The sequence below is a fragment of the Pinus tabuliformis genome, chromosome 7, assembly GCF_031772625.1.
Source record: "Pinus tabuliformis cultivar Carrire ecotype Pingquan chromosome 7, CPIR1, whole genome shotgun sequence".
In the NCBI taxonomy this organism is placed as follows: domain Eukaryota; kingdom Viridiplantae; phylum Streptophyta; class Pinopsida; order Pinales; family Pinaceae; genus Pinus; species Pinus tabuliformis.
In genome coordinates this window covers 478,768,430-478,840,518 of record NC_142293.1, presented here as the reverse complement: position 1 = coordinate 478,840,518, position 72,089 = coordinate 478,768,430, and the positions used below count along the sequence as shown (strand labels likewise).

Genomic DNA, 72,089 nt, shown 5'->3' with positions numbered 1-72,089 from the left:
GAAAACCATGGGCCTTCCTGCGTTAAAAAGTGGCTTGCGCTTCAACTAGTTCCGATTGACAGTAGTGGCATCTACCAAAGATCCTCGACGAATCTTGTTACACGTTTATTTATATAAATGTTTAACTCATATTATATATATATTTATTGATATATTTTATATATTTATATGTTTAATTATAAATATTTATTTGTTGTATAATTTATATGTAAATAAATTTAATACTAAAAAAACATTAAAATACTTAAATTGTGTACATTCAATTATTCAAACTTGTAATTTTAAACAAATTTCTATTAAATTTTAAACAAAATGAAAAATTCAAAACATTAAATATTTACACTAAATATATTTTTAGTTTGAATATAAAAATAAAATAAAAATTTTATATAATTCAAAAATTTTATATTATATGTGGTTTATTCATTATTTATATTGAAAAGATATTGATTAATTTTCATGACTTTTCAAGTGAAATAGTTGGTCTATTCCCAAAACACCTTGATATGAAAGAATCTGTCACCTTTGCAATACTAAGAAGGTAGAAGATGGAAATCACTTTCTCTTGGATTGTCTGGCTCTTACTCATATCCATTCTCATTTCCAAGAAGAGTCTCAATTAATCTCTTACTGAGTGACACCACAACAGTAAGAGATCATCATCATCATCATCATAATATATATATATATATATATATATATATATAGATATATATTTTATATAAATATATAACCAACTAAACCCTCTAAAACTTTGGAATGCTAATCATTAAAATAGTGATGTTAAATTTCCATAAGGAAATCTATATCACATTAATCAAATAATGTTACAAATAAATATATGAAGTGTTGTCTCAAGATAGTGAAACTATCTTGGACACATAATCTGTTGGTTGAGAGAATATCTCGACCACACAAAATTAGGAAACAAAAAAGGAACAAACTCTTCTAAATAGAAAGAATCACAACTGAGACAAGTAGGAAGTACATATTCCAACATACCCCCTTAATGAGTACTTGTCTCTATATCAATTTGCAAAGTCTATTTGTGGTCAAACATAACAAAAAAATATGTTGATGTCCATATAAAGGAGCAATTATCCACTGGAATGCATGGGTGCCAACCGCTGCAACCGCCAGTGTACTAGGATGCCCTTCGCATACATGGTTATTTCAACCATTATAACTGCATAAATGTACATGTACCTACAAATCCCCCTCCAATATCATCATCATGGGTTTTATCGGATTACCCATAACCATGCTCTGGGTTTTATCGGATCACCCTCAACCATGCCACCAAGGGCTCTCACCCACTATGCTCAACTCAGCGACCAAGGCTCAACTCAGCCATGAAATCTCAACTCAACCACGAAGGCTTAACACAGCCACCAAGGGCCTCAAATCTTCCACTAAGGCACTCTAGCCACTAAGGCTCACCAAAGACCTGACTCAACTAGGCCCAGGGTTTTCTCGGCTGACCCTAAACCATGCCTACAGGAATCCCTATCCACTTCACTCTCACATGTGGTTTCTGGCTTACCACAAACCGACACTGCAAATATAAAGTGGTTTTTAGATTACCACAAACTATATGGGGTTACACATGCCTTACAAGGCTTACAACACAACTCCAACTTTTGGAGTTACCAGGTACATACATTACAAAAGCCATTACAAAACATCCTAGACTTGCTTACTAGTAAAATGTGTATGATACACTAGATCATCATGAGTCTATTCCACAAACTCACACAAAATTTAACTTAATTTTCCATCATCACCTAATTTCCAGCGTTGCACAAGATCAATATTTGTTGCACTTCAACCTTATTATTCACAACATACTTTCTTTGGATCCTCTTTCTTTTTCTGATTTAATTGTTGTCTTCGATTCACCTGAGCGATTTGTTAGAGTAGCTAATTCTAACAAAACCACTCCATTGAGTTAGCTAAGCTCAATGCTTCTAATTCCAAAACATTTATAAATACCACTATTTGTTCTTCTTTAGAGTTTCTAAACATGAAATTATAATTATTTCTAACAATTTGGAGTTTCTAAACATGCAATTATAATTATTTCTAACAAATTGCATTTCTGCATTGAGTTGATCGGGCTCAACATATTTACTATCCCAAACACCAATATAGTGAGGTTGACCTAATCTTTTACAATACTCGTCTTTATTTCATGCATCTACTATAGCCTGCTACCTCTTTGAAGGATGGTAAAACTTATAGCTCATGCCTTTGATATTATTCTTTTTATTTACGCACTAAAATCAGAAGTAATTAATGACGGGGGTATTAAGTTTTAACCGACCAGTAAATTCAGATCCAGGCTTCTTTCTCTATCCAGACTTGCCTCTGGTGAGTTGCGCTCCTTCTCCATCTCCCGCTCTGTCCCCTTCAATTTTTCTTCGTGGGCCTTGGAATCGATGTTGCGGGTTCCATTCCCGTGTGCTGAAAAATCCTCCCACTCGAATGAAGGCCACCACAACACCTGAGACACAACAGATTTCGCATCACTAACCTTCCCCGCCCCGACGCATTTTGCAGCAGGGTCTCGCCAATTAGTCCCGCGCCTCCTCATGAAGTGCATCTCGATGGCCTCTACATGATAAATGGATTTCATCTACACAGGTCCTCTTTCCACAAACCTTTACACCTAACGACTACTTCTTTTGTACAGCGGTAATACAACCAAATCACTGGTAGAAATCGACTGCACTTTCACGCGAACAACAACACACACTGGGTGATCTCCACCTCCACGCAATTCAGCTCACACACTACTACACGTCCACATAGATCTGGCTATGATCAATCTCACCACGCCTTACCACTTCCTCGTTGTGGCCTCACCATGCCTCCACTGTGCCACTAAGAGAGCTGCATCCCAATCTAGAAGCTCTACAACGAGATCCAAGCATCCACATAGTTCGATCCACGATCTGGTAGCCTCCACACCAAAAATTCACAACAGATCCACAATCTACACCACAATCTCAGTAGGTACAACAAACAAAAGAAAGAAGGCTCAATTCACCAACCCAATATTGGATTCATCATAGGCTCGATTCAAGAACGTCGGTTTCAGCTTTCAAAGATTCATGCAGGAAAATGAATCAGCACTGTGGATCTTGACATCTTTTCTGTAGAGCCTCCAAACAACTGCGAACAGAGCCTTCACATGATCACATAGCATCTCTCACACGCACTAGCCACATGCCACTGCTCCTCCTCTACTCTAACCCTCTTGAGATCAATGATTTCCCACAGACTGCAAACTTTTCAGGTAGAGCACTTCTCTGCTTACCAATATGACTGACAAGCACAAAAAATACATGCTGCAAACATAAAAATAATACTCTCAAAACAAATACACTCTTTTGTTTCCCTCAACCTAGGACAGGCCAAGCCCAGGAGGGGCGAGGCCCTTAGGGGCTCTGATACCATGTTAAATTTCCACAAGGAAATCTATATCACATTAATCAAATAATGTTACAAATAAATATATGAAGTGTTGTCTCAAGATAAAGAAACTATCTTGGACACAATCTCTTGGTTGAGAGAATATCTCAACCACACAAAACCAGGAAACAAAATAGGAACAAACTCCTCTAGATAGAAAGAATCACAACTGAGACAAGTAGGAATTACATACTCCAACAAGTTAATGTGTTAAGATTACACATAATTAATCTATGGAAATTCCTTTTCCTTGATGGAAGGTTGGTATAATATTACATATTTGTAAACTGATAAGCATGGTTTATTTTGCAATTTGGTTTTTGGAATTTTCATTCTTTAAAATATAAAAAATTATGAATGGTGTAAATTTAACAATCTAAGAATATTTTTAGCCTTGTACATGGTTTAGAGAATAGTTCCCAAACCGTTTTTCAGTTTCAGATTTATATTTCATTTATTAATGCCACATACCATGATTAATGATAAATAGATTTTATTTTGAATGTGCTTTTGAAATGTACCTACCTAGCACTTATTAAATGTCCTCCTATTCAGACTCTCCTCTACTCGTGTTCATGGTGAGGTAGAGGAGTGGAATAAAAAAAATGATTATATGTGGTTCTTTGCGGTACCAGGTTTAGTTGCATTATGGTTTTAGGTGTAGACAAGACTGTGAATAAACTCCACAATGTAAAACTGATTACATTCATGATGGGAACTTCATTTACACAACTGTAAGGTAGGTTCGAGATAAAACTATCTCGATAACTTATTAATGGAAAGTAAAAACTAATTACTATTTTACAAACATAATCATGAAGCGTTAGTTAACATTCCCCCCCTTACTTCGAAGGGACATCTGACTTGTCGAGTAACATTCTAAGCTTTTCAAGCTTTTCATGTCCCAATGTACTTGCAAATATTTTTGCGACCTATTCTTAGGTAGGACAATGTGTCAAATGAATAACTTTAGCCTCTACATAATGTCCAATCAAGTGATATTTGGTGTTAATATGCTTGCTTCGATCATGAAAATTGAGATTCTTGGCCAACTGAATTGCAGAAGAGTTATCAATAAGTAGTAAAGTTGAAGCCTTTTGTTTCTCTTGCAAGTCTTCAAGTATTTTGCGAAGCCAAATGATTTTTTTGTGGCTTGAGTTTCTGCAACATATTCAGCTTCGGTGGTAGAATCAGAAAGAGCAAATTTATTGCGTGACATCCAAATGATATTTTTTGATCCAAGCTTCATCAAATAACCAAAAGTAGAGACCCCATTCTTCTTATCTCCATGAAAATCAGAATCTAAATAGATGGTGAGATGGAAATCTGAAACTTTGGAATATTTGATGTCATATGTTCGTGTTCCTTTCAAATACTTGAGCACTCTCTTTACTACATTCCAATGACCTTCACATGGATGATGCATGAACCTAAAAGTATCCCTACAACAAAAGCTATTCCAGGTTGAGTAGTAGTTAGAAAATTCAAACTTCCAATAAGTTTCTTGTACTTTGTTGGATGTTCAAACTTCCAACAAGTTTCTTGTACTTTGTTGGATCTTCAAACTTACTTCCTTCAATGGAAGTAAGCTTCAATTTTTTCTCCATAGGATTAGGAACAGGGTTACAATCTTGCATCCCAAATTTGTCCAATAGCTGTCCAATATACTTTTTATGAGAAAAAAAAAATATTTGGGACTCAAATCAACTTCAATCCCTAAATAATAAGGAAATAAACTCAAATCTTGCATGTCAAAAAATTTTAATAATTCTCTTTTAACATACGCTATATTATCATCATTATTTCTTGTGATCATCAAATCATCTACATACACAACTAGATATACAACTGAATTTCTAATGTTCTTAACAAAAATAATTGCATCATCGAGATCAAATAACTTGTAATTCAACTTGAGAAGGTGTTCAGTTAATTTTTCATATCATGCATAAGATACATGTTCCACACGCTTCTTCAAAAGAACTTGGTTCACTAATTATAGAACAATTAAGTTCACAGTCATGAGAAATGTTACCTTAACTTAAACTAACATCACCTTTAGAGGAACTTCCTGTTTCAAAGTCATGATACTTGCTTGGAAATCTCCGAACACGTGTGGATCTTCGTAAAGGTTGTTTAAGTGGTTGTGATGGTTGCTCATCTTGAAAAATAAGCTCAAGAACAAGCTCTTCAAGAGCAATTTCTAACCGTGCAGAAAACAACGTTATTTTCCAATTTTTCTTCAACATTAACATTTTCATCATTATCATTAGTCAAACACGGAAAAACCACAGACTGGTCCAAAATGGAAATCCCCCCTTCAGTATGTGGAACATAATTATCAGATTCAAAATAAAATTTTTACTTAGTAACTAACCACCTCATTATTATTATTATTAATCTGCTTAATTCCATCCTAACCCCACCCCAAAAGAAAATCCATTCTAACCCATAAAAAAATCACAAAACATAGTTGGTACAATTATCGGCATCTACAATCTGACTACTGTTAGTGCGAACGTTGTTTCAGAATAACGTTGGAAATAAGCGCTCTCTTTCTAAATACTTAAAATTATAAAATCCTTATGGTTGTTATAACATTAAAAAATTAAACATTTTGTTTACGTATATCATTAGGAGTTGACCTTATGGTGTGATAGTTATGAAGAAAACAATGAAAAGAGATATTTGTATCTCCTTCTCATACAAATTATAGAATAACCTTCAAAAGTGATATACACCCCAATAATCATAGTTCATAATCTAATTCACTTATTGACTATGAACTATAAAATTATTCTATGTTAAATGTTAAAATATATAAACATCCTCACCAACATGTCTATGTGAATCATTCCAATTATGTCTCTCCATGAACTATCTTTTACTTTTACAACCGCAAATGCTATATCCATTCCATATACTCTTCTTGCAATTTGCAAAATCACAACATGAAAATAGACAACATGTCTATGTAGCATCATCATGTGTAGCAAGCCCAAAAATATATAGCAACATTGAATCATCATAAAAATATACTGCTCACTACTAATATAGAGCTGACAAATATCATCTATGAACTATCCAAAAATATATAGCAACATTGGATCATCATAAAAGTATGCTACTACCTACTAATATAGACCCTACTACAAATATTGTCTATGATCTTCCCTTACAATACGTATCTATTTTATGTTGTATTAATAATGCCATGTAATTTTTTTCCAAAAAATAGTCATTGATTAGGTAATTTTGGCATCATAAAGGAGTGAAATATATATGTATGTGTGTGTGTGTGTTAGGGATTTAATTGTCTCACCTCTTATCTACAATTCACAATATCCAATAATTAATAATTAATATAGACTAACATATATGTGATTAAAAATTCTAATATTTATTTAACTTTTTTAAAATTCTAGCATCCTCTTATAGGAAAAGATTGTTCAAAATATCATGTATTCTTTCATGGCCAAAGAACCATTTCCTCTTTAAGTCATCTTTCCAAACAAAGATTATGTTAAGGGGGAAACATTTGTTGTTTACCTTCGTCTAAAAAATGAGAAAAATATGGTCATTTTTTCTATCTCTATTTACCTAGAAAAATAGCACAATATAAACTAACAATCAACATGAAGTTGTAGTCAAATCTACAAATTCATGTCTCACTTGTCTCCCAAACACAAGTATAGGAAATAAATAACTACCCCTCAAATTTCTTTCGATGTGGAATAAATAAATTCCATAATTTGCAAAATACATAGAATTTATAAAGTAATTTAAACACATATAAGACATATCTAATAACTAGAGGCACTCCAGTGAATCGTTGCCCCTTCTCCAATGCCTAGAACATTCTCCCCCATCTCCCCTCCCCCATGTTGAATGTTGTAAAAGTAAAGGATACCTCATGGAGAAGTATATTTAGAGTGATTCATAGAATCATATGAGTAATGATGTTTATATCTTTGAGAATTTAACTAGGAATAATCATGTAATTTCTAATTTCTAATTAAGTTGGTTTAGGAATTGGATTTATGTCAATTATGAAATAAAATTGAATGAAGAGACATGGTAAAATGTATTGAGCCCTGCAAGAAGCATTATTCAATATGTTTTTTTAAGTATTGTCTTTTCTCACTAGCTTTCTCTCCTCAAGAATTTTTATGCATATATCCTTAAAACCATGAGCGTGAATATTAATCTAATCCTATTTTTCGTTCTCCTTATTTTAACTTTTCAGGCATTCATTAGATATGTATTATACGTGTTTAAACTACTTTATAAATTTTATGTACTTTGAAAATTATGGAATTTATTTATCTTTGAAAATTTTATGTACTTTGAAAATTATGGAATTTATTTATCCCATATTGAAAGAAATTTGACGGGTAGTTATTTATTTCCTATAGTTCTATTTGGGAGATAATTTAGTCATGAATCTGTAGATTTCACTACAACTTCATGTTGATTGTTAGTTTATATTGTGCCATTTTTCTAGGTAAATAGAGATAGAAAAAATGACCATATTTTTATTCATTTGCTACACGAAGGTAAACAACATTATCTTTTAATTATTGAATGAGGATATCTAAGATTCAAGTTGGTAAGAAATAATGGTGGTATATTTACCATCATATGTTTTCCCATTATTAGTTTTCAGGAACTTGAACATCATATGTTTTCCCCATAATATAATCTTTGTTAGTTGGAAAGATGGCTGAAAGAGGAAATGATTCTTTGACCATGAAAGAATACATGATATTTTGAACAATCATTTCTTAGAAAAATATTTTAGAATTTAAAAAAATTAAATAAATATTAGAATTTTTAATTATATATGTTGGTCTATACTCATTATCAATTATTGGCTATTTTGAATTATAGATAAGAGGTGAGACAATTAAATCCCTAACGTAGATTTATATATCCCTAACATATATATATATATATATATATATATATATATATATATATATATATATATATATATGACTCACTCAATATATCGCTCCTTTATGATGCTAAAGTTTCCTAATCAATGATTACATTTTGCAAAAAAATTACATGACATTATTAATACAACACAAACTCGATAGGTAGGTATTGTAAGGGAAGATCATAGACAATATTTATAGTATGCTTTATATTAGTAGTGAGTAGTATATTTTTATGATGGTTCAATGTTGCTATATATTTTTGGGCTTGCTACACATGGTGATGCTACATAGGCACGTTGCTTGTTTTCATGTTTTGATTTTGCGAATTACAAGAAGGGTATATGGAATGGATATAACATTTGTGGTTGTAAAAGTAAAAGATAATTCATGATAGACATATTAGGAATGATTCACATAGACATGTTGGTGAGGATGTTTATATATTTTATCATTTATCATTCATAGTTAGTAAGTGAATTAGATTAGGAACTATTATTATTGGAGTGTATATCAGTTCTGAAAGGCATTCTATAATATGTATGAGAAGGAGATACACATGTCTCTTTTCATTGTTTACTCCATAACTCTCACACCCTAAGATCAATTCCTAATGATATAGGTAAACAAAATGTTTAGTTTTTTAATGTTATAACAACCATAAAGGTTTTATAATGTTAGTTATTTTATATTTTTTTTCCTTAAATTATAATGTATATTATAAAATTTAGATATAGATTTTGGAAATATTAATATGAGATATTAACAATAATAAATTTAGTTTCAAAAATCTAAAGAAATCATATGCACGACAATTGAATAATATTTTCTTATTTTAAATTTTTAACTTAAAGTTATCTTTTATATGTTTAATATAAGATATAACATCAATTATAAATTTTAATAATGCTAATGTTAGATTGTTTATTTGCAATAATTAGTTTGGTTTAAAAACTTTTTAATTTCCGATATTAATGATTATTTTATAAAACTATGTTACTTTATTTTATTTTTTCTCTTAAAAATATGATATGTGTGTGTTTTAAACACTATTTCCCACTTGAAAGAAAAAGTATGTAATAGAAAATTGTGTTTCAGTTAATTAGATTTCATCATGTTCTACACGTCAATTTCTTTTTTTTTTTTTTTTGCTAAGCAAGAGTAGGACCTTCTATTTCATTAATAATATACATAAATTACAACAATCCATCAGGAGTTGTGGATCAAGGGAGGGACCTGAAAACCCAACCGAAAATGGCCCAAACATCCAACTTCTAAATTCAAAAAAACTATACAAGATTGAGCAAAATGGAAACCGGAAGCGGATCCAAAATAAAGAACAAAACTGAAGTCAAAAGTGAGAGACCCGACAATTTGTGGGAAAGTTGAGTTGGCTTTGACTTTTCCAGAAAACCAAGCAACTTGAACCTTTGATCTTCACCATTGATCGAGCATACCCAATCCAATGGTAGAGGACTAATTCACAACGGTAAGAGGCATGACCCTTACCCAACCCGACCACCAACTAGCACGATCATTCCCAGCCATCGATCCGATGTGGATGATCCAACGGCCAACGATCATATCGCACCGACCAAAGTAACCGAACAATAGTGTGCAATAAGGGTGGTTTTCAAACCAACCCCCCGCCACGTGTTTCACTCTATATGTGTTTGCTTCAAAATATGAAAAACCGTTTTCAGCCCGCGATCGCCGCAAGACTGTCCCCCACTCGGTATTCCGATCCTGGACGAAAATCTCCTGGTAATGCAGCCGCCGAGAATGTTTTCCGATGTGTTTTGTCTTACAGAATTGAGGTAATAGGAGGCTCCCCCCAAACTGCCCAACCTCTCAGAATCAGAACCAGCCGACTGGCTATAAAATTGATTGTCTAAATCACCTGGGATCTGTATCTTGGGCTCTCCTTCGAAACACGACTCTATCTTCTTCTGCCTGCTCATGACAGATCGTTTTTATCCTGCTCAGAGGTAGCTCTTGCCAGTTCAACACAATCTTGTTCTGTGTGCTGATAACACCTTGATTGGCTAGAAGATCCGCCATTTTATTCGCTGACCTTCGAACATGTTTAAAACTGACTATATGAAGACTCTGGAGGTGAATTTGAATACACTGAAAGCCCTGGATCAGTCTCTAGTTCTTTGAAACTTTTTCTGGCTTGGTACCCTAGCTGATCCTTTTGATCGAGTTGATGATAAGCTCAGAATCAGCCTCAACTATCACATTTTGTCGGTTTTCCTGTTTCAAGAGATCTAGACATTGTTCCATAGCCATCAATTCCGCCATGTTATTGGTTTCTTTTCCTAAATGACTGTGGAAGATGTAGAGGACACTTCCTTTCTCATCCCTTAACACACCTCCATAACCAGCTATGCCCAGGTAGCCTTTTGAAGCCCCATTGATGTTGAATTTCAAAAATCCCTTAGAGGGAGGATGCCAAAAATCTTGCTCAGACACCCTGGAGATTACTTTCCTTTCTAGTCCCTGAGGACTAAGATCCTGCAAACCTAAATCACAGAGAATTCTCAAATCAGCCACAGAAGGAGGGTTCTTAGGAAGATTTCTCACAATGGTGCCAACAGTTTCTTTGAGTTGTTTTAAGATCAACTTAAAAATGTGTTGGGGTGGCCTTTTTTCATTCTTGAAGATTTTGTTGTTCCTTTCTTTCCAAACATTCCAGATGATGAAACTTGGAAAGATGGCCCATGCTGAGCCCAGAACTTCATTCTCTGAAAAATTCCTTCTCCAATTGTTTAGGGTGTTGATGATATTCCTTTTGTCTCTGTCAGTCTGGCGGAAAATGGTGGCAAAAGAATCCCACAAACTGGAGGTGAAAATGCAGTTGTTGAGAAGGTGTTCCATAGTTTCCTCTTGAGCTTCACAGAGCTGACATCTGGAAGGCCCCAGCATACCCCTCTTCCTAATGTTATCCCAGGTAAGAATTTTCCTATGCTGAACCAACCACATGAAAAGTTTGATTTTCATCCAGCCTTGGTGTCTCCATAGTTCCAGCCATATCTTGTCTGGAGCTTGTGTGTTCAGGTCAAGGAGAATGAGTTTTGCTTCCTTGAGATTAAAGGCTCCCTCATTCTTGTAGCCCCATCTTAGCTGATCTTGCCCCTCTGACTTTAGAATCTTTCTTTGGTCTAACATTTTTTGTAGATTCTCTGCTTTAGCTTTTAGGGGGTTGTCCTCCCTGAAATCCAAGTTTCCCCAGGTTCTCCATTTACCATTATTGTTGGTTTGATCCCAAAAGTCTCTTACTTTAGATAACCCTTTGGTTTCTGTTTCAACCTTGAGATCCCTCCAGTCATCTTTGAACAAGATGGGTTCTTGTTGCCATCTATCCTCCCAGAATAGGGCTAGATTTCCATCTCTGATTTCCCAGAAGTTGTTTCCTTGGACTAAGTCCCTGTTATCCCAGGCCTTATTCCAAAGGTATGAGCCCTTTCTATGTCCTGACATTCTTATGAGATTGTTGTTTAGCCAAGTGCTGGCATATTTTTCTTTCCAGATCATTGCCCACTGAGCCTCTGGGTCTTTAACCCATCGCCACCATAATTTAGCTCCTAAAACCCTGCTAAGAATCTTAGGATCATCCAATCCAAGCCCAATGTAGATTTTAGGTTTGCAGATTTTTTCCCAAGCAACCAAGGCCCATTTCTTATGTTCTTCCTCCTTGCCCCAAAGAAAATCTCTTTGAATGGATCTGAGTTGCTGCAGGACTCCTTTTGGTGCTGGAAGAGTGGAAAGCATGAAGACTGGGATTGATTGTAGGACCGCCTTGGTTAACACTAACCTACCAGCCAAATTTAAAGATCTGGTAGTCCATTTCCTGATTTTATCTTGCATTTTGTTAATCACTGGCTCCCAGATGTTCTTGTGTAAAGGCTTGGCAGTAAGAGGAGATCCCAAATATTTGGAAGGGAGGGATTCCCTTTGAAAGCCTAAAATTCTGGAAATATTTCTCTAAATGGCAATGTGAGTATTAAAGAAAAAAATCTTAGATTTGGAGAGATTAACTTCCATACCTGAAGCCATAACAAAGTCTCTCAGGATTTGCCTATAAGCAAGAGCTTCTTTGACCATCGGGATCCCTTACAGCATGGTATCATCAACAAATTGCTGATGAGTTAAGGCTTGGCCATCTTCAAAAAGCTGGATACCCTTAACCTCCCCAACTAATTTAGCATGCTTGATTGCTCGACCCAATCCTTCCATCATGAGTATGAAGAGAAAGGGAGAGAGGATCTCCCTGCCTAAGGCCTCTTGAAGGAGTGAAAGTCTCTAAGGGAGAACCATTGACAAGGATAGAAAAACTAGGAGAAGTAACTAGGGCCATTACCCATCTGATCCAGTTATGATCAAACCCAAAAGCTGTTAGAACTTTTCTAATATAGTTCCAATTCAGCTTATCATAAGATTTTGCTATATCCAATTGCATGATCATTCCTGCTTTCCTATTGATTGTCAATGAGTGCACTACCTCATGAGCTTGAATGATGTTATCAAGGATTTGTCTTCCTTCCACATATCCAGACTGTTCAACCGACACCAGGGTGGGAAGAAGAGGTTTGAGTCTATTGGCCACAACTTTGGATATTATCTTGTAGACCACATTGCATAAGGCAATGGGTCTAAACCTGTCAGGAGTTTGAGCCACATCCTGTTTGGGGATGAGGGATATAAAGGTGGTATTAAGAGCCTTCAATATAGTTTTGTCCCTCCTGGAGTCTTCCACTACATCTAGAATATCCTGCTTCACTATGTTCCAACAAGCTTTAAAGAAATCCACATTAAATCCATCTGGGCCTGGTGCTTTACCATTTTGCATTTCTTTTAGGACCTCACTGACCTCCTCTTCTGATACTGGTCTATTGAGGTTGAAGTTGTCTTCTCTGGAAACCAGCTTAGGTATATGTCTTGAAATAATCTTAATGTATTGATCTCTGTCTGAGCTGGTTTCTTGTGCAATACCCCGAAAGTGTTGGACCAGTACTTCTTCTATTTCTTCATGAGAGTTGAGCAGGTTACCTTCCTTGTCCTTAATTGAAGAAATTCTGTTGTGAGCTCTGTTCGCCATAGTGGATCTGTGGAAGAATTTAGTATTATGTTCTCCTTCTTTTAGCCATTGAACTCTGGATTTTTGCCGCCAAAAAATTTCCTCTTGTTTACATAAGTTCTCCCATTCTTGATGATATAGAGTTGCCTGATCATTTCTATCTTTATCAAAACCCTCCATGATAAGGGTTTGGTTGAGCTCCTGCATTTTTCCTTCAACTGTTTTTTTTGCTTCAAAAATGTTACCAAATTCCTTTTTGTTCCACTCCTTGAGCCAGAGTTTGATATGTTTGAGTCTTTTTTGAAGAAGGAACATTCTTGTGCCCTGAATATTTAGATCTTCAGCCCACTAGATGGCAATGTTGTTGCAGAAATCTGGGTGGGAGAGCCAGATGTTTTCAAATATGAAAGGTCGATTCCTGGGAGTACCAATGCCCTGAATTTCCAGATGCACCGGCCAATGATCAGAGCCTCCAAAGGGGAGAACTCTTGCAACTATGTCCTTATCCTTGATCATAAGCTCTTCTGAGATTATGAATCTATCTAATTTGGATGCCACCTAAGAAACTCCTCCTCTTTTATTGTTCCAAGTATAGGTACCATTGTTCATTACAATATCCACTAGCTTCATGTTGTCTATGAAGGATTGAAAAGCACAAGAGTCCTTGTTCAGAATTCTGGTACCCCCTTTTTTCTCTGACAACGATTTGATCATGTTGAAATCACCCCCTAAGATCCAAGGGATTCTTGCATGTCTTTCTCTAAGATCCTGCAGGGAGTCTAGAAGCTTAAGTTTACCATCCAATATTTGGGGGTTGTACACATTCGTGACTAGGTATATTTCTTTATCTCCCAAAGGTTGAATGACCACTGATAGATAGTCTCTAGATGCCTCTGCATCTATGATGTCTATTTTGTGGGGATTCCAAAGCGTGAGAATTCCTCCTGCTGTATTCTCTGCTTTGACTTCTAGAAACTCAAATTTATTGAGCCATTTGCTGTGAATCTCTTTTATTTTTTGCATGGAACATTTTGTTTCCTAGATGAAGATCACATCCGAAGTTGCTTGTTTCATCCTATTACTAAGTAATCTTTGTTTTCTTCTACTGTCTAGACCTCTTATACTCCAAGAAGTGAACTTCATTATTAAAGATTTGTAAAGGAGTAACTAGATAGATATTTCATCTTACCTAAGTCTATCATTAGCTTTCCACATTCCATCAACAGTTCGTTTTGCTTTTTCCGGCCTCGTTTCTTTCCTGGGATTCTGGGTGCTAATCTTGGTGTGGTTTTCATGGCTTTCACCCCTTCGCTACCCTGTCTTTCATTTTTCCCTTGCTTTTCCAGCCCTTTGGTCTGAGTTTTCCATAAAAACAGTTGTTGAACTCTGTGGAACTCTTCTGGAGGTAACGAATCCACTCCCTCCCTGGTTCCTTGTTTCAAGAATCCTTCTAGATCTAGATTCTCTTTTTCAAGAATCTCCTGTAGTTCGTTGTCCTCCATTTCCATCTCACTCTGGGTCATTTCCTGGTCCATCTCCAGTTCTGTGTCACTCATCATTTCTCCTTTCTGTTTATTGCTGTTTTGGGTTTGCTCATCATTTTCTTCATTCCCCTCCTCCACTGGACTGTCTCCCTTGACCTGATCTGCTTCCATTATCACATCCTCCTCTTCTAGGGCTTGAAACCTGTTTTGACTGGCTCGTTGCTTTTCTGATTGAAGTTGCTTCGATCCCCTTTTGCTTCCCTTTCCTTTCTGGACCACCTTTTGAAAGCTTTCAGAATCTTTCATGGTGTTTGCTTTGCCCTTGTTTTCCGTTTTACTGAGAGGGAAATCTCTGAATAGGTGCCCATGCTCATGGCATTTACGACATCTGAATGGGATGTGCTCATAATCCACTGTTTGCACCCATTCTTCATCATACACTTCCAAGATTACCTCATCCGGCAGAGCTCCAGAAAGATCCATTTCCACACATATTCTTGCAAAGGATGTGTATTTTCCTCTTCTGGTTGCCTCAGAGGCTTTGACAAAACGTCCTAGCTTGTTTCCTATGGTAGATAAGGATTCCAGTTGCCAGTAATCCAAAGGTAGAGAGTAGAGTCTAACCCACACTAGTACCGAGGTAAAAGTTTCTCGTTCTGGGACAAAATTCATAACCCATGGTCGCATGTACAGGCCTGTTGCTGCATAAAAGTAGGGCCCTCCTTCAAACACTCTGTCCTTATCCTCAATATTAGCAAAAACAACAGTAAAGAATCCCTTTGACCCCAAATTTAGTTCTATGCTTCCTTTTGGTTTCCAGTGGTATTTAATCCATGTTTGTAAAGATATTTCTATGGGCCATAAGCACATGAATTTACAAATGATTGCATAAGTCTACATATGGTCCCTATGCGCCTGCAGAGCAGGATTAATCAAAACTACTATGGGCGTGATTGTAGTTTTGGGCTTGCATGGTCCCTTTTGTGCTTTGTCTTTTGTTCCTTGTTCCTTGTCCTCTTCCTTGCTTTCTGTGGTGTTAATGTTCTCCATCGATTTAGAGCCATCATGCTCCTCTTCCCTATTTCTTTGCCTTACATCTGAAGGCCCTTTATTTTCTTCAATCGGTTTTTTACCTCTGCTGGTCACTACCTGTTTATAGGAGGGAGTGGAGCTCCCTCCTTTGCGCCCCTCCATGGAGAACAAATCAGCAAACCTGTAACCCTAGCTCGAAAATCGCCTCCCGCGCTGCCACTGCTCCCAAAGATGAACCACACTTGTTGGTACGAAAATTGTTCTACACGTAAATTTCAATATAAACTATTTACTAATTTTTCGACATAGTAGATAAAATTAACTTATCTTAATAATAAATATTAATTTAACTAATTTATAATTTTATTCATTTATAATTATAACATAAGTTAAGCATTTACAATAATATTAAATTTTCAATATTAAATATTAGCTTAATATGATTTAAATATTATTTTTCAATTTAAAAAACAAAATTTAACATGTATAATATATATATTAAAAAAATAAATAAAAATTATAATTTGAATTTTGTTACACATTTCTTACCAAACAAATTACAAAATATTACAAAGTAACCAAATAACTTATATACCTTCAATTTTACTTCCACACAGGACAAAATTCCAATCTCATTCCTATCCATAAACTTAGAAACAAAATCTTAAATAAAAGGAGAAATATTTTTATTTAGATTAAAATATATATACTTTTATCAAAAGAAATAGAAAAATCCATTTATTTTGATATCATAAAAATAATATATATATTAGTAAATAAATAAAATAATTTTTCTTAATACAAACAAAAAAATTTATTTACTTTAAATTTTATCTCATTAACAAAACAAGCTAACCTCATCTTTTAACAATAAGTCTAGGGTTGTTAGATCTTTCAATGAGTTGCATTAATTACATTAGTGTATGTGCTTAAAATTCAATATAAAATTTAGCTCAGGGGTATAGAATAGATAGTGATGGCTATACTACTAAGGCTACTCTACGATGTGAAGATGTGAAGTTTACTGGTTCAAAATTTAGCAAGGAAAAAATCCAACTATGTTAAGGACTAGTGTGATCCGTGACCTCTTATATGCCTTTGGGTCAAGGTTTCCCAAAGCCAAAAATTAAGAGTGCAAAGGACTCACACAACTTAATAAACAAAAAAAATCTATACAAAACTTTAAACAAAACTTTAAATGAAAATTTTGAGATATTTTTATTTACATATATATAAGCTAGATATAAATTATTTTTTTTTCCAATTTTCTTATAAAATAAGTTTCCTATATAATTTCATTAAAAACTTACAAAATAAATAAAATAATGTTTTTAAACATTGAAAAAGACTAGAGTTCAAATTCATTCCTTAATTATAAAAAAATTTAATACTTAGATTAGTTTTGTTCATTACATTAATAAATTTTATTTTATTTTATATATATATATATATAAATAATTAATTTGATAAGCATTGTTTTAATAAAATTTAAAGACAAAATTTTAAATGAAAGAGCCGAAATATTATGATCTCTATTACATTGAGAACTCATATTTTATCATTTAACTATCTTTTATTACATTGAAAAAACATATTTAGTCATTTAACGATATTTTATTGATAAGAAATCTTCACATGGAAGTTCCTGGCATATTCAATGAAACAAATACCATTAAACTTACATTAGCTTGAATTCAATGTGCAAGTAGCAATATGCGGCTTCAGTTTTGATTCAGAATTTGTTGGAAACCTTGACCTTGGATTTGCCCTAAGCCACTACGATTTAGCACCTGCCAACTTTATGATGTGATAGTATAGTCAGAGAGATGTGATAGTATGTAAAACGTTATGAGTTACAAGCCCCTCTCTAAATTTTCACATTTAGAACCGAACTACATTTTGAACCATTAAAATATAAATTATTTTTATAATCAGTAAATTATGATTTACATTCGTGATTTCATTACTCTTTAAACTTTTTTTTTAATAAGTAAAATATTATGAGTTACAATACCTCTTAATGGCCAATGGTACGATGCGCTATACAGTTGCGACAGTTTAAATCATATCAAAAAACTGCGACCAACGCCTAGAATCGGTTGAATTTCTTCTGATGACATGGCTCAACGAACATTGTGGACTTGAAGGGTTTATCTGCTAGTGTTGGATGTCAATAACATTACATCCGAACTACCTCTTGGATACACCATTACTGCATCGATGACTGTGAATGAACTAAGTAAATTTCAATCAAAGTTGGAAATGGTTTGTCAAAGTATTACATAAATAGAATCAATCTTTATCTCCTAATTTGGAGATCATGGTGAAAAATCACAGGGCAATCAATCGCTCCGATTGTTTCCATAACAAAGGGAAGCAATATCCATGTCATCCATCCAACAACCCGTACATGATTATATTTGGAATAGTGCAACTTTTCCTAGCTCAAATTCCAGACTTCGACCAACTCTGGTGGCTTTCTATAGTAGCTGCAGTCATGTCATTTAGTTATTCATCAATAGGTCTCGGCCTCAGTATTGGTAAAGTTGCAGGTATGATTTTATCTAATTTTGTCAAACTGTTCAATCTTCCACGGCGCTGCTGCTCTTAATTCTCTAGCTATTTGAAAGATAAAAGCTTTCCTAGACAATTTGTTTTCTGATGAGAGACTGATTGAAAAATTGCAGAAGGAAACTTCCATGGAGACTGTCCCTAGGATGTATTAATGGGCGTATAGCATTGGAAATATTGGTTTCCATCATTCACGGGCATGTCGATTGCGGGGGCCACTACAGTTCGTCGTTCTCGGGCTTCTTGATTGCTGGGCCCACTACAGTGTGCTTTCATCCTCTTCCTTCATTATCGGAATTTCGGGTATCTTGATTGCCGGGGCCACATCCATGTGAATTTAGACGGTTTTAGTGTGGAACATCGGGACGTCCAATACTTTTAAAGCCTGTGACTATAACACATGGCGATTATTTTTTATTTATCAGCGCGCACGTGTTTTGAAGCCGGTGGCTGTTCTTCAATTACAGAGTTCTTTTTAGTGCGATTTTTTTGGAGTTTTTTGGTGCCGAAATTTGGCACAAAAAATTGAAGTGAAATCTTGATTTGTGTTATTTAAACTAGTTTTTTCATTATATATATGGATTAAGCTCTCTGAAAAATCCTAGTGCACTTCTATTGTGCAGAGATTACCCATCAAACTTGTGATTTCAATGAATTCCTGATGGATTTTAGAGAATTAGACCATAAAAAACCACCAGAAAAACTTCCAAAAAATCACTAAAGACAACTCGTTCAACAACATCGACTTACTCCATTTAAGGCCTACGCCTATTCAATGGGCAGTGGTGCGCCCTTCCATTAGATATTTAAATTCTAATGAATGATTTAGATCAATTGTTTTAAATTTTAATTGTAAATTTTAATAAGTGATTTAAATTTAAATTCTAAAGAAATATTTAAATTCTAATGAATGATTTAGATAAATTGTTTTAAATTTTAATTGTAAATTTTAAAAAGTGATTTAAATTTAAATTCTAATGAAAGATTTAAACACACCCAAAAAAAGAAAGAAGGAGTTTAGACAGTTTTACAGTTTTTTAATGTCAGATTTAAATTCTAAACTAAGTCGGACAATATGTTTAATTGTAGTTGTAACATTCTTGTCATCGAATCTGTTTAGGTGTAGCATCTATTTTCTTATCACTAAATTTGTTAGACAATTTTGTAGTTTTGTAATGATAGAAATTCTAAGAAGTGATTTACTAAGGAAAAAAAATAGTCTATCTGTTTAGTTGTAACCTCTATTTCTCATTGTGCATGAATCTAAAACTTCAAACCACAAGCAAAAATGACAGTCATCAAATTTCCATGTTAGACGTAAGATAAATTTGAATTGAAATTCCAGACCTTGCTGGGAGATTCTCACAAAGCACATGGGAGAATCCTTGTACATGGCATTTTGTGAATAGTGGAAGCGTATTGTCTTACTACCACTGTTTGTCCGCACCAGGGTTGGAATTTGGATTTCTCTTTACCCTTCATACAATTTTTTTTGAAGTTTTAGGTCCCTATGCTCACTTTCAAGAAATGTTATGTTTAAAATTTTGCCCTTCCAAACATTATGTTTAAAATTTTGCAATTGGAGAGTGATGTTATCATAATAAATTAACCTTTCACCGATAAAGATTTAATTAAAAAACTACCCTTCAATAACATAATTAAGTTAAAAAATTTCACATATATAACATTAAGGAAAAAACAAAATGAACATAATACATAAATGACTTATTAAATCTTGAATCTTAATTTGAAATTGCATGGAACACTGAAAATAATGAGGTGACATGCCATAGCATTTTTATATATGAGATATGACTAAAGAGATCTTATGAGACATATAACATGACTAACACAACAAAACTATTGAATGTCATCAATAAAAACTCAGAAGTAGATTAATTAATATGGTTTATGTCATGGTTTACATAATCTAATATATATTATTGGATCTAAAGATAAAGTATACATTTTATTTTACATATTTTACCATTGCTTTGGATCATGGGATATACAGTAATATTAACAAGATTGAATGCACAGTATCTGAACCTTTTAAAAATTAAAAAACTAAACTTATAATAAATTGACATTGTGGATCTATTAACATTATGTTATAGGATTATGTTATGATTTATCCTTCATTATTACATTTTGAGAGAGCATTGAAGCTTGAACATGTGTCAAGTACTAAAGGAAAATTGAAATAATAATTTGGTTGGTGTTTTGTTTTTTACCCTACTCCAATGTGCCTCATATTCCAATGCATTAGCACATTGATAGGTATGGGGAACACTGCTAACATGTTTTTCTTTATAAAATATCTTAATGTGCCTTGTTACATATGTTGGTGTTATGCACAAATGTATAGTACACTTCAAAACCCACTTTTTAAATAAAATAATTTAATGGGACCTTGATGCAATGGTCTATTTAGATCACACTAGAGGAATGATATGTTTAGTGCATATTGCAAAACAATCCTTTTAAAACTTATTACACTACACATTGTATAAATTGAATCAATGTAGCTATTTTATTTAGTGCATTAACATTTTTTTAATCAAATGTTAGCCTAATGTAGTGTGCATGGTATTGTACATATTAGTGCCTCCTCTTTTTAAATTGTCATTTTAGAAAAATTTAGGTTTCATATTAACCCTAAAACTAGCATGGCTGGTAACATGATGTACATGTGTGTTGAACTTAATAACAAGCAAAATTATGTGTTTTCCTTACCATGTTGCATCTTTTTCAATGTATGTATTTTACAAAAATTGAACATGGGAGGATGTATATCTATCAAGAGAGAGGGGGGTGCTATGAAAATGTGATTGTCAAGACTTTACAGGTTTATATGCTCAAAAAATACTCTTCTAAAAACTTTTCCTTGTCTATTCACCTCCACTAAAAAGAGAACAAAAAAAAGTGTATTTGTTAAAAGTTCTATTAATTGGTGCTTTCTTTGTAGTGATTGGACCCTTGTTAAAAGTTTAATCTCTAGGAAGCCCTAGTTTTTTATCTCTTGATATCCCACATTCATGCTTGGAATATGGCACGGGGGTGATTGGTTGAAAGAGAGATTTGGTTCATCCCAATCTATGGTCGAGTGGTACGTGGAAGTCCCTGACTTGGCTGGATTTTCCATATGTTAATAAGTTCTATTTTTCCTATGGTAATTCATGGGCACTTGTACTTGTTATTATGTGGATTTGATGGTTGTTCTGTCATGTTTAAGAATCTGGTTATATGTTGGTTATAAGCATGGATCTATAATGTGCTCTAACTATGTCTTTGTTCAAGATTTGATAAGTATTTGATGGTTAATGAATGCATGGGATAACAAGTCTTATTGCAGCTATTTTGAGAGGGAATTAAACCTTCTTGGTGATTCTCAGATAAGTTTCAGACTCCTATGATCAGATATGCATTCATGACCTGTATCTTACATGTTTACCATGTGTTTGACAAAATGACTGTCATGGTCAAGCCTCATTAGGTCAGATTCTTGTTCAAGTTTTGTATGAATACCTTTGTCCTTATGTAATTTATGATTTTGGAAAATCGCATTGAGTTATGGGCAGTGGTCTAGAGGCTAGCCTAAAATGGTGGCTCAAAATCTAGAATTGCACCCTCTGAACTGTAGCTTTGGGGTTAGAATCACTGGGAAGTAGGATTATGCATGTGGTTATAGGCTCACAACTACTACCTTGCCTTGTCAAGCATGCGGTTGGGGAGTTTTCTCCGTGAAAAAGAGACTCAGCTCAAGGATTAGCCACATGGGGTGGTTCTCTGGCCCTTGAGTGTCTTGTAGCTCATGAGGAAGGTGAGTAAAGTTTCAGTTTGTTGACTCCACTTCCTTAACTAGACTTAAGAGGTCAGGTCAAGTCATAGTAGAACTCATCTCATGTTTACATTGGTAGTTTGATTAAAGTGGGTAAATGTGGGAGGAGGCGTTATAGGGTGGTATCAAAGCATGGTTCAAATACTTGGAATGGATGGGCTAGATGCATGTCGTTATGCTTGCATTATCATGGTTATGGTTGTCATGCATAAGGTCATTGTATACAGTTAGTGTTATCATGCATGATGATGATATATTGATATGATTATGTATATATATGTATCATGCTAATCTGGACTGATTTTGTAGATGAGATAGCCTCCCTTGAACTTCACTGAGGTATGTTGATTATGTTTATATTTGGTTATCTGACATGGCATGTTTGCAGGAAGAAGAGGAATAGAGATGACAAGCTGAATGGTGGACTACAGTTCATGTGACTCTCCCTACATATCAGCTTAGCAAAATGGGGAAGAATACTCTCTTGACATAGAAGATACCTTGAGAAGTCTGAAGGAAGAAATTAGAAGTTGCAAGGAAGATAATGATAGGATAATTTACTCATAGGAAAGGCTTGCTAGGGCATACGCAAAGCAAGAAAAGGTTAATGCAGTTACCCTTCAAGGCCTATCAGATTTGCAGAGACAAGTACAACCACAGATCAGTTATGGACAGGAGGACAAGACTAATGGGGCATATGGTAGCAAGTCTCATGGAGTACACAGGTTAGACAGGGATGACACAGTCAGAGGTGGAAGATGTTTGGATACACCTGATAGGAGAGGCAATGGTTATGGGTTCTATTCTAGTTATGGTTCATATAGGTATCATGGTCATCATCACTATCATCCTTACATGAGGAGTAAGAGGGGATACTTGTCAGATGAGTTCAAGAAAGTCAAGCCTCCTACATTCAATGGAGAGTTGAAGAAACCAGAAGATGCAAAGGCATGGCTCCTTGGAATTAAGAAGTTGTTTGAGCTGCATGATTATACAAAGAATATTAAAGCTAGTGTTATCACTCAGAAATATCCTCTTGGCTGTGAAAGAGGAAGTCCTAAGGTAACCTTTTCAAACCAAGCTTATAGATTGAAGGCTAGCCCATTCAATCAAGAGGGATATTTATGTTCATATGGTGTCTGATAGTCCGAACCTCATAGGTAATTTGATTCCTTGTCTGAACCATATGATGTAAGATAATTGTAAATCTGGGTTATATAACTCTGTTACGCGTGTGGGGTGTATGTATGATCTAATAGTCCTGAATCCATCTAATGGTCCACTACCCTCTTTGGGTTTCCTAATTGACTATGGTTGTGAGGCATTCGACCCCCTATCTCATCCTACAGCTGAGTCCGCCAATATTTCTGACAAGTTTTCCCTTGAAGCGATGATGCTAGTTTGGCCTTTGGTAATGGTCAATCTTCTATCCTCTGATGATCCGTCACATTATCCCCATCCCTCTGCGGACTACACGAATGACTTCGACTGTGAGGCTCCTATCCTTCAAACCCATCCTGTAGCTCAGTCCTCTCCTCTTTCCAATAAGTCATCTTATGTAGTTGGGTTTCCATTCTGGCCTTTGGATATGGTCTCGTCTACGTTTTCCCCTGACAAGGAATTAGAGATTATTTTGTCCTCATATGAGAATTTGGATCCCCGTTCTATTAAAATATCATTTTTCCATAATCCTCTCAATTATGGAGGTCAATTATATAAAAATGTCACACATAAGAAGAAGAAACCCCCTAAATATAAAAGGGTTTTAACCTGTAACAAGATCGAATTGGGTTATGACGATGAGGTTGGATCTCCCAATAACTGGTTTGATATTGATTCTGATTTTACTTTTGGTAATGTCTTTATTTCTGATTTTGATGGAGTCTATGTCCTCAGAGGGGATGTAACTCTGCATGTGCTTCCTCCATGATTATTATTTCCATTAACATATGGGGTTTGCAAGTGATCCCCAAATTAAGCTCCCTCAGAGGTATTATTCGGGTTCATAAACCATCTCTAATCCTTTTCCAAGAAACAATGGTTTGCAGAGATAAGGAAATGTTCTTTATGTGCCCTTCATGGAATGTAGTTGCAACTAATGCTATTGGATTATCTGGTGGTCTAGGGGTTATGTGGGATCCAAAAATTATTGAGATGCAGGCACTTCTGTCATGTGCATGGATTATCATGATTAGACACATGATGGGAAACTGTCAAAGGGTTTGAATTGTCAATTCATATGCTCCATATGTGGGGCATAAACTATTTTGGGACTAGGTTGCGCAATCTGGAATCCTTCGATTAAGTTCCATGATCATTGCGGGGGATCTTAATTTTTCGATGGGGAGGGAAGAGATTTGGGGACAAAAGTCTAGAATTGATAGTATGGATACTTATTTCATAGGTTTGATGGAGGATTTTTCCCTTTTGGATGTGACACCAGATCCTCTTGGCCCCACTTGGAGGAATAGAAGAACTAGTGAGGAGGGTATCTCAAAAATAATGGACAAGTTTATGGTTAATCATCTGATAGATATAAGAGCTTATATTATTCCAAAACTTATTTTTGATGACTTGCCCATTATACTGACATGGGATGAAGGGGAACATAAGAGATCATAAACCTTTAAATTCAACCTGAAATAGCTTAAAATGGACAAATTTGGGGATCTGGTACGAAATGTTTAGTCTCGTTCATTACTTCCTCCTCCATAGAATCACATGACATCCATATGCCAAAAGATTAGAGAGCTGAAAAGGGCTGCTCAGGAATGGATTATGGGGATGAAGGAGGGTGAAACTAAAGCTCTTAGGGAGATTGGCATTTTCCTCTGTTATTTCAATGATCCTCGTGATCCATTATTCTTCTCAGAGGAATACGGGCACAAGATCATTGAATTAGAGGGTGAGAGAAGGGACATACTCAGTTCATGGGAAGAAGACATCTGCATGAAGAGCAGGGCGACATGGATAAAAGCTAGAGATAAAAATACATGGAGATAAAAATACCATATATTTCCATGCACATTTCAATGTGATGAAACAATTCAATTCCATAAGGTGGATAAGGGATGAGGTAGAAAACATATTCAGTTCACAGAGATCTATTAAACAAGCGACAGTCACACATTTCAAACACCAATTCTTAACACAGGAGACATCTTTCTAGTCACAAATGAATTTCATTGAAGGAGTTCCAAACACATTCACATCGGAGGATAATGACAGATTGGGACAAGAAATCACAAGGGAGATGATGCACTCTATTAAATCACGAAAACAAAGAGCCTGTCTTCTAAAGGTAGACTTGAGAAAGTCATATGATTGCAATAACTAGGAATTCCTCTTCTTGGTCCTATTAAAATCTGATATGTCTCTATTTAACATTAAATGAATTTTACCGTGTTGTAAAAACAAAAAATTTGTTGTCATTATTAATGGCTTGCCTTCACAGATTTTCAATGCATATAGAGGAATTAGACAGGGTTGTGCCATGTCTCCGTTTCTCTTTCTCTTAGTTATTGATTGTTTCAGAAGAAAAACGGGGGTGTCAAAGGATAATGGAATTATTAAAGGGATCAGAGTAAACATAAATATTTCCATCTCTCATTTAATGTTCGTAGATAATATGTTACTCGATGGGAACTCCACTGTGAGGGAGTGGAGAACCATTAGAGACCTAATTAAATCATTTGGATTTGTGTATGGTTTGTGTATGAATGAAGGAAAATCGATCTTGTGACACGTTGACAATGAGGAGAATGTAACAAAGGACATATGTGATCTGTTTGGGGTAGCATCGTCAATCTTGGATGATGGTTTTCGTACCTTGGGTTTAAGATGAAATTTAAAGGATGCTATAACCAATATTGAGCATGGTTGATCAAAAGATTTAAAAAAAAATTGGACAGTTGGAAATACAAATGGTTGGCGATGGAAGAAGGATGGTAATTATGTTGAAATCGATGCTACAAAACATTTCAGTATATTGGATGCCCCTTTATTTAATTCCAAGGGAGATCATCCATAAGATATAAGCTATCATGAGCCGCTTCTTATGGATTGGAACATAGTTATAAGAAAAAATTCATATGGCACGATGGCCAACACTTGCAAGGCCAATGGAGGAAGGAGGTTGGGGTTAGATACATCCACTTTCAGCAAGGCTTTGATTATAAAAAGCATGTGGAGGGAAGTGTCTGGAAATGGTGTGTGGTCTCATATCATTAAGGAAAAATATATGTTCAGTGAAACTTTATCCTCATGGATTAGCAACAGTACAAAGAAGAAATATGTTATATCACACATATGGAGAACTATGGTGCACACTCTATTGAGAAATCTAGAGCATAGTAATTAGGTGATTTCTCTTGTAATGATAACTGCTTGTGAATTATTTCTACTTCTTTAGATTATGATCTTCTCTTTAGTTAGATTATTATAGTGTTATTCATCAAACAACTACCAAAGCATAAACAATAAAGAGACAAGAGACACAGAATATAGGCGATCAACCAGGGCCAAAACCTCTCCCACTTGAGAGGAAAAACCCAAACTAATTCTTCTTCTTATAGAGATTTCAATTGACAAATACCAAGACCAAGACCCTTGACCTATTTGACCTCTCCAAGACCAAGACACCAAGATTCTTATTTTGACCTCTATTTCTTAATAGAGTCAATGATAGTCAACTGACTGTTTCTTCTTTCTGCCTCTGCTACCTTTTAGATCTCGACTTCCTTTTCTCTGCTTCAGACCTTCAACTTCTTGGCCTTAATTCAGAAACCCTAGTACATGCATATTACCTTCTCTCATACCTTGATTTCCTTTTCTTTATGTGGAGGCTACCTCCTTGACAACTCGGCTTGAGATACTCCTTAGTTTTCTCCTTGACTTGACCTTCAAAAGGGACTGTAGTACTTTGGCTTCTTCTGCAACATATAGCGTCTATACTTCACACCTGTGGAGTGAGTCAGCCCAAAAAAGACCCAAAAACAAAGCTAAGTACATCACTCTTCCTTTCCTTCTCTTCACTGGTTATGAGGCTCCTTTCCTAGTGATTCTCGCACTCCTTATTGCAGACTTCTCCTTGACCGAAATTATGTCCTTGAAATGAAGTCGAGTTTCCCTATTTATAGTGGTTTTCCCATGTAAATTAGCCGACTTGAGTTGTGTGTGAGCCAACATGTCCTTTGGTGAAGCTTCATAATTTAATTTAAGGCCGACTTGAAGGAGATGCTTGAGCTTGATCTTGGAGGGTCTCTTTGACTCTTTCAATGACTCACATATATTTGTAACATGCCCAAGAAAGGTCTTCCATACATAACATTGACTCAATAGACTATTATGACTTGATGACAAACCTAAAGGCTCACAATGGGAACCTTAACTAAAATAAAATTCCTTGATCATGAAACGCATGATTCAAGCATTACAAAAATAATTTTATTTTCTTCTTTACATCAATTACATAAAATCATATTTACACATGTCATTATGAAGACCGAACCTAGTTACACTTTTCAACACACTCTACACTAGATGTTGGGGTTTGTCTGTTGGGGGGATGGAGATGGATCCAAGATCAAAATTGGATTAGATGCCATCATGGGGATGGTTGGAAATCATTCATTATGGTTTCAGCTATTGCAAATCCTTCATAGAAAGGACATTATCTGCTTGCAACATATATATCTGTCGGGGACTCAAAGCATTGATCAACAGAGTTAGAGAAGCGTCGAAGATCTTGGAATACCATAGACATATCATGAGGAATGGGGGTCATATGTAGCGCAACTTCGATCTGATGGCATCAATCTTGGTGATAAGCAAGACTATATGATATCGGGGGGTAAAATGAAAAAGAACAATTCGATGGTCCAAGACATCTACATGAAGTTGCCAAGGCCCAGGAGGGTCAATTACTATAATAAGCGTCTATGGGATATATGGAGATTAAATCTCCCGAATAAATTAAAATGATTTTTCTGGCTGGTAGCACATGATCGTATTAACATGGAACAACTTACAAAAGTGTGGGTTCATTGGTCCTGCAATATGCCCTCTATGCATTGGGGGGGGGGGGTTGAAGATACAAATCATTTGTTGATCAAATGCTCATATGCGAGGCTGATTTGGGATGGGGTTATGGAGGAAATGAAGCTTCCTTTCATTGGAACTAATCAACCCTTGTTCAGATGTCTTCTGTAATGGTTCACTTCACACAGGAAGTACAGGTCCCTCCCATTATATATCATATGGATTATATGGTGAAGTAGGAACGCTAACATTTTTTATGAGAAAATTGTGATTGTTAGAGAAGACATTATCAAGACAGTTTCTTTTTTCAATGAGATCGGGCTGGTGATTAAGTCTAACAGAAACAAGAAATGCAAATTCATTGATATTTGGAAAAAATATCCAGTTGGGTTTTTTTACGGAGCCAACAATAGAAGGAAATGCGGATGTGGTGCAGTCATAGTTACTGAGCCTGGTAATTTCTTCCACTTTTGGTGGGAGGGAGGAATGGGATCAAACAAAAAATTAGAGATTACAACATTATGGGGAGTCCTTATCACAGCAAAATGGCTAAGGTTAGACAAAATTCAGGTATATGGAGATGCAAAAGGAATCATTGACTGGGTAAACAAGCATACTAATTTTAATCCCCCCATACTTGCAAATTGGATGATGAGGATTTAGAACTTGGTAAGGACTTTTAATCATATACATTTCCAGCATATATATAGAGAACAAAATTGGACAGCGGACCTCCAATCTAAAAGAGGTATTTCGAAGGAAACAGGTAAATTTTTTTCTCAATCTTCAAGCAGGGTATCATGGTAAACGCATGCAACATCAACTACTCTTAGGAGAAATTTTAACACAGACCTGATTTTGATGGAAGTTTTTTATCTTTAGACAATGGAAATGTTCATTTATGAAAATGTAATGGTTATAAGCTACAGTTTGATGTTAAGAAAGACACTTTTTGTAGAACAGGAAAATAGAAATGTATGGGCATAGGAATGATAGGAGAAGTATGAAAGGATAATATAATGAATGAAATCTAAATTATGTACTATCCTTATATTTTAATAAAAGATAGCATTTTTTTCTTTCTTAAAAAAAAAGTAGCGTTCAAAATAAATGAAACAATAAAAAAACACATTCGATGGAGACCCCGAAAAGTACTCCAACTATGTTACTGCCTATCCATGTTCAACGAAAGTGCCTCCATTGCTCCTCTCACGAAGCACACCTCTGTTGTCGACCTTCATCGCCCTAAATCCCATCAACTTTTGTCAGCCTCCATTGCTCTGCTTCCTGAAGAACCCATTAACAACGTAAAGACAAACTCCTATTCCTTTACCTTTTTTACTAGCGCCTCATATTGAAAATTTTAAGACAAATTAAATTTTAAGACAAAATATTTCTTTTGTCTTAAAAAATTATCTTAAAATCCCCCTCCATGTAGTAGTGTCAAATGCAACAAAAGACAAGTTGTCTCTAATCATATCAACCAAGATTGAAGGGACAAAAGAGGAATTGATGTCTAGGAAATGTTGCAAGGAAAAGTTGTTGCATTCTTTAGAGTTGACTACCCCCACAAAACGAAGAGCCCAACAAATCATTGTCTTTATATAAGATAACATGAATGGTAAGTGAAATAGCAACCTTGGTATAGGCATGAGACAGTGGTAGCCTACAAGCTCGTAGACTTAGGGCGCACTGTCAGAGTCAATTTTGTAGTTGTTAGATAATATTGTCTTAAATTGATATGTTTTTGTATTAATTGCCTTCAATGGGTTTCGTCTTAAGTGGCCATTGTCTTAAATATAAAGGTTTGTCTTAAAATATTTGTCTCAAACTGTTTTTGTCTTAAATATAAAGTTTTGTCTTAAAATAATTTTGTCTTAAACTGTTTTTGTCTTAAATATAAAGTTTTGTCTTAAACTGTCTTTGTCTTAAACATAAAGTTCCGTCTTAAAATATTTTTGTCTCAAATTATTTGTCTTAAATATAAAGTTTTGTCTTAAACTGTTTTTGCCTTAAATATAAAGTTTTGTCTTAAAATATTTTTGTCTCACACTTTTTTTGTCTTAAATTTAAAGCTTTGTCTTAAAAATATTTTTGTCTTAAACCCTTTTTGTCTTAAATATAAAGTTTTTTCTTAAAATATATTTGTCTCAAATTGTTTTTTGTCTTAAATTTCCTATTTAAGACAATTCAATTGATATTAAATTTTAATGTAAAATAACTAAAATAAAAAGTGACTTTTTAAGATAAAATATTTCTTTTGTCTTAAAAAAAATGTCTTAAAAGTGCCCTTGGTGTAGTAGTGTCTTCGCCTCCCATCTATATCTATATCTCCCTCTGCCTCTCCTTTGTCTCTTGATATGACCCCCAAAGCATACACACTCTTTCTCCATATATATATATATATATATATATATATATATCCCTCTTCCTCTATGTCTCCCTCTCTCCCCCTTCTATTTCTCTTCCCTCTTGCTCTCCTCTCTCCCTCTCTATCTCTCTGCCTTATCACTCCCTCTCTCTCTCTCTCTCTCTCCACCTTTCTCTGTATATGTCTTTCTTCTTACCTACCACTCTCTCTCTTCCTCTCTCATGTCCTCTCTCTCTTCCTCTTTGTCCCTTTCTCTCCCACCTCACTCTATCCCCCCCCCCCCTCTCTTCGCCCTCCAACTTTATCACTATCTCCCTCTCTCTCTCCTCTCTCCTTCTCTCCCCCCTTCCTTCCATATCTCCTTCTTTGTCTCTCTATCTCACCCAAAACATACACACTCTCTCTCCATCTCTCCCTTGTCACTCCTCTCTCTCTCTCTCTCCACTTTTCTCTCTCAATGTATTTCTTCTTCATTCCCTCTCTCCCCCTCCAACTCCATCTCTTTGTCCCTCCCTCTCCCCTCCTCTCTCTCAAGTCCTCTCTCTGGTCCTTCCCCTCTCTCCATTTCTCTCCTACCTCCCTCTCTCTCTCTCTTCCCTCCAACCTTGTCACTATCTCTCCCTCCCCCCTTCCCTCTTTTCCCTCCAACCTTGTCACTATCTCTCTCCCCCCTTCATCTTTGTGTCTCCCACTCTCTCTCTCTTACCCTTTTCTCCCTCTCTCATTACTCTCATTCTCTCTCTCTTCATTCCTCTTCCTTCTCTCTCCTTCATTGTATCTCCTCCTCTTTCTTGTCACTCCCCCTATCTCTCCACCTCTATCACTCTATGTCCTTCTTCTTCCCTCCATATATATCTAGAGTTAATATATATCATGATATATTATTATATATTATAATATAACAAATTGAATATTATATTAAATTTAGCATTGCATTAATCCAAAGTTATTACAACTTTGATGTGGAAATATTTGTCTTTAAACATTTTCATATATCCCTAGGATATGACTTTTCATTTTAAAGATTCATTTTACAAATTTTTAGTTAAAAGAAATATTAAAAGATTTTGGATCAAGATATTATATTCTTTGTGTTGAATTAACCTTTTTCCTTTGATTTAAGAAATGGTATTGGCTTTAATAAAGAGTAAAAATGTTTAGAATTTTACATAATTTGGAATTTTAATTTGGCAAAAAAATTGTTAAAGGTAAATTTATGATCCATTCAAATTCATGTATATGATAAAGGAACTATTAAACACATGAGATAATTTACTATCCATTCAAGTACAGAGTTATATTTTAACAATTAATCTTAGTCTATTAGTAAGATTAAAAAGATATATATAATTTAAGAGTAACCCATATTAGCCCAAATTTTATTTATTATTTTTTGAGGACGTGACATACTTACACACAGAGTTGGAATTTGGATTCTTTTGTACCCATCACACAATTTTTTTTGAGGTTTTGGTCTTATACTTCCTGTCAAGTTATCTTTAAAATTTTGTGCTTCAAGAGTGATGTTTTGATAATAAATTAACCCTTCACCAATAAAGGTTTGATTAAAATATTACTCTTCAATAACATAGTGATGTTAATTTTTTAAAAATATTTATCATAATAACAAAATGACCATAACACACAAATGACATATTGAATCGTGAATCTTGGTTTGAAATTACATGGAACACTCACAATAAAATCTCCATAACCCCGAAATCAAATTGTTTGTATGTGTTTGTTAGTACAACAACAATATTAGTATTACTCCCATACATATCTTTATCTTTTCATACGCATTTTCTTTTTTCAATGGTTGTTTACCGAGAATTTGACCAAAACAAAAATCAATAGACCTCCCAACCATATTTTATTTTCAAACCAACTCTATGCATCACTATTGGGAAATATCAATCCATAAAAGGAAGATCCTCATTGTTAGGATTAATGGAGAAAGTTAGTCTTTTCCACATTTGGTTGTTTGTTGTTGTAGGATAGAATTGAGACCCTGTGATTAGGTCTAAGATCCTATTGTTTAGAGAGTGGTTCAAACCACCCTATTTATGTGCTAGTTTATATGTAATAGGCCTTTGTGAGAAAGAATATAGAGCGTTCTGCCAGTGGTAGTCTCCAGGTGTAGTCTCTCACCTAAGAGTTGCCCCGTTTGATTAATAAAGTTGATTCTTTATTTTTTATCATGGTATCAGAGGTTAGGTTGGAACTCAAGGTCAGGGTCAAGTTTGTTGAATGATTTAGTGATCAAGCATTATGGGTGATCGAATGTGTTGATCATAGTTGGGATTGCTGGAGCTACATCCTGCTATCTGATTCATTGTTTGGCGCCCACCATGATTACCGTGATTGATTTTGATTATGGGGTGAGGGTTGTGATTACCCAATGATTCACATTGACTAGTCGTGGAGTCTATCTTACTACGGAAATTGTGGTACAACTCGGCAATTTCCTGATTCCCCGTATCGAAGTTGGTGTAGCTAGAGACCAAGCAGTGAAGGTCGAGATTGTAGTTGGCGCAGCCAAAGATCAAGCAGTGAAGGCCGAGATTGCAATTTCTGTAGCTAGAGATCAAGCAATCGCTAGGACGGTGGAGCTTATTCGCTCAGGGCGCCGCAGATCCTGGCTTAACAACATCCATAGGATCAACTTCTGATCCAAGAATCTCTGTGTCATCAGATCACAAGGCACGAGGGCAGGTCTAGCCAGTAGAGAAGAGGGAAGAGGAGCAAAATCCTCGCAGCAAAGTTTGCTATTTTGACCTCTGTTCCTCCATTTGCTCCAAGAAGCTGGAACGACGGTGGAAACCTCCAGTGGTGGTGTTCACGCTGGTGTGGCATGGATGAGCGAACCGTGCTGAGGTGAGCGTGAGCGTGAAGGTTGAATCATGGAGCTTGCCCGGTTCCGGTGAATTGTGGGTAAGGTCCATTGACCTGAAATCAGAGGTGGCAGTGGAATAGATGCTCAACAACAGTGATACCTCGTCTCTCAATAGATGCTCGAATAGAAATATTTCGTAGATCTTGTAGAAACAACCATTGTTGACAAAAAGGAGGAACCCACTAGAGAGGAGGCTGAAGGCGTGAACATGTGAGGGCGTTTCTTTGTGTGGAGAAGCCTGTGTTTAAGTAGGCTAAGTCAACCATTGTAAAATTTGGCAATACAGAAGCTGAATTCAAAGCGGTGAGCGTTGATCATGGATCTGTTGGTTGTGAAGTGCGCCATCGAAATTTGAAGTCTCTTGAGTCCCTTAAGGCTGAAGTGTGTAGTTTCATCGAAATTTGTTGATTGTGGTGGCAGCTGTGTGCTGGGGAGCTGCGGAGTGTTGGCTATACAGAAAGCAAGGTATTCAAAGGCCAGAGTGGTGTTGCCAAGGCCAAAGGTCGGAGGGTGTTGCTGCTCCCTCGTACTCACGGTCTTGCAGCAGGTCGAAGGTATGTAGCTTGATCCTGCATGGAGGTTGGGTCTGCACTGCTGGGATCTTTCCTCACAAGTGTTGCCACGAATCGAGATTAGTGGCACTGTGTTCATGGAATAGAGATCCACTTGTCGTGGTCAAGGAGTTTGGGCAACTGCCTGGTGGTCAGATCTACAGTGGCTGAGTTGAAGGTCGTGTGGTGGCAGCTTGAATTAGAGGTCGCGTGGAGTAAAATTTTGTGGACAAAGCATTGTTCTGGTTCGTCTGTGCAGCTAGGAATCTTCTCCTATGGATTGATTGTGTGGATCATGTGAACACTATGTTTAACTGGTGTTGCTATTGGTTTGTGTAAATGTCGACATCATTTATGAATTGGGAATTTTAATTTGACCTGTGCGTGGGAAAAAGTGTTGTTTGGATCCCTCATTGTTCGATCAACTTGGTGGCCCATCCTTGTGTGGCTGGAGCGTGAGCGCTGTTGGATCGAGTATTATTGGAAAGTGTATAGTAACATCTAGAGCTGGTATGTAATAGTGCAGTGGGCGGCAGACTATTCTTGATCGAAGTGTTATTACGCACTAGATGCTGGAGAGAAAATAGAAGGATAAATGGGTCAACAAAGGAGACCGAAAGAGTTTTGAAGAAAACTAAGGAGAAAGCATCAAGGGACAGATGTTATATATTGTTTTGCTAAATTTTCTGAAGAGTTTCTAGTGAACACTGATGGACTTATAGCTGATCAAGTCACGGATCATGATGCAGATCTAGAATTTAATGAAATCATTAAGAGGTTAATGCCGGATCTACCCTCTTTTCAGGTATGAACTATGAAAGCTGGGCAACTGAAATGAAAACAACATTATGGAAGGTAAACTTATTGAATTATGTTGAAGATGCTATCAATTTAAACTATGATAGTGGAGATGCATCAACATTACATCTTATAACATCTACATTAGATGAAAACATCATGTTCAATATACTACATGAATATGGTAAGATTCAAAATGCAAAAGTTTTGTGGGATATTTTAGAAATGAAGTACAGTTTGAATGATGGCAAAGATGATGAAGGTATTTCTCTTAAAAATGATGATTGTGTTTTCAATTCCATAACTGATTGTGAAACTGAACATGTCAACATTGAAGATGCAATGATGGGTAATGAATGCGTGCCTGTAATTTACATTAAAACATGTGATGATGAAGAAACGACCATTGTTGTAGAATTTGAATTTTTTTATGAAGAAAGCTTCCCTGATGCAAAGACCTATGAAGTCAAATTTGATGAGATCTATGTATCTCATGACAAGTGGATCAATTTGATGCATGAAAAACATCTTATTGATGAGTTGTTTTTCAGTGATAAGAAAGGTCTATTTCCATATACAAATCAAATGCAGGACAACATGTTTACAACAACTTAATTGAGTAAAGAGGTTGAAGGCATGAATCAACAAATTATGTAAACAAAGAGAGATGGAGAAATGAAATCTCTCTTGAAGGAGCAGGAAGACAGGAGCTAATATGGTCCTCTTTTTGAATCTAACATTGTTTTTAAGTGTGCAGATATTGGCATTCAAGAAGAAACAATTGAAAAGTCCCAAGAACTTGCGACATTGAATGTTAGCCTACAATCGAGATCAAGAAAGAGGAGGATAAGAGTTCAAGCATTTCGCCTTTGGGGTAGAAAATGTAGAAAGGAGGAGAAGCTCCATCACTACCTTATGGAAAGAAAGTGAATATGAAACTTCATTGACGAATGAACAAGCATGGACTCTCAAACAAGAAGACAAAAATGAAATCTCAGTTACCAAGCTTTTTATGTACTATTGTAAGCCTAGTTGAGACTAGACCAACAGGCATATGCTTATTTTCCAAGCACCCTTTCTCCATTAAGGGGGAGTGTTAGACTTAATGGAGAAAGTTAGTCTTTTCCACATTAGGTTATTTGTTGTTGTAGGATAGGATTGAGACCCTGTGATTAGGTCTAAGATCCTATTATTTAGGGAGTGGTTCAAACCACCATGTTTATGTGATAGTTTATATGTAATAGGCCTTTGTGAGAAAGAATGTAGGATGTTTTGCTAGTGGCAGTCTCCAGGTGCAGCCTCTCACCTGAGAGCTGCCTAGTTTGATTAATAAAGTTGATTCATTATTTTTTATCACTCATCATCTCAATGGAATGTAATGTCTTTTTGAGGTTCATGTCAAGTAATGGCCTCTACAAAGGACACTCAAGACCTGAGGAAAGGAGATTTAAAACTTGGTTAAGATCAGGAGGGTGGGTGGGAGGGTGACCTAATATTTGATTAAGAATGATATAGCTATCCAATGGAAAGGCCTTTCAAGGAGAAGATCAGATAAAGTAAGGTTGTTGGATTCATTTTCTTCAATTAGGTTTCCATAATAAGCATGCTACCTCTTAATAGAACATAATACAACTTCTTTCACCACTTGAAATTGAGGACTCTACATTAAGTTGAGTGTGAATCAGAGGAAAAGTACCTTTAGTGACTCCTTAACACAATCCAACATCTGTAGAGGAGCTGCTACACAATATTTCTACACCTACATATGAATAAAATATTATTAAACAAATGAACTAAAATAAACAAATAAACATAATTATTTATTAAAATAAAACCCAAAAGCAACAATGCGTACATCTTTTACCCACTGCACATAATGTGGAATGTACATCAACCACCACTATAGGGTTTAATTAGTGAAATTATCACCTCCTCTCCCATAGGATACCAAATGTAAACAATAAAAAAGACTTTAAAAAAACACCAATATCAAAGCCAAATAGAAAACCCAAATTCAACAAAAACATACAAGCAGGAAAAACCATTGACATAACAAAAACATCAATGGAAGAAAGAAGCATAATAAGAAAAGGAAAGACAAATCAATAATGTACAATGGAATTGAACTCAACTCAACAACTAACGACCCTCTATGCCTTTCTCTGTAGTAATGTTCCTTTTTGCTCTGCTAAGTTTGAATGGAGAAGGGATTAGTGGTATACAAAATGGAAGAAGATAAGAAAATGTGAATTTTCAGGAATATATCTAAACATTACATATAATGAACAAAGGAAATCAGTATATATACCTATGATGAACAAAGAGTATTTACATAAATTAAATCTAGTAGCCTCTTCTCAACAACTCCCATCCTATGTCCCCCATCACTCGAGGGACCGAGCCACTACATCCTCCTCCTCCTGCTACCACCACGCTTATTCTCTAATGTTTATTGACAAACACATGTCGTTGTTTGTTGTAGATAAGAAGGTTGGTGATGGTTCCTTTGGCTTCTCTTCAAATTATTGGTCCTCTCTCTATGCTTCTCCCAGCATATTCAAATTTTGTTAAGCCCATTTCACATTTGGTGGAACCCATGAGGGTTAGAAGATTAAAGGGTCAAATTACGATGTCAAGGGTTCAAATTTCCCTTGCACTGTGCACACACCTCTATTAGTTGAGGTGTTGAGGAATCATGCACAATGTCTATTCACATGGTCTTGCAAAATATTAATGATCTATTGCACTTCATTGTTGGGATCACCAGGTTCGGCTCTACATCGACAACTGGAGAACTACCATCCCGCCCTCAATCTCCTAGAGGAAATGAACCAACATCACTATGCTCCCACCACTAGATAACAATTGTGGTGTTCCACAATATAGAGTTTACGAAAATTTCCATGCGCTTATAGCTCACCTCTTGGAAAACATCTTCATCGACATTTTGTACCTTCGCATTCGGAAACTCCAAGATCTTCACTTTTGGTAGCCATGGTGTGCATGAGTTTGCATTCTCCTTCTGGTTTAAGCCCCATCTCTGAGTCTGTTGTGCACCAATGAGCCTTTCTAGCTTAACTCGATTTTGACGGGTTGCAGGGTGACAAATTAGGGGGAAAATTCAAAGCAAATGAAGAAATTTCAACTTTCATCTATTAATATTTGTGTCGTATTGCTAATTTTCGCCTAACTTCTAATTCAATACTCTGCATTTAATTTTGGTGTGATGTTAGTGACTTTGAATTAATGGTGTGATACATAGATCCATTTTCATTCAAGATCTACCAAGAACAGAGAGGAATCAAATATTTTTGAAGTGCAAATATTTCCTCAAGTTTTACTCTTTCTTTTTGAGATATTTGAACCATCTCGATGCTTGGTAGATCCGAAGTTAAAATGGGTCTATGTTGGTTATAAGCCAATTTTGAACTATGAGTAAATCATAAAAAAACATATATCTAGGATTAATTATTGGCAAAATTGAATAACAATGAAAAATTGGATAATAAAATTGGATTCTTTAAACTATAAACAAATTTTGAATTTTTTAACTATAAAATAAACTTTAAAAGAAAAAGTATGTCACCCATTGATTATTAACAAAATTGGATAAAACACAAACCTTAAAAGTTTTTGAAAAAAAATAAATTGTCAAAAATAACATTTTATAAACTTCAATACACATCACAAAAGACGGTAACGTCATATTTCTCTTCAAATTCCACCCCTTCTTACACATTGGGGTCATACTGGGCTATAGAATAGGCCTCTAAAGGAAATAACATTGATTCATATAATATTCTTTTAATTAATAAATTTAATTAAAAGACATAAATCTCACAATTTAATTTGTGATTACCATTAAAAATATTTTATGGAAGTTAAATCTTTACAATTTAAATTATTATTAATAATTAAATTAAAATGATAAATATACTAATAATTTTATTAAAAAAAAAAATAGAGAGTAAAGTGCACTATTAAACTATAACATAACAATAAATAAAATAATTTTTAAGGAAAAAAATACCATAATATAAAACTGTTTTTACAATCTATTCCTTCTATAGATCTTATAAACTACAGTAGGTAGGTAATCCCTTAAAAAAATACCATAATATAAAACTGTATTTACAATCTATTCCTTCTAAAGATCTTATAAAGTACGGTAGGTAGGTAAGATGGAAGGAGCCCAAACTCATGATGCCCATTGACCTTTAATTTCATGTGTGTTGACCGATTATACCATCCGATATCATGACTTTGGGTGATCCCTGTGTCAAACGAAGTCCTTATTTCTGAGTAATTATGATTTAAAGAGAAAGACAAGGTCAGGTGGGCGCACTCCATGTTAGAACGTGGCCTTATTCAGAGCTGTGAAAACGATGCGTGAGGAGGGTGTATCGGGATCTATACCAATGGAGTCGTATCGCAGATAGATGTGGGCAACGAAAAGACATGCTAAAAGTATTACAATGTTCTTCCCTGGACACTGTTTGTTGTGCATAGAGGATTCTTCTGTTTCAGGGCCATTCGACCAGAACAAACACTGCAGCAGATTCTGATCTTTATCCCCCTCATACATGAAACGATCCGGAGTAAATTGGTGTGCATCCTCGAAGACGTGAGGATCTCTCATTGCCATGGGCTGATACCCGGCCAGAAGCTCACCTTTCTTCACCAGATAACGCGCATCGTGCGACTCGAGAACGAAGTCTTCCTTGGCTTTCGCATACTGAAACTGAACCGGCGGGTCCATCCTCAGCACTTCGTACACCGTTGATCGAACTAGACGCATGCGGTTCAAAGCCTGGGCGTCTAGACTGTTGTTATTAGCGCGGAATGCCCCTCGAACCTCTTGTGCCAGATTTCTCTGCAATTCACCACCCACTTGAACGATTCGCTTGATGATGTTTGGAAGCAAAATCATGAGTCCTCCGAAGGCGTTGAAACAGAGCAAGAAGAGCAAGTTATGGCACGCTTCCTCTTTACTCACACCTAAACTCTGATGTGTATCAAGAACCTCCGTTTCGTAGAAGAAGTCGCGCAGCCTTCGGTCGTCCTTACGCGCTAAAAAGGGCGGCAGAGGAACCGCATGGATTGTGATTTCGTCGAGGATCTTTGGTAGGATGCCACTACTGGCAGTCGGAGCCAGTTGAAGTGCAAGTGATTTTTTAACGCAGGAAGGCCCATCGTTTCCGAGGTCCGTTTCACTGGGATTTCGGTTGACCATACACCTGCACAGAAAATTAAACAGCATATGTTTACTATGGGCATTAAATGGCTTTCTTCTGCCTTCCAAGAAATCTTTCTCAGCCACCGCCCATAGCTTTTCTGAAGCCTTGTGGAACTCTGGAAACCACTTGTGGGCGTTCATCTTGAGAATATCTGAGCAAAATTTCTTGAGGTTGGCGTGATGTTCTTCTGAGGGGTCCATGTAGGACAACGCCCTGAAGCCTCTGGTGAAATCAGAGCTGGGGATGTAATTACCAATGAAAACATTTCGCTTTTCGACTTTCGTCATGTCGAACAGCACGCGGAAGCTCTTGGAATCCAGAAGAACGATGGCCTGTGCTTCCGGAAAGAGTGGCGGCCCTGGTGGCAGATATACTCTGTAAACAGTGCTCTTGTACTTCATCATTCGGCTTTTGAAGAATTCTTGTGGACCTTCTTTTACGAAGTAATCATATCTATCCTTGATCGCTCCGGCGATTCCGAGGCCATAGTTCCGGGAATGTCCTCCACAGTTCCGAGGCCATAAGTTCCGGGAATGTCCTCCACAGTTCCGAGGCCTTACGTTCCGGGAATGTCCTCCACAGTTCCGAGGCCATACGTTCTGGGAATGTCCTTGGACGCCGTTGCAGAAGCCATACTTGGTTACAGGCTGAAACACAAGTCCACCGCTTGATCGCTACTAGGTAGCAGTGAAAACCAGCGTGGGATGTTTCATCCCAAAGAGCTTCTCGGTCTGTATTTATGCAAAAAAAAACACAAATTGTAAGTGGTGTAGCATCCAGTGTTGTCTCTTTTGTTTCCCTTAAAACAAACGATCAAGAATTTTAATGCCCGCGACTTGGCGTCAAGAATTTTAATGCCCGCAACTTGGCGTCAAAAGACAGATTCTAAAGCTGTACGACATTATTCGGAAATAGAGCGTTTATTTCAAAAGTTGTTCCGTAACAGCGTTTACACTAAGAGTAGCCATGTCGTAGATGCCGATAATTATACCAAGTTACCAACTATGTTTTTTTTTAAGGTTAGAATGGATTTGTTTTGGGTCGGGTTAGGATGGAATTAAGTGGATTAATAATAATAAGGTGGCTAGTTACCAAGTATGGATTTAAGCAGATTAATAATAATAAGGTGGTTACAAGGTATTAATTTATAGTGTTGTATAAAAAAATTTTGAAATATTTTTTACGTAAAAATTTAATTACTAAAATTTATAAAAATATACATAATAAGAAGGCGGTTAGTTACAACGTATTAATTTATAGTGTTGAATAAAAAAGGTTTGAAATATTTTTTACATAAAATTTAATTACTAAAATTTATAAAACTATACATATTCAATCTCTTGATTTTAAATCTATAAAAACATATATATTTTACTTCTTGATTTTAAATCTATAAAAACATATATACTCTACTTCTTGATTGATTTTGAGTTTGTAACCTTTCAAAACAAACACTCACCCTCAGACATGAAGCCCACCCACTTAAACTATATATGTACTCGATGCTAAATACGCTTCCAACATCGCCGTTAATTTTATTATTTTTTTTTCTTAATCTCGTCCGCCTGTAATTCATTTAAAGCGTAGGTTTATTTAACCATTATTGATATTTGTGGAGCTGTAGTGTTATGCAGTATATGTTAGCTCGTTTAAATAAGTATAAAATTTAAAACCTTAAATTTGATGTGGAAGTATTTACGTTGGCGGCATAAATTGTCGTAAATTCTATTTCTAACGAGTGAGCGATTTAAATTTTAAACTAAATTAGACGGCCTGTTTAGTTATAATGGTAGCATTTGTTTCCTGTTACCCAATCTGTTTAGGTGCAACATTTATTTTCTTGTCACCAAATTTGTTGAAAAAAATTGTAATGATAAAAGTTTTAAAAAATAATTAATAAATAAATAAAAAAATTAGCCTATCAGTTTAGTTGTAGCCTAGTCTCTGTTCAGGGGCAACATCTATTTCTAATCGCCTAATCTGTTTAGATAAGCATCTACTTTATTGCTACCAAATCTGTTTTTCTTGTCATCAAATATGTTTAATTGCATAGGTGGTTAATGAGATTTTTATAGATACCAAAATAAATACAGAAATTAATTGGAATAGTGACATTATCTGAACATGGTAGGTTAACTAGAGTTAACATGGTTAAAGATTCTTTTTCTTCCAAGTATAACTATTTTGCAAGCAAGTTTACTACCTATCTCTCACCTACCTACGTCTCTCATTACATCCCACGCTAAATCTAAAGCTTCAAACGACAAGCACAAATGACTGTAATCAAATTTCCACGTGAGAGGTAAGATAAATTTGAATTGAAATTCCAGACTTGCCTGGGACATTCGCACAAAACACATGGGCGATTCACTATACACGTCATTTTCTGAATGGTGGAAGCCTACGGGCTGTCTCACTGACGACAACCGTCTTACATCATCGACTTTTTAACCTATCACCATATCCAATTGGACAAACGGAGAGTTTACGGCAGACACAACCCGCCAAAGTTATCCTCGCATAACTTTCTGGGAGAATAATTGCCGTGGGGATGAGGAAAAATTTTATCCAAGAAACAGTGGAAAGATATAAATTGATCCGTACATGCTATAATATAATATGGGCATTGAGTAGAATTTTATCCAAGAAACAATGGAAAGATATAGATTGATCCGTACATGCTATAATATAATATGGGCATTGGGTATAACTTTTGAAATAGAATCATTTACTACTGACAGCTGTCTTGTTGGGCAGGAAATTTATTTGTTTGCTCAGCTCGGCAGTCTATAAATACCAATGACTCAATGTTTGTAACCAGGCAAGGGCAAGCCGCTCAGGGATTGCGAGTGCAAGTATAAATGGATTAGGCATTACGGTTGGACACAGAAATGAAAATTTTCGAAATTTTCGGGAGGTGCAAGAAGGGAGTTACCAAGATCGAAGGGACGGTTGTCCTTCGGAAAGCGTCTCTTCTCGATGTCAAAGATTTATCTGCCAGCGACGTCAGTGGGCTTGGGTTCAAGACAAGTCTACACTCCTGACGATAGCGGTGAAGATGAAGGGTGGCCATTGAGCTGTGTCTGCCTCCCACATCAGTGGGCTTGGGTTCAAGACACGTCTACACTCCTGACTATATCGGTGAAGATCATGGATGGTGATAGCAACTAGCGAAGGCTCATGTGCGGGCAAACGATTCCGATTACCATCAGTTGGTGAGCCATTGGTAAGAGATAGTAATTTTTTGGTCTTTACATCGTCTTTTATTTAAATACTGTGACTTGATCGTCTGTGATCTGATCTGTATCTTTAGATGGTCTTAATGATTAACTACACTGGCTGATTAAGAATGGCGTCATGGTAAAATTTTCTTCTATATAATTTTTTACCAAAAATACTCTTCTTAATATATAATTTTCTACTGAAAATACTCTTTTTAATATAATATGGATCACAGAAAACAAAAGCTTTTTCAATAACAGTTACTTTGTTTAGATTAAAAATATTATAATATATAACAAATCAATTATTTTCTTATGTTAAAAATATTATAATATATAACAATATCATTTGTGTTTTTTTAGTTTGAACTTGTTAGAAGATTACTAATGACCTTTTATCATATTCACATTTGTTGTGCTTTGTGTACTTCGAAATTATTTATAAAGTTATTCTTTTTTCTTTCAAATGCAAGCTCAGGACCCATGCTGTGGTAGAGCCATTTATTATTGCTACCCATAGACATTTGAGCAAACTGCACCCACTTCACAAGTTGCTCATCCCTCACTTTCGCAATACTATGGAGATCAATCGATCTGCTCGGCAATCGTTGATAAATGCAGGAGGCATAATCGAGCAATGCTTTACGAGTGGTAAGTATTCTATGGAAATTTCGGCCAAAGCATACATGGATTGGAGATTCAACGAGCAAGGACTGCCAGCTGATCTTCTTAAAAGGTAATATTATAACCATAACCATCATGTTGTAACTTTAATATTAAAAAGGTAAGATTATAACCATGTTGTAACTTTTTGTGAGACTAATAGATTAATGCACTAATATAATAAGCGTTGTCCAGGGGTATGGCTGTGCCCGAAACTGATGAAGTAAATGGTGTGAAGCTTGTGATAGAGGATTATCCGTATGCAGTGGACGGGCTTGAAATATGGGCGGCCTTGAAATGTTGGGTATCTGACTACACATCGCTGTATTACAAGGACGACCAAAGTGTAGAGAGCGACAGAGAAGTTGAAGCATGGTGGAAAGAGATCGTGGAAGTGGGTCACGGAGATAAGAAGCATGAGGAGGGAGGATGGTACGAGATGAAGAGTGTGGAGGACGTTAAAGAAGGCATTACCACACTCATTTGGATCGCTTTTGCCCACCATGCAGCGGTCAATTTCAGGCAGTATGGCTATGCGAGATTCATGCCCAATTACCCAAGTACCACACAGCAACTTATTCCAGAGAAAGGATCCCCACAATACTCCAAATTCCTTCATGACCCAGAAGCCTATTTCCTAAAAAACGTGTCCAATCAAAAAGGCTTGTGCCACTACCATGGTTGTCCTCGAGCTTCTATCGAAGCATTCGACCAGTGAGGTATAACTGGGACCGGGCCATGGAAAATTTTAGGGGCTAATGTTCGCCCAGTGGGCTAATTTTCCTTGATTTTTCCAAAAAAAGATTCGCGAATTACCAATTTTTATAAAAGACGATTCGCCCAAATTTTAGAATATAAAATTATTTTACCTCAAAAATCGCCAACATTATATAGAGACTATATATAAAATCAATATAGATTTGAATAATTTTACAAATATATCAATACACATTTTATAGTTTGCATATTAGGGATTAGTGAGATTCGCCAATGTTTTTAAACTTCAAAAAAAAATTCCATCCTTAAAATTTTCCTTGGACCGGGCTCCGCCTCTTACTGGACAGATAACTCTCCCGTAGAAGAGGCATTCAAATCCTTTAACTCCAAGCTACTTGAGATAGAGAAGAATATCGATAGTAGGAACAAAAATCTAAAGTTGGTAAACCAGCGAGGCCCTGCAGATATTCCCTACACGCTCTTATACCCAGGGACTTCCGATACTGGCGAGACAAGTCCTACACGCTCTTATGCCCAGGGACTTCCGATACTGGCGAGACAAGTGCTGGGCTTACATTTCGAGGAATTCCCAACAGCGTCTCTATATAGTATATAGTGCCTTCACCGACTCCGTCCCATTCCCAAATATCCGTCTCATTCCTATAATATTCCGGGAATTTGCAATCTGTCTCATTCCCAAATATTCGGGGAATTTGCAATCGACGAGATGAAGAGTATGGAAGATGTGAAAGAAAGGATTACCGCACTCATTTCGATCGTTTCTGCCCACCATGCAGCGGTCAATTTCGAGCGGTACGGCTATGTGGAATTCATGCCCAATCACCCCAGTACCACCCGGAAACTTATTCCGATCGTTTCTGCCCACCATGCAGCGGTCAATTTCGAGCGGTACGGCTATGTGGAATTCATGCCCAATCACCCCAGTACCACCCGGAAACTTATTCCAGATTAAGGATCCCCACAATACTTGGACTTCCTTCGTGACCAGGAAGCCTATTTCCTAAAAACTGTGTCCAGTCAAAAGCCCTGTGCCACTACCATGGCTGTCCTGGAGCTTCTATCGCAGCATTCGACCGGCGAGGTATACCTGGGACAGGGCTCCGCTTCTTACTGGACAGATGACTCTTTATATGTCAAAATCAAGTGTCAATGATTCTTTCACCAAAGAGGGGTAGGGTTAGATATATCATTTAAGGCTAAGGCTTGTATATTTGTTATTCTTATATTCAATTTTTTCTAAGAAATAATATTTTCATCTTTATTTATATAGCAAATATAATTCTATAGATAATAAAAGGGGCACCATTTATCTATTTTATTGCTATTATTATCATAAAATGTTGGGGTTACTGGTGTGCTAATGAGGTCTTATGTACATGCACATTTTCTTATATTTTTCAAGTGTTTAGGATGACTACTATTTATAACATGTCTATTTTTATTAGGTGACTTATTTATAGTAGGTCTATTTTTAGCAAGTTCTTCCATCTAAAATGACACATGAAAATGATTAGGAAATGACATGGCATCATAGTGCACTAGCATGGCTTTATCCATTGGCTTTGTCTATTAGAATTATATATCATCTTGATCCTTATCCTCCTCCTAGAAAATTGTGTCAGGTAGCTAGTTTTATTTTTAGATTTAAGCTCTATTCTTGGAAACCTTATCTCCTTAAGGATTTTTCTCATTTTTGTAGACTAATTCTATTTTTGGAGTTTAGAGTTACACATACATTTCCCCTCACATTCATAATACCATGAGAGAATATGATGGGTTTCAAAATCTTAAACCACCATTAGTAAATTCGTATCTTCTAAGAATAAGTGAAACTTTGATGAGGGATTAGACCATAATTTCTAGTAGTGAAAGTGCACTTCACTTGCCTTCTGATTCTTACTTAGTCTTCACTCCATTTTGGGATAGATAACTATAACAACCACTAATGCACATTGTTCCTCTCTTTACTATTATAACACCGTCCTCCCACATCTACCCAAGTAACTGATCAACTGGGTTAAATATGTCACAAGAAGTTACTATGATATGATTCGAATCCCTATCTTCCAGTTAAAGAAGTGGAATCACTACAACAAAACCCTGTGATTAGCATCCATTTTTGCTTCCTTTTTCACGCCTAGAGCCCATTTTTGGTGCTATTTGTGTCCATTTATCAAATATGGTGCAAAGCTTGATGCAAAATTTGCATTGAATCTTGCACCAAGTTTAGCACCAGGTATTACAATAGGTTTTGCACCAGATTTTTCACCACGTTTTATGCCAAGTTTTGTGCCATCCTTTGCACTAGGTTTTGTTCCAAGTTTTGCATCAAGTTTGGCACCTAATTGTGTTTCACCTATTTTTCCTTCCTTTATTACATCCACTTTTTGTGCCATCCTTCGCACTAGGTTTTGTTCCAAGTTTTGCATCAAGTTTGGTACCTAATTGTGTTTCACCTATTTTTCCTTCCTTTATTACATCCACTTTTTGTGCCTACACTTGCATCAACTTTTGCATCCATTTTTGCATCCCCTTTGTGCAAAGTTTTGCGTCGAGGTTTGTGTCTAGTTTTGCATCTATTTTTGCATCCACTTTTGCATCTTGTTTTTCATCCATATTTACATCCTCTTTTGCATCTATTATTGTGTCCACTATTGCATCCAATTTTGTTGTGCCACAATTTGCGAGGCTATTTGACACCTCCCTTTGCATCAACTTTTGCTTCTAATTTTGCATCCACGTTTACATCCTCATTTTCATCTAGGTTTTCACACACTTTTACATTTATTTTTGTATCAAGATTTGCATCAGGTTTTGTGTCTCATTTTGCATCTACTTTTGCATAAACTTTTGTTGCATCCACTTCTACATCCAATTTTGCATCCACTTTTGCACCCATGTTTACGTCCACTTTTGCATCCCTTTTTGCATCTTCATTTGCATCTTCGTTTGCTTCTTTTTTGCATCTATCATTACATCCACTTTTGTTGTGCCACAATTTGTGCCATGTTTTTCACTTACTATTGTACCCACATTTTCTTCCAATTTTGCATCCATGTTCATGCCCTCTTTTGCATCCAATATTTGCATCAAATATTGCATCTCTTTTTGCATCCACTTTTGTGTAAGGTTTATGAATTGGGTTTTGCGTCTCATTTTGTATCTACTTTTGCATCTAGTTCCATTACATCCAATTTTGTTTTTCCTATTGCACCCATGTTTGCATCCACTTTTACATCCCTTTTTGCATCTTGTTTTGCATCTAAGTTTGTATCTTTTTTTTTGTGTCTATTGTTACATCCACTTTTTTTGTGCCATAATTTGTGCCATATCTTGCACCTATTGTTGCAAACCACATTTGCTTCCACTTTTTCATCCACATTTTCATTCTCTTTTGTGTACAAGTTTGCATCGAATATTGTGTATTTTTTCCATCCACTTTTACATCAAGTTTTGCATCTCATTTTGCATTTACTTTTGCATCCACTTCTATTGCATCCACTTTTGCATCTAATTTTGTGTCCATTGTTGCACCCATGTTTGTGTCCATGTTTACATCCATTTGTTCATCTTATTTGCATCCAAGTTTGAGCCCATTTCTATGTCCATTATTTCATCCACATCTGTTTCACCACAATACGTGCCAAGTTTTACACCTACTATTGCACCCATGTTTGCTTCCAGTTTTATATTCGTGTTTGCATCCTATTTTGCGTCCAAGTTTGCATTGACTATTGCATATGCTTTTGCAACCACTTTTGTGTTAGGTTTTACATCTTGTTTTGCAACTACTTATGTTGCATCCACTTTTCATACAATTTTACGTCTATTTTTGCCCCTACATTTATGTTCACTTTTACATCCCTTTTACAACACCCGTCATATTTTCTGCATTGATGATATATTATGGCATTGACAATTATGAACAACTGATGACAATGTCAATAATGATGATGATGATGATTATGATAATAAAGATGATGACGATGACATGAATTGTGATTATGATTATAATGACAATGATGATAAAGACGATGGTGGTTACGATGACAATAATGGAAATGATGACAATGTTTATCAATGATGACGATGCTAACAACCTTGGCCAATCTTACCAATTTTTAAATGTTGTCACTGTCATAATCATAATCATTATCTTTGGTGTCATCATCTAAGTTATCATCATTTTCTCATCATTCTCATCATTGTCATCTAGGTCATCATCAACAACAATAATGGTGTGAATGATGATGATGATGTAAATGATGATGATGTCCATGATGTCGATGATAACAACTTTCATGTCCACATTATTATAATGCATAATAAATAATACATCATATGACACCACATTCATGTTACAATTACAGTTTACAAAGTAACGCTTAACATAGCAAGGCCCTATAGTACACTTTATGTACAAAGTAGGGTCTTCCAATATTATCATTTTCTCATAAGTTGGTGCCTTAAGAGGGTCAAAGAATAAATGATCATAATACAATGAATATACAAGTTACGACTATGGTTTCCCAGGGAGAGGGGTGAAGTTGCTCGACCTAGAAAGGAGATCGAGGGGTAGTAACAACATGGTTGACCTAAGAGGACTCAATTGTATTGAATATAGGTGTATAAACTCCTAGGGCTAGGTAAATTTCTCCTACTAAATAGTCACGTAAGGTGGGAAAATTCACAACAACTTCATAATAGAGATGTTAGCTGGAAAAATTTTCTACCACATAAATAATAGGGGAAAGACCCTTGTATGGGAGGTCTTCCCATAGGTATCTAATAAGTTTCTTATCAGGATCTAGAGGGATAATGGTTATGGTTTCCTTTTGGTATACAAGTGGACTCTTATTGGGTTATTGTAGCTTTAGCTTGACTAAGAGCATGTAACTCCATCATATTCTCGAGCTCTTATGGTAACATTGACACCAAATTATACTACTTCTATATAAATTCAAGAATGAAGCAAGCTCTTGAATTTCTGGTTAGATTGAGTGGGAGAAGTAGGTGGTTGACTATAAAAAGTCTCTTGGGAAGAAGTGGAGGGTTGTGAAGGTTGACTAAATGAAGATGGATGTTGAGGGAATCAATTACAAAATATTTCTAATGGGGAGCTTTTAGGGGGGATAAGTCTCCTTTGAAGTGACTATTCTTCTTTTAAGTGCTTCACTAGTTGGTATATAATACATTCTTCCATATAATGCCTTGGTCTCTTATGATAATTTTAATACTCTATAGGATGAAAGGGAAAATAAGAAATGGATTCCTTCTAAGCTTGTCAAAATGTTGTTCCACTAGTTAAGGTGGATATGGCTCAATTAGAGGTGGTGGAGGTTGAGTGGGTGGTTGTATAGTTAGAGCCTTTGAAGAAGATGGTTGATCCTTCTTTTTCAAAATTCTCTTTATGGGTGGATTAGCATGAGTGGAAGAAGTGGCGGAAACAACTTCATGCACTAAATCGGTAAGACCATCCCTTGCAACATTTCTATCCTTTCTGTTTCCTTTTTTCTTAGTCACACTTGATTGTGGGTCACCTAAGAGAAGCTACTTCACTAGCTATAATAAGATGATAACAAGTTCTTAGGTGATGTCTAATGTTGATAGTTTATAAGTCCAACACCTTATTGATATCATCCTAATATGTTATCTATTTATTTTTAGTACATTATGGTTGCAAGTATTCTCTTATACCTTCTACCAAGATTTTCCTAAGCTCATCTAGAGAGAACTTGGTCTCACATCTAGCTAATGAAAATTATAATCTATGGATGAAATAGGTCATAACTTCCCACTTTCCTTGCTTTAATTATATAAGACTAACCACTTCAAATACATCGATTGGTTTAAGAGCATACATTCCCAAAAAATTATCACATATTTTATCAAAAGTCTCTATAGATTTCTTGGGAAGGTTTTCAAACCATTCAAAGGCTAACCTAGTAAGAGTGCGTGGAAAGAATTTGGCAATAACTTCTAGCCATTTCCTCAAGTATTTACAAATTCTGATGAACATGGACAAGTTTTCTAGGGAGAGATAATTGTAGTGTGCTAGAGAGGCCCAAGCACAAGTTTGCTACACAAGAGATGCACGAAGATATGTGCCCTTAGGCATAAATCACAATTATAAGGGAGATAAAGAATATCACAAGATGATGGAATACAAATGCGAGTTGTGGTGTACTTATACATAAGAAGGGCTCTACCTAGGGGTTAATGAGCCTACATGTACAAATTTTACTAGGTTGGCCTTATCCTCTCCCTACTATTATAAAAAGTGATAATAAATGATCGAATTATGCTCTTAGCCATGATGACAAATACATTAATGATATATATATACACTTAAAACAAGAAACTCCCACCCAGACAACAATTGAAGTAGAATTATCCTAACTAATCTTTTTCATGTTTCTTAGAATACAAACTATAACCATTGCAAAATTGAAAAGGAATGAACTCTACATCTGTAAAAATTGATTTCATGGGCAAGCAATCCTTCCTCTCCCTTATGGTCTTTAGGCCTTACTAACCTTGGGTTGTGCATGTTGAGGGGAATGCGAGTTGCTTGTTAAAATTACTACTAATGTGTACCACCTCCCATTTCACACTAAAACAAAAAATCCTAATTGAACATTATTCTTAATTTAGTCTTATGGAACTCTATTATCAATGTTATTTTTTCTTCCTTTATAATGCATTCAAGATTATTGGACTTCCTAACATTGGTATTGAACCATAATTGTAGCCTTGAAAGGTTCATAAAATTTGAAGTCACCAAAATTTACATTTTTAACTAGACTTGACTGATTTTTAAAGTCTAATACTTAGCTTTTAAATTAATCTATGTTCTTTGTATTTTTAATTTATATAATATGTGTGGCATATGTAACTCTTATATGTAGCTTTATAGCTTATCATTTTATTCTACTAAATTATATCATTCATTTATAATATCTTATAGTTTACCTACTTTTACATTGGTCTTAATGCCAGTTATGGTCTCTAATCAAGTTTATCATCCTAGTTTCACCTCCAAACCATAGCTTAATACACTATAATACTAGTGATTACCCCATTACTATTGTAGTTATACCCCTTATTTATATTGTTGTGCCCCTATTACCCCCATATTGTTATTTCTGTGCCCCATAGAATCCCTCTATTGTTATTTTTGTGGCTTTATATTATTATTGTTAGGTCGGCTGGATTATATTGTGACTCCTTAGACTCCTATATATAGAAAGGAGGTTTTGTCATTTGTATCATCCAAGAATTGTTCATTTATGTAATGTAAAGGAGGTTTCCCCCTCGAAGAGGCTGAATTCTAAGGCGTTGATCTATCTTTTCTATCTTTTCTTGAGCTGGTTTCATAACATTTGGTATCAGAGCTTTGGATTCTAGGGTTTCGCTGCTCCAAACAGGTCATCGTGGCATTTTTGCTATAACTTTTTTTCTGTGACGTTTCAGAAGTTGCAAAAAAAAACCCATTTGAGAAGAAATCACGCTGAACCTTGGGTCCGAATTTCAGAGCTTTTCGCACGATATTTGCGGAGATATGATCTGAGGAAGTTGGTCTTTTTGCAGACTCCTGAATTACATTCAAAACAGGTGACCTGGGGAAAATCGTCATAACTTTCTCTCTGGGGATCGGATTGAAATTTCGTAAGAAGGTACAGAAAGAGGACGGACTGTAGTTTCTTGTATGTGTGTTTCAGATCCAAAGGTTGAAACAGTGACTCGTGGCACGTCGTACAAGTTCGCTCTACTGAACTAGTCTAAAAGCAAGTCACTGTGGGAGATTTCACATAACTCTTCCTTGGAGAATCCAATTTGGGTCAGACTTGTGGCATTGGAAAGAGGACGCAGAAGGCTACTACAGGTCACAATTTCAGAACTGGATGATCTGAAATTACAGAGATACATCAGATTCAATATCAGGCTTCTATAAAGTGAAAAAAGGTGTGTAGTTTTTTTTAAATTTTTGTGTAAGCTTGGTTTAACGGAATTCAAAGGGCATAGTAAAGCATTATTATCGGTAACTGATGCCCCGAGGAAAGAAAATGCAAACACCTAGTAAGGAACCTGAAAGCTCTAGCATGACTCATGAAGAAGAGGAAGAAATGCTACATGATATATCAAAATTACAAGAACAAGTGCAACAAATGTCACGCTCACAAAAGCTAACAGAAGCTAAGATAAATGGCGTGGAATCTAAGATAAATGGCGTGGAATCTAAGATGGACGATTTGAAGATAGGTTTGAAGACATATTTGAAGAGAGACATGGCAAATTTGAAGACAGATTTGAAGACAGACATGGCAGATTTGAAGACAGATTTGACAAATTTTCTACAAGAAATACTTACTAATGGTGAAAAGGTTGTAAAGGAAACTCATGATGTGAACAAAAGAAATGTTAATCATGATTCCATAGACTCTAATGTTGGATCGAAGACCCACCATATTCCAAAAATCGATATGAGGAAGTTTGATGGCAAGGATCCCGCCACATGGATATTACAGATGGAGCAGTTCTTCGATCTCAATAATGTGCAAAACACACAAAAGGTACGTATGGCAACTTTATATTTGGAACCAAATCAGTTTGTATGGTATCAATGGCTTTGCTCTCGTAAACAATTTATCACTTGGGCAATTTTTACGGAAGAATTGATAGCACATTATGAGGATACAAAAAGCAACACTTTTTTTAGCCAATTGATAAGTCTCAAACAAAAGGGTTCAATAATGGAGCACATTGAGGAGTTCCAAAAATTGAACATAAGGGTAAAAGATATTCCAGAGGAGCATAGGATTGATGTGTTCATAGGGTCTTTAAAGGATAATATCCAACATGATGTTCGCCTTTGGGAACCTGATTCATTAGAGAAGGCATTCAGGTTAGCAAGAAAAATGGAAAGCAAAATTATGGCAACCAGGAAGCATACCACTCACAACTATAAAGACGGAAGTGTTGTTGCCCCTAGTCTTCCACAACCTATAAGGTTGACACCACAACAATTGGAAGAAAAAAGAGCAAAAGGGCTTTGTTACAGTTGTGATAGCAAATACACTAAAGGTCATAAGTGTGCTGAGAAGAAATTATTCTACATAGATTGTGAAGAGGAAGAAGAAAAGGAGCAAGAAAGGTCAAAAGAAGAGATATACTCCAGGAACAAAGCCTAGATGAAGAACAAATAAATCCGACCATATCTTGTAATGCATTGGCGGGAATTACCACTCCTCAAACCATCAAGATAGAAGGACAAATCAAGAAGAAAAAGGTAATAGTGTTGATTGATTCAGGAAGCACCCACAATTTTATTCATTGTAGGGTAGCAAAAGAATTGAATTGCTTCCTATATCCAGCACCAGAGTGTCAAGTGATGATTGCAAATGGAGGAACAATAAATTGCTCTGGAAAGTGCCATAATATCAAGCTATCCATGGGAGAATATGTATTGACTAGCCCAATGCTTTCCATTCCAATGGGAGGTGCTGATGTTGTACTAGGAGTCCAATGGCTACAATCCTTGGGTACAATAGCTTTTAATTTTCAAGAACTTTTCATCAAATTTTCTACGGAAGGAAAGGAAGTTGAATTAAGGGGTATTGCAGGGAAACCAGGAAAGATAATCAGCTCTAATGGTATGACAAAGCTTCTAAAAAAGGAGCAAAGAGGTGTAATTGCACAATTATGTTCGCTAGATGTTTCCACATTGGAATCATCTATTTCTCCAGATCTCCAAAAAGTCCTGGACAATCATTCCAAGGTATTTGAGACTCCCAAAGGTCTCCCACCTATGCGTGATCATGATCATGCTATTCATCTGATTCCAGGAAGTGTTCCTCCAAACATCAGGCCGTACAGATATCCCTATGTCCAAAAAAGTGAAATTGAACGTATGGTTGCAGAAATGCTAGAGGCTGGTATAATTCAACCGAGTCAAAGTTCTTTCTCTGCTCCAGTAGTATTGGTGCACAAGAAGGATGGATCATGGCGCATGTGTCCGGATTATAGGGAGCTCAACAAGCTCACTATTAAAGATAAGTTCCCCATTCCTGTCATTGATGAATTACTGGATGAATTGCATGGATCAATTTACTTCACCAAGTTGGATCTTCGTTCGGGATATCATCAAATCAGAATGAAGATTGAAGACATTCCGAAAACAGCATTTAGAACTCATGAGGGTCATTATGAATTTTTGGTCATGCCTTTTGGCCTTACCAATGCACCTTCAACATTTCAAGGTTTGATGAATTCAATTTTCAAACCATTCCTTAGAAAATTTGTGTTAGTATTTTTTGATGATATACTAATCTACAGCAAGTCTTGGAAGGATCATGTTGAACATGTTGACAGGGTGCTACAACTATTGGAGGAGAAACAATTATATGCAAAAAGATCCAAATGTTTCTTTGGAGTCCAGGAGGTGGAATATTTGGGTCATATTGTATCTCATGAAGGAGTTAAGGTAGACCCTAGCAAAATTAAAGCCATTAAGGAATGGAAAATCCCCACATCCATAAAGCATCTGCGAGGATTTCTTGGGTTGACAGGGTATTATCGCAAGTTTGTTAAGAATTATGGGAGAATAGCAGCACCTCTAACAACATTATTGAAGAAAGATGCATTTTCATGGACTCCGGAAGCAACAAAGGCCTTTGAACATCTTAAAGAGGCAATGTGCCAAGCACCGGTCTTAGCTACACCGGACTTCACAAAAACCTTTATTGTGGAATGTGATGCTTCAGGAAATGGAATTGGTGTTGTTCTAATGCAAGATGAAAGACCCATTGCTTTTGAAAGTCGTCCAATCAAGGGAAAGTTTTTAAGCAAAGCTATTTATGAGAAGGAAATGTTGGCAATACTCCATGCACTTAAGAAATGGCGACCCTACCTAATGGGAAGACACTTCAAGGTAAAAACGGATCATGATAGCCTTAAATACTTTTTAGAACAAAGATTATCCTCTGAAGAGCAACAAAAGTGGGTCACAAAGATGTTGGGTTATGACTTTGAAATCATCTACAAAAAAGGGAAGCAAAATGTGGTGGCAGATGCACTCTCAAGAAAGGATGAGGATGTGGAAGCATTGTTGTGTGCCATTTCTATTATCCAACCAGATTGGATAAACGAAGCAAGGGAGGAATGGAAGAATGACGAAGAAGTGTGGGCACTTATTCGAAAGCTACAACAAGATTCCAGTACTCTGATACATTTAGCTGGCAAAATGATTCGTTATGGTACAAAGATCGCTTATACCTCTGTAAGAATTCCCAGCTAAAACAAAAGATTCTTATGGAATTGCACACTTCTCCCTTAGGAGGGCACTCAGGATTTTTAAAAACTTACCACAGGGTTAAGAAGGAATTTTTTTGGGATGGCCTTAAATCAGATATTCAAAAGTTTGTGGCGGAATGTTTGGTTTGCCAACAAAATAAAGTTGAAACAATTAAGACACCGGGTCTATTACAACCTTTATCCATTCCAAGCCAACGTTGGGAGGAGGTTTCAATGGATTTTATCACAGGTTTACCCAAGTCTGAGGGAAAGAGTGTCATCATGGTGGTAGTTGACAGACTTACCAAGTATGCACACTTTTGTGCATTATCACATCCATTTAAAGCCAGTACAGTTTCTACTGCATTTATGGAAACAATTCAAAAGCTACATGGAAACCCAAAGATTATTGTAAGTGACAGAGATCCCATTTTCACTGGAAATTTTTGGACAGAATTATTTTCTTGTCTTGGTACTCAGTTAGCTCATAGCTCATCTTATCATCCTCAATCTGATGGGCAAACTGAGATAGTAAACAAATGTTTGGAAGGATATCTTCGTTGCTTTGTATCTGATAAACAGACACAATGGGTCAAATGGTTGCCTCTGGCTGAATGGTGGTATAACACTTCCTTCCATACAGCAACAAAAATGACCCCATTTATGGCACTTTATGGGTATCAACCACCATCCATCACATCATATTTAAGAGAAAATTCTAAGGTTCAGGCAGTGGAACATCACATCGAACATCAACAACAAGTCCTCCAACTCTTAAAGGATAACCTCGTGTTGGCACAAAATAGAATGAAACAACAGGCAGATCAACATCGCAGTGAAAGAAGTTTTGATGTAGGTGATTGGGTATTCCTACGGCTACAACCATATAAGCAAATGTCCCTAAAGCAAGCTAAGAAGGATAATAAATTATCACCAAAGTATTATGGTCCGTACAAGGTGTTGCAAAAGATTGGTACTATGGCATACAAATTGGAGCTTCCTGCAGCTTCTCGATTGCACCCAGTTTTCCATGTTTCATGTTTAAAGAAGGTTATAGGTGACAAGCTCCCAGTTCAAACAATATTGCCAGAACTTGACGAGGAAGGAAAAATTATATTGGAACCGGAAGCAGTCACAGAAACAAGAACTCGACAGCTACGAAATCGATCAATTTCAGAGTATCTTATCAAGTGGAAGAACTTATCCGCTGAAGATTCCACATGGGAGGATGAGAATTTTATGCAGAAGTATCCAGAACTACTCAAGCGTTGAGGACAACACTTTTTTGAAGGAGAGGGGCATGTTGGGTCCCTATAATACTAGTGATTACCCCATTACTATTGTAGTTATACCCCTTATTTATATTGTTGTGCCCCTATTACCCCCATATTGTTATTTCTGTGCCCCATAGAATCCCTCTATTGTTATTTTTGTGGCTTTATATTATTATTGTTAGGTCGGCTGGATTATATTGTGACTCCTTAGACTCCTATATATAGAAAGGAGGTTTTGTCATTTGTATCATCCAAGAATTGTTCATTTATGTAATGTAAAGGAGGTTGCCCCCTCGAAGAGGCTGAATTCTAAGGCGTTGATCTATCTTTTCTATCTTTTCTTGAGCTGGTTTCATAACAGTCTAATACTTAGCTTTTAGATTAATCTATGTTCTTTGTATTTTTAATTATATAATATGTGTGGCATATGTAACTCTTATATGTAGCTTTATAACTTATCATTTTATTCTACTAAATTATATCATTCATTTATAATATCTTATAGTTTACCTACTTTTACATTGGTCTTAATGCCAGTTATGGTCTCTAATCAAGTTTATCATCCTAGTTGCACCTCCAAACCATAGCTTGATACACTGCCTTTTTTCTAATTAATCCTCCATGTTACTTATCATGGTCAATTTATCACCTTTGTTGGTTCTTAATTGAGTTTACTATGTTAAAAGCCTTGTCCTTTCAATTGATGGCCCAATAACTATTATGTCACCAATAATTAAATATCTCCCACAAAATGATATTCCAGCTATATGATATGAATGGCAGTAAGTGCTAAGTTTACGTGGAGAACTCACATTCCTCCATGTGTGCTAGATACATGTGATCTTCACATGATGACATAGTTTGTGGTGTTTACGAGGCATTTTTACATGAACGGTTTTGATTTCTCCTCAGGAAATCAACAATCCAAAACATTAGGGTTTTCATTAGGTTTTCTTGGTTGTGCCCTTTCATCTTTTGTTCATATATATTTCAAGAATTTTTACCTAACTTTATTTACTCTGCAATTCTCCGAAATTTGTTGATACAGTACTCTAACATTAATTTACTACACCCCACATTATTTTCAATGCTTATATATCCAATGCTAAAAACTAAGGAGCTACTGTATATATCAAATGGTAAATTTCCACAATAGGGAATTGATCCTCTGCTTGGCATGTTAAAACTGGGAATTATAGAGGTAAAGGTGTGTCAAAAGAGTCTTACTGGGATCTATCCCTCATATAACTGTGTCAAATATTAGCCAAATGGGTGTCAAAAGAAAGAAATGGAGTTATATATTTATTTCCTACTTCCTATTCCTCAGACCTAGATAACTACTAGTATATAGAGTCATTATTACCTCCTAAAGAGTCAAAGGAGTATTCTGAGTTTCTTATGTCCTACTAATTCAATATCTAGTAAGAGTCTTTATTTGGGAATTAGTTATAAGTTCTAAGGTTATAGAGTGAATCTCTGATTATAGGTACCAGTTCTAATGATTTATACACTCTAAATCTTATTGATATATAATGTATAATATATCTGAAGTTGTTAATATAATTAGAAATCTTGGATAAATACATAATGAAACATGAAGCTTCATGATATGGAAATATAGAGGAGTTGGTTCTAGCTCTAATTCCTATCGGGTTACCTCCATTACTTAGACGTGTATTTGTGTGAAAATGAATTGAATTGGTTTATGTTTAAGGACAAGGCTTCCAAGGTGAGGTTAGCAAAGACAAAAGACACTAATCGTAGTGGTCAGAAAGGGTTAAAAGAACTAATAACAACTTTTGTAAGTATATTAAATATGAGATATTTTTTAAATAAAATTTGTACTAGAAGAAAATCATTGTTATCAGTTGTACTAAAAGAAAATTATTAGTACTATGCTGCTATTTTAGGTATATATGTTGAAAATTGTCAATGAATCATTATGTACAATGATATTGGTAGCTACTCTACCTACATAATTTTGCAAAATAGTGTCTCTTATTATACCATCTACTTTGTCTGCTCTGAGTTTCCATGATTCAACTTTTAGTCACTGGAGTTATAGAATCTAGCTATATCCTGTGGATCTTTAGGTGTATGTGCACTAATTTGATTTGATCATCAGTGGGGGAAACTCCGTGTTGAAGTCAAGATGTAGCCCTAATTCAAGAGGCATATCAAGCTCATGCATTATCTTAGATATTCCTTTCTATAGTGTGATTCCACATTAGAGTGGGATGAGTAATTTAGAACATGCTCCTATGAGCTAATCTCTTGTCAAATTCTTTGTCTCTCAAATTTTCAATTTTCTTGAGAATTATGCTTGTCATATCTCAGTTTACACTTATGTTATATCCTTTTTATAATGCTTGAAACTTCTAACTCGGGCTACAATGAAATCATTTGTAATCATGCCTATGTGTGGGTTGTGTCTCGTTGGGGTGTTGTGAGCAAGAGAGAGAATCTAGAGTGCCTTGTTCTAGATTGATAGATCTATCGATCAAAATTTGGGTGAATAAAATTGGAAAAATGATCACCGTGATCACCATTGAGCTAAGAACACAAGGCGCCTCTAGGTGGCTTCCTCATACATCCAAGAGAAACATCTGGTAATATGACTACGAATCTACTTCTATTTCCTCAAGTCAAAGTATAAGTTTGGATCCTCCTACTCCAACCCCACCTTTGGTCCATACTCCTCACTTAGTATTTACACCTTTGCAATCGATCAATGTTTCACCAGTTACCATGGTGATAGTGTAAACACCCATTGCACAACCTAAGTAAAAAAGATAAGCCGGGGAAAAACAATGATGTTAGGGGAACCAATATTCCTAGATAAGCTTCCATATTTAGTGACGTGATATGTTGGAGTTACATGCTATATCTGGATAATCACTAGTGATACCATATATGTTATATAAGGAAGAGCTTAGTATGAGATGTGTTATACATCCTTTCTTTTCCTTGTACTAATATGAGTCATATAAGCCTTTCTTTTCCTTATACTAATATGAGTCATATAAGCTTTAAGAACTAAGCTAATATCCATAATAACTCTACTTGTTTAAGTTGTTGAGTAGTCATTACCGAGAAAAAATAAATTAGCTCATACTATGTTACATTACATTGCATTATATTTATAATGCATATACGGAGAAGTATTATCTCCATTTATTCATATTAGATAAGACTAACCATAGGGTAAGTAAGGAACAATGAAGCTTCTATATTCTAGTTATTGTGTATACCTTGGATCCAATAATTATGGATTTACTGTGTCATAACTTTCATTATTAACATGAAGTTGTGTAAAAGGGATTTCTTGACATGAGGTTGTGTAAAAGGGATTTTTTGTAAGTAGAGAAAATTTTATTTTAAAAGGTTAATATTGAATTTCCGCGTCATAATGTGTAAGAAAATTAAAATCCTTTAAAATTTAATAGAGATACAGGTGTGAATAGGCACCTAAAATGTCATGACAAATTTTTATTATTTAATTTGGGTATAGGTGAATTTTTTTAATAATATGATTTACCTACCTTATGAGTAAATGACACCCAAGTGACCTAAAACTATATTAAAATTTAAAAATAAAATTAATATCTTAATCTATATAAATTAGAATATTGAGAATATTTTCAATGAATGGTAAATCATGGGTTGATAAATCGGGAGTTAAGCATTAATTAGAAAATGAAATTAAAAGTTTCAACCCATATAATATTAATAACATGTGTTTCTATGCACCAATATTTAGAAATAAAATGCCAAAAATTAATAATATTTTTAATTTTTTAAATATTACCCTTTTTAACATTTAAGAAAAAATTTCTATGCACAAATATTTAGAAATAAGATACCAGAGTTAGTAATATTTTTAAATATTACTTTAAAACTCCCATTTCAAATTTATTTTGATATTTTTTTTTTTACGTTTTAGAAATTTATATTTTTCAAATATATATATATATATATATATATATATATATATATATATATATATATATATAATGTGAATAAATATATATTTTTTAATATTTTCCACTTTTTTATTAAGAAATATATTTTTCAAAATAATTTCATGTTTCCTGTTTTTTGTATTTTTTGGGAAGAAAAATACAAGGGGCGACTTCATTTAATTGAGAAGATCATTTGTTTGGAGCTAAGAAATAGTGCCACAATCGAGCAACAGTGCCAAAATCAAAGTTCGTTTGTTTGCAGTGCGCTGAGCAACAATGCCACAATCGAAGATCGCAATTTCCACAACCAATGCTAAGGCCTTCTTTGGCAGGTTTTTTAATGAGTTTTTATTTTTCATATCCATGAATAAATTTTTGAAGAGAAGTTGGGTGACATTAGAATATTTTGAAAAATGCAGCATTCAAAAGTTTTCAGCTGATTTTTTCCATTTTTGTGAAAACTTTGGGTGACATTAGATTATTTTGAAAATGCAACAATCAAAATTTTGGGGCACACTTTTCTTTTCACTCATGATCAACAATCCCTCTTTGAATTTAATAAGCTCGTCACCAAGTATTCTCATAATTCCATGGCCTATTAGAGTGTTGAAGTCCCTTTGTGCAACTAGACCGGTATTACCTGCAGCCATTGCCATCCATGGAGAGTGGTGATTCTTGACCTTAGTTCTAGGGATATGGAAGGCTCTATTTCTTGCCCCCTCATCAATTTGTCATTTCTTCACTCACTTGATCTTTCTAGTAGTGTATTCCACCCCTATATTGTCATTCAATTGAGACATATTTTTCATTTGAAGAAGCTCAGTTTGTTCAACAATCAATTACAAGGATAGATACCATATCAACTCAGTAATTGCAGAAGTCTCGCATTATTAGAGCTCTCGTTCAACATTTTGAATGGAAATATCCTTGTGGAGCACCAAAATGTCATCTAGAATATTTTATTATTTATACAAATCATTAGAATAACAAAACAACAACTTCAATCTACTCAATGATGTTGCACATCTATTTTTTTCCTAATTTCACTTTTTCTCTTTGTATATGATAACAATGATAGTGGATGTTTTTCATTATTATATTTTCTATGGTTGGCCAATTAAAAAACAAACAATATTGTTACATTATTTTGGCATCACATGGGTCTTTATCTATTGGATGGTGCTTTAGATAAATTTGGATATTGAATTTAGTGGTAGATATATATTCCATGTTATTAAAAGATATCATATTAAGCATAATTAATTTATCACTTCCATCAATTATTAACCCATTTCTCTTCTTTTTTTAATCTCTTTATCAATAAAAAAAATTGTTAAACATTACTGCAAATCAAAGTAACAACTTACATTATATTATAAAATGTCTAATATGCCATATAGCTTATATTATAATATAACATCTCTAATATTTTATACACCATGCCACAACTATTGAGATATGATATGATGATGTTCCACGCATGTGCCAATGAAGTGCTGCAAATGCCATCATGTTATCTATATCCTTGATTGAAGTGAGTAAATATTAGGATAGAAGACCAACAACCAAATTACGATTGAAATGACTTCGAAAAATTATGAAAATTTTGGTTTTTCCATATTCACTTCCTCATTATACAAGGTCAGAATGAGACCTGTGTGAAGTTTTGAACTATTTTTTGGACCTATTTGGCTATGTATATGTATGTAACATTTGATTTCTTTTTTAAATAACAAGGTACATTTTTTTTTTGGGTTGAAATAAAAAAGGTTGACATGCAACCATATGTACCAATGACTAACAAGAAGATATTGTGGTTGGCATGCAACCATGTGTAACAATGACTAACAAGAAGATATTGTTGTTGGAGAAATAATTGACCTACAACCATAGCTCAGAAGGATCCTAAAGAGTTATACATCGATTGCATAACCTTGATACGAAATGAAAGAGATGTTTAATGTGATAAAAAATACTGATATGTGGTGAAATTGTAATATTTTTTTATTTAAACATGCCATTTATACAATTGTATGCATTTTGTTTTTGGAATTATTTATATTAATGTACATGTTTAATTATTTTATATGTTCTTTTATTTATATTATTAGAAATAAGAAGATATATATATCTATATATATATATATATATATATATATATATATATATATAACATTAAAATATTTATTTCATGATATATTTTATATTTGAAATTTTTAAATAAATAAAATAAAATTATAACTTTACTTTAAATGTTACTATTATTATTATTAATTAAAAAATAGATACATTTCAAAAAAAATGTAAGAAAACAAATATAATAAAGCAATAGTAAATAGTATGTAATAAAAGCTTAATAATCTTTGTGAAAATTATAGTCTTCATAATATTATTAATTGAATAAATTCTATGTAACAATTATTTTTGTGCATATTTTTTTATTATTAAAAAAATAGAAATATTGTTAAAAAAATGTTTTTAATTTTAACCGAATTTTATTAATAATTAAATTCGTTTCTCACATTTAGGAATTTATATAAAAAATTTAAAACAATATATTAAATTTTAGATTGCCAAATGTTATTAAATCTTGTGTTCATAAATTAATTTAAATATAGAAATATATAGAGAGAGTTATTATGATTAAAGTGACATATATTCTTTAAATAAATAAAACTAAATTATAACATTACTTTAAATTGTTAGTATTATTATTATTAATTAAAAAATGTCTATTAAATTAAAATAGATACACTTCAAAAAATATGTAAGAAAAACAATATAATAAAGCAATAATAAATAGTATGTAATAAAAGCTTAATAACCTTTGTGAACATTTGTTAGGTCCCTATAATACTAGTGATTCCCTCATTACTATTGTCGTTGTATCCCTTATTATTATTGTTGTGCCCCTATTGTCCCCATATTGTTATTATTGTGCCCCATAGAATCCCACTATTATTATTTTTGTGCATTTATATTATTATTGTTAGGTCGACTTTGGTTATATTGTGACCCCTTAGACTCCTATATATAGAAAGGAGGTTTTGTCATTTGAATCATATAATAATTGTTAATTTGTGTAATGTAAAGGAGGTTTCCCTCTCAAAGAGGCTTATTTATAAGGCGTTGATCTATCTTTTCTATCTTTTTGTGAGCTAGTTTCATAACATTTGGTATCAGAGCTTTGGATTTTAGGGTTTCGCTGCTCCAAACAGGTCATCGTGGAATTTTCTCTATAACTTTTTTTTCTACGACATTTCAGAAGCTAAAAAAAAAAAACCATTTGAGACGAAATCATGCTGAACCTCGAGTCCTAATTTTAGATCTTGTCTCGCTACATTTTTAGAGATATAATCTGAGAAAGTTAGAGTTTTTGCAAACCCCCAAATTACATTCCAAACAGGTGACCTTGGGAAAATCATCATAAATTTCACTCTGAGCATCAGATTGAATTTTCATAAGAAGTTACAGAAAGAGGCTGGACTGTAGTTTTTTTGGATATCATTTTCAGAACCTAAGGTTGATACAATGACCTGCGGCACGTCGTACAAGTTCGCTCTACTGAACTAGTCTATACTTAGCTCATCGTGGGAGATTTGACATAACTCTTTGTTGGAGAATCTAATCTTAATAAGACTTATGGAGTTAGAAATATTACTTAGAGGGTTACCGAAAGAAGAAATTTCAGGCCTTGGAGATCCACAATTACAGAGATACATTAGATTCAATATCGAGCTCCTACAAAGTAAAAAAAGGTGCGTAGTTTTTTTTAAATTTTTGCATAAGATTGGTTTGAAAATATAGTTTGAATGAATTCAAAGGGCATAGTGAAGCATTATTATCGGTAATTTATGCTCTGAAGAAAGAAAATGGAAACACCTAGTAAGAAACTTGAAAGCTCTAGCACGACTCATGGAGAAGAGGAAGAAATGCAACATGATATATCAAAATTACGAGACCAAGTGCAACAAATTTCACTCGCACAAAAAGTAATAGAAGCTAAGATGGATGGTTTAAATAAAGACGTAGAAGCTAAGATGTATGGCGTGGAAGCTAAGATGGATGGTTTAAAGAAAGGTGTAGAAGCTAAGATGAATGACATGGAAGCTAAGATGGACGGCGTGGAAGCTAAGATGGATGGCGTGAAAGCTAAGGTGGATGATTTAAAGAAATGCACGGAAGATTTGAAGACAGATTTGACAAAGTTTCTACAAGAAATGCTTACTAATGGCGAAATGGTAGTAAAGGAAACTCATGATGAGAAAAAAATAAATGTTAATCATGATTTCCTAGACTCTAACATTGGATCGAAGAACCACCATGTTCCAAAGATCGGTATGTGGAAGTTTGATTGCAAGGATATTGAAACATGGATACTACAGATGGAGCAATTTTTCAATCTCCATAATGTGAAAAACACACAAAAGGTACGCATTGTAACTTTATATTTGGAACCAAATCAATTTGTATGGTATTGATGGATTTTCTCTTGTAAACAAATTGTCACTTGGGCTATTTTTATGGATGAAATGATAGCACATTATGAGGATACAAAAAGAAACACTTTTTTTAGCCAATTGATAAATCTCAAACAAAAGGGTTCAATGATGGAGCACATTGAGGACTTCCAAAAATTGAATATAAGGGTAAAAGATATTCCAGAGGAGCATAAGATTGATGTGTTCATAGGGACTTTAAAAGATAACATCCAACATGAGGTTCGACTTTGGGAACCAGATTGATTGGAGAAAGAATTCAGGTTGGGAAGAAAAATTATGGCAACAAGGAAGCCTACCACTCACAATCATAAAGATGGAAGTGTTGCTGCCCCTAGCCATCCACAACCTACAAGGTTGACACCACAACAATTGGAAGAAAAAAGAGCAAAAGTTCTTTGTTACAATTGTGATATCAAATACACTAAAGGGGTTTAGTGTGCCGAGAAGAAATTATTTTACATAGATTGTGAAGAGGAGGAAGAAAAAGAACAAGAAACGTCAAAAGAAGAGGATATACACGAGGAACAAATCCTAGAAAAATAAGAAATGAATCCGACCATATCTTGTAATGCATTGGCTGGAATTACCACTCTCTAGAAAGTTCCATAATATCAAGCTATCCATGGGATAATTTGTATTGAATAGCCCAATGCTTTCCATTCCAATGGGTGGTGTTGATGTTGTACTAAGAGTCCAATGGCTACAATCCTCGGGTACAATAGCTTTTAATTTTCAAGAACTTTTCATGAAATTCTCTTCAGAAGGAAAGGAAGTTGAATTAAAGGGTATCGTAGGGAAACCGGGAAAGATAATCAGCTCTAACGGAATGACAAAGCTTCTAAAGAAAGAAAAATGAGGTATAATTGCACAATTATGTTCACTAGAGGTTCCCACATCGAAATCATCCATTTCCCCAGATCTCCAAAAAGTCTTGGACAATCATTCCAAGGTATTTGAGACTCCCACCTATTCGTGATCATGATCATGCTATTAATTTGACTCTAGGAGGTGTTCCTCCAAACATCAGGCCTTACAGATATCCCTATGTCCAAAAGAGTGAAATTGAACGTATGGTTGCGTAAATGCTAGAGGCTGGTATAATTCAACCTAGTCAAAGTTCTTTCTCTACTCTAGTAGTATTGGTTCGCAAGAAGTATGGATCATGGCGCATGTGTCCAGATTATAGGGAGCTCAACAAGCTCACTATTAAAGATCAATTTCCCATTCCTGTCATTGATGAATTATTGGATGAATTGCATGGATCAATTTACTTCACCAAGTTGTATCTTCGTTCAAGATATCATCAAATCAGAATGAAGACTGAAGACATTCCAAAAGCAACATTTAGAACTCATGAGGGTCATTATGAATTTTTGGTCATGCCTTTTGGCCTTACTAATGCGCCTTCTACATTTCAAGGTTTGATGAATTCCATTTTCAAACCCTTCCTTAGAAAATTTTTGTTAGTATTTTTTGATGAGATACTAATCTACAACAAGTCTTGGAAGGATCATGTCCAACATGTTGACATGGTGCTCAAACTATTGGTGGAGAAACAATTGTATGAAAAAATCTCCAAATGTTTCTTTGGAGTACAAGAGGTGGAATATCTGGGTCATATTGTGTCTCATGAAGGTGTTAAGGTAGACCTTAGCAAAATTAAAACCATTAAGGAATGGAAAATCCCCACATCCATAAAGCATCTATGAGGATTTCTCGGGTTGATAGGGCATTATCGCAAGTTTGTTAAGAATTATGGGAGAATAGCAGCACCTATAACAACATTATTGAAGAAAGATGTATTTTCATGGACTCCAGAAGCAACGAAGGCCTTTAAATATCTTAAAGAGGCAATGTGCCAAGCACCAGTCTTAGCTACACCGAACTACACAAAAACTTTTATTATGGAATGTGATGCCTCAGGAAATGGAATTGGTGATGTTTTAATGCAAGAAGAAAGACCTATTGCTTTCGAAACTCATCCAATCAAAGGAAAGTATTTACATGAAGATATTTATGAGAAGGAAATATTGGAAATACTACATGCACTTAAGAAATGGCAACCCTACCTAATGGGAAGACAATTCAAGGTAAAAAAAGATCATGATAGTCTTAAATACTTTTTAGAACAAAGATTATCTTCAAAAGAGCAGTAAAAATGGGTCACAAAGATGTTGGGTTATACTTTGAAATCATCTACAAAAAGGGGAAGCAAAATGTTGTCGTAGATGCACTCTCAAGAAAGGATGAGGATGTGGAAGCATTTCCTTGCGCCATTTCTATTATCCAACTAGATTGGATAAATGAAGCAAGGGATGAATGGAAGAATGACGAGGAAGTGTGGGCACTCATTCAAAAGATACAACAAGATCCTAGTACATTTGATACATTTAGCTAGAAAAATGATTTGTTATGGTACAAGGATCGGTTATACCTATGTAAGAATTCACAACTCAAACAAAAGATTCTTAGGGAATTGCACACCTCTCCCTTAAGAGGGCACTCAGAATTTCTAAAAACATACCACAGGGTTAAGAAGGATTTTTTTTTGGGATGGCCTTAAATCGGATATTCAAAAGTTTGTGGCAGAATGTTTAGTTTGCCAACAGAATAAAGTTGAAACAATTAAGACCCCATGACTACTACAACCTTTATCCATTCCAAGCCAACGTTGGGAGGAGGTTTCAATGGATTTTATCACAGGTTTACCGAAGTCCGAAGGAAAGAGTGTTATCATGGTGGTAGTTGACAAACTTACCAAGTATGCACAATTTTGTGAATTATCTCATCCATTTAAAGCGAGTACAATTTCTATGGCATTTATGGAAACAATTCAAAAGATACATGGAAACCCAAAGATTATTGTAAGCAACAGAGATCCCAGTTTCACTAGAAATTTTTGGACAGAATTATTTTTTTGTCTTGGTACTCAATTAGCTCATAGCTCATCTTATCATTCTCAATCTGATGGGAAAACCGAGATAGTAAACAAATTTTTGGAAGGATATATTCGTTGCTTTGCATCTGATAAACAGACACAATGGGTCAAATGGTTGCCTCTGGCTGAATGGTGGTATAACACTTCCTTCCATACTGCAACAAAAATGACCCTATTTATGGAACTTTATGGATATCATCCACCATCCATCACATCATATTTAAGAGAAAATTCTAAGGTTCAAGCAGTGGACGATCACATTGAGCATCAGCAACAAGTTCTCCAACTCTTAAAGGATAACCTCACCTTGGCGTAGAATATAATGAAACAGCAGGCAGATCAACATCGCAGCAAAAGAAGTTTTGATGTAGGTGATTGGGTATTCCTACAGTTAAAAACATATAAAAAAATGTCCCTCAAGCAAGCTAAGAAGGATAATAAATTATCACCAAAGTATTATGGTCCTTACAAGGTGTTGCAAAAGATAGGTACTATGGCATACAAATTGGAGCTTCTTGTAGCTTCCCGAGTGCACCCAGTTTTCCATGTCTCATGCTTAAAGAAGGTTATAGGTGACAAGCTTCCAGTTCAAACAATATTTCCAGATCTTGATGAGGAAGGAAAAATCATATTGGAACCTGAAGCAGTCAAAGAAACAAGAACTCGACAGCTACAAAATCTATCAATTTCAGAGTATCTCATCACGTGGAAGAACTTACCCATTGAAGATTCCACATGGGAGGATGAGAATTTTATACAAAAGCATCCAGAACTACTCAAGCGTTGAGGACAACACTTTTTTAAGGAGAGGGGCATGTTAATTCTCTATAATATTAGTGATTCCCCCATTACTATTGTCATTGTATCCCTTATTGTTATTGTTGTGCCCCTATTGTCCCCATATTGTTATTATTATGCCCCATAGAATCCCACTATTATTATTTTTGTGCCTTCATATTATTATTGTTAGGTCGGCTTTGGTTATATTGTTACCCCTTAGACTCCTATATATAGAAAGGAAGTTTTGTCATTTGAATCATCTAAGAATTTTTCATTTGTGTAATGTGAAGGAGGTTGCCCCCTCGAAGAGGCTTATTTCTAAGGCATTGATCTATCTTTTCTATCTTTTTGTGTGTTGGTTTCATAACAACATTCATTATAGTTTTGATACTATTATTAATGGAATAAATTCTATATAACAATTATTTTTGTGCATATTTTTTTTATTTAATATATATATTGTTAAAACAAATATTTTTAATTTTAATCAAATTTTATCAATGACTAACTTTGTTTCTCATATTTATAAATTTATATAATAAATTTAAAACAATTTATTAACTTTTAGATTACCAAATGTTATTAAATCTTGTGTTCATAAATATATATATATATATATATATATATATATAGAGAGAGAGAGAGAGAGAGAGAGAGAGAGAGAGAGAGAGAGAGAACTATTTTGATTAAAGTGACATATATTTGGGTAAATTGGATAAAAGTAAAATAATTAAAATGATATATTAAAAAATGTCTACGTAGCATTATTCTATTAATTTCTTAATTTTTCTTAGGTGGCTACTTTTGAGTTAATTTCCTCTAATTGGAAAAGTAGTTGACATGAGGTTGGGTAAAAGGAATTTCTTGTTGAGAATTCATAGTAGTCTGTTGTGGTCACCAACAACCCCCCTTCTTCACTTGACATTAGCAATAACGTCAAGCAAAGAGGGGACCCTGAACAAAAAATTCCAAAAAAATATTTTTCTAAAGTTTTTATATTTCTCTCCCTAAGGCTTAAATCGCATCGCAAAGAAAGGCCGAAGCTTGGCTCGAGCGCGAAAAGCAAGACCGTGAATGAGCGATGCGAAGTTCATCGTGTCGCATACATCACACATGCCCCTTTAAAAGAAGACCTTCGAAAAATGCCGACCGCCGATATGCGAAATCGCCAATCGCAAGCATCACGCTATACGGCATAACCATTAAACAAAATTTGCGATATCAGCGATTCGCGATCTGCGATTTGCGATCTGCGATCTGAAAAGACTTATCACACGACAAAGCCCAGGATTAAGTGCGCGCCTTGAAGGAATTTAATGACCTCATGCTTGAGTATCAAGGAATGATTGCATCGCATTTATCGAAGAGTCAAGTCATGATGCATGTCAGGATTACGCATTCATTAGAGTTTAATGCTCTCATGTCAATCTTTTTCATTTCCCTGCTTCTTTGCGTAGACTGCAAGACACGCAACTGATATAAATCTATATGCAGGAAACATCTGAGAGAAAGGGGAAAGCGCCAATCAAACAGCAGAGAGAAGATGCCTCCGCAAACGGATGCCGCATGCAGCAGGACCGCGGATTCCAGACTATCAGACAACCGGCACTGATGAAATTAGACTATCCAGGACTCAGAGTCAAAGGCACACGAAAGCAGCGTGTTCAGAAAAGATCCTGAAGCTCAGACTTGGTAAAGCAGAGAAAGAAGCGCATGAGAAGGAAGACGCTTCAAGAAAACCTGGAACAAAGAATGGAAACAATTCTTAAAACAGGGGGATGTCCATACAGCACGACTCCTAACCCACTCAGTCATTCGCACAACCAGAAACCAAAATAGCAACAGCAAAATCAGTTCGAGAAGAACCTGGGTTGTGCTAAGTATACACGCGGCGAATACACCCAGCTAGAGAAAGGTTTTCGAAAATATCTTCCGGTCTGTCAGAAGGAAGTGCCAGCTCCTGTTATTTCCACTTTTATCTCCCGAGCAAAAGAAGAAGGCAGTCAGCCGACTCTTCCCAGGAAAACGTTGCGCTGTTGACAGCACTAAAGAGAATATACAGAAACGGTCAGAAATTAGATTTAAAGTTTTAGAAATAAATTTGCTTTTAGTAAAGGGCGGTCATTTGAAGCCGATTCCCTAGATTCGTGTAATTAATATCAATTAGCTAGTAGTATTTAACCCTTCTCATGGTTTTTGGAGAAGGGTCCGGAAATCTGTCAAAAAAACTTATCCTCAGAACATGCACTTCTGCACCCTCAGAGGAGGTTTTTGATGAATAGATGGATCAAGATTTATTTATGTTTGCATTTTAATATCTGTTACTGATGTTGCACTTCTGTACTCTTAGCAGATGTTAGAACAAGTAGAAATAAATCATTATTACTTGAAGTTTATTGGTGAAA

General features: G+C 35.3%; 3 protein-coding genes across 3 annotated transcripts; 2 read left to right on the top strand and 1 right to left on the bottom strand.

Annotated features, from left to right (window-relative positions):
• Positions 1 to 39,428: 39,428 nt before the first annotated feature.
• Positions 39,429 to 41,282, bottom strand: LOC149248067 (allene oxide synthase 2, chloroplastic-like). The gene is made up of 2 exons (XM_089447349.1): positions 41,259 to 41,282; positions 39,429 to 40,961 (listed from the first exon to the last, which is right to left on the bottom strand). Exons 1-2 carry the CDS (start codon positions 41,280 to 41,282, stop codon positions 39,429 to 39,431), a joined length of 1,557 nt encoding a protein of 518 aa, XP_089303475.1.
• Positions 41,283 to 43,205: 1,923 nt separating this feature from the next.
• On the top strand, positions 43,206 to 45,524 carry LOC149248066 (putative linoleate 9S-lipoxygenase 8). The gene is made up of 5 exons (XM_089447339.1): positions 43,206 to 43,319; positions 43,479 to 43,540; positions 44,014 to 44,271; positions 44,394 to 44,912; positions 45,380 to 45,524. Exons 1-5 carry the CDS (start codon positions 43,206 to 43,208, stop codon positions 45,522 to 45,524), a joined length of 1,098 nt encoding a protein of 365 aa, XP_089303465.1.
• Positions 45,525 to 45,642: 118 nt separating this feature from the next.
• Positions 45,643 to 46,089, top strand: LOC149248065 (linoleate 9S-lipoxygenase 5-like). The gene is made up of 2 exons (XM_089447328.1): positions 45,643 to 45,824; positions 45,954 to 46,089. Exons 1-2 carry the CDS (start codon positions 45,643 to 45,645, stop codon positions 46,087 to 46,089), a joined length of 318 nt encoding a protein of 105 aa, XP_089303454.1.
• The last annotated feature ends 26,000 nt before the right edge of the window (positions 46,090 to 72,089 follow it).

What these genes read in the sequence shown, in the direction of transcription:
- LOC149248067 (XM_089447349.1), bottom strand. Translation starts at nt 41,282, where the DNA reads ATGGCTACTCTTAGTGTAAACGCT. An exon ending in CTACTCTTAGTGTAAACGCT is followed by an intron (nt 40,962 to 41,258) that starts GTTACGGAACAA and finishes CTTGTGTTTCAG; the next exon opens with CCTGTAACCAAGTATGGCTT.
- LOC149248066 (XM_089447339.1), top strand. Translation starts at nt 43,206, where the DNA reads ATGAAAATTTTCGAAATTTTCGGGAGGTGCAAGAAGGGAGTTACCAAG. An exon ending in CCAGCTGATCTTCTTAAAAG is followed by an intron (nt 44,272 to 44,393) that starts GTAATATTATAA and finishes AGCGTTGTCCAG; the next exon opens with GGGTATGGCTGTGCCCGAAA. An exon ending in TCTATCGAAGCATTCGACCA is followed by an intron (nt 44,913 to 45,379) that starts GTGAGGTATAAC and finishes GAGGCCCTGCAG; the next exon opens with ATATTCCCTACACGCTCTTA.
- LOC149248065 (XM_089447328.1), top strand. Translation starts at nt 45,643, where the DNA reads ATGAAGAGTATGGAAGATGTGAAAGAAAGGATTACCGCACTCATTTCG. An exon ending in GCAGCGGTCAATTTCGAGCG is followed by an intron (nt 45,825 to 45,953) that starts GTACGGCTATGT and finishes AACTGTGTCCAG; the next exon opens with TCAAAAGCCCTGTGCCACTA.